Consider the following 72,089-nt stretch of genomic DNA (forward strand, 5'->3'; position numbering starts at 1 on the left):
AGGTAAGAATAGCACGTGGAACAACCTTTGGGGGAAAGAATCATCGAGTTCTACATTCCTTCATATTTTCTTTGTAATTTGATTATGCAAAGTACTTGGGAAATTGTTGCTATGAATATGAGTAGATAAACTTCTATTCTAGGGTTTGATGGAACCCATTGAAGGATGATTTCTCTATTGCGTTTAATATAAATTCGCAATTTACTTTTCTCTACTTGTTCAACTATATTATTATTGTTGTTGGTTGAAGAGCCCTCAATTGACTATGTATATTTAGTGTATACTGCTTGAGAGAGAGTACACATTGAGGTATTTTTTGAATAACACCACACTTAACGTATTTGAGAGATCAGTATGGAGGTTTTAAAGGCGGTATTAGAGATAACGAAACCTTGGTGCGATCATAGTGAGCGGTAAATTAGTGCTAGCTAGCATAGTTTGAGAGAATACGTCTAGTAAATTGTGGTAATTGCTCGAGAGAGAGCTACACACTCAAAGTACTCACGATCGGTAGAGAATACTTGGGTGACTTTATAGGAACCGTAGTGGGGAATATTCCGACAATAGAGGAAATCAAAACCCTAGACCTTTCTATTTTTGTCTACAACATTTGCTTTGTTAGTAGTAAAATTACTGCTTTCTAATTACCTTGCTTTAAGTTAGTAAACAATCAACTCATTGGTCTATATTTTTGAAGGTTGAATATTTGGATTCTTACGAAACTAGTGGTTGTAATTAATAGGTTAATTCCCTATGGGATTCAACTCCAGACTTGTAAACCGAATTATATTTGCAACGACTGCTAGACCTCTTTAGGAAGCATAGTTGGGTGGGATCAAATTTTGGCGCCGTTGCCGGAGAATTAATGGTGTTACTAATTACGCCTAAAAGAATTGTTAGAATTCGTAGTTTATTCAACTTTCTCGACTTGAAACTCATTATTTTGAAACTCTAACGTTTTTAGTCTTGTGTATTACAGGTGCATGCCGAGAAACTCCTCAAGAATTAGTGAATTGTACGAAGCATTACCGGATTCTGAGAAAGTTATTCAAGGCACGAAACCAAGCAAACAAGAAAGACAAACAACAACAAAAATCATCAAAACGAATCGAATTAGACATGGGTGATATAATAGACAACCCAAACAACAGAAACAATGGGAATGACCCAAACAACCAGGGTTGGTACCTCTTGTGCCAGAAGCAGCCTTATATGATTGGGCACAACCCACCGCTGAAAATTTGGCAACCGCAATTGCAGTCCCTCAGATACAAGCAGAATCATTTAAAATCACAAACAACATGCTACATTTGTTGTAGAACTAGGGACTGTTCTCGGGGTCTTATATTGAAGATCCTTAGCAGCATCTTAAATATTTTCTGTCGATTTGTGTCACGCAAAGGCAAACAATTGTGATACCGGAAATAATAAGGATTTTGTTGTTTCCATTCTCAGTGACTGGAGAGACTCAGACTTGGCTCAATTTGCTCCCTATAAACTCCATTACAACTTGGGAGGAATAAGTGAAGCAATTTTTGAACAAGTCCTACCCACCCAATAAGACTACCAAACAAGTTGATGAGATATTGAGCTTCAGGCAGAAACTAGCTAAAACATTGCAAGAAACGTGGGAGAGGTTCAAAGGTATGCTGGTTAAGTGTCCACACCATGGCATTCCAGATCAGATGTTGGGGCAAAGGTTCTACATGGGATTGGCAGACAGCTTGAAGGCCAATGTTGATGCTTCAGCAAGTGGCAGATTTTTGAGCAAATCATTCAGGGAATGCAAGGTCTTACTTGATAAAATGGCTCAAAATTCAAGATGGATGACAAGAGACTCTACAATCACTCCAGCATTTCACTCAGTGGCTTTGCACCCAAACAACTCTATAGCCGAGAATATGGCCACTCTGATGACGCAAATGGGTATCCTCACCAAGAAGATTGACGAATCAGGCCAGAAGCAAGTACACATAGTTGACACGACTAATGGAGGCTTATGTACACCATGTATTAACCAACCATATGTATGCTCATGGAGTGGTAAAAGTGACAACCAGAACTATCAAGAAAATATGAACTATGTCGGCAACTATAGAGGACAAATGCAAGGTCATCAGAATTGGGGGCAGCAGAATCAGCAGTATAGACCAGCACCACAACAGTACAATAATGGCAATAATCTTGGAGCTATGCGACCGCAAGATTAAGTTGTGTCGTACCAAAGGCAACAGGGATAGCAAAATTAGCAACTAGCTTATCAACAGCCTCAACAACAACAACAGATAGTGAGATAAGATGATAAGTTGTCTGAAATTAAAGGAATGCTGCAACAACTGATTGGGTCCAATGAAAAAATGCAAGAGAAAGTCGAAGCACATAACTCTGCGATAAAAGGCATTGAGATTCAATTAGGTCAGTTATCCATGGCTCTGAATAATCATCCCCAAGGAACATTGCCTGGAGACACGCATGTCAATCCAAAAGAGCAGGGCCTGAAGCAGCTTATGGTGGTAAGTCTAAAAAATGGTAGCGATCTTGATATAGAGCAAGAAATTTCTCGCAAAAGCCTACCAACTGAGATACTTGTGCCAGTACCAATTGAGGTAGATGATTCAACAAGGTTAACAGAGGTGATAGTACAACATGCACCAGCAAAATCAAGAGAAGAAAAAGAGGTTGCAAAGGAGACTGAGTTAGTGCAAGAGAAGGCATTAGAAACAGTGCCCGAGTAGGTTCAAACTCAAATCACAGGAAAAAAGTGGCCTCCAACACCTTTCCCATAGATATTGGCCAAATATCATAAGGATGAGCAGTATAAGAAATTCATAGAGATGTTGAAGCAAATCCAGGTGAACATTCCATTGATTGACGCCTTGAAGGAGATGCCTGGTTATGCAAAAAGGATGAAGGACTTGATGTATCGTAAGTTCGACTTTCAAGACTTGTACAGTTACACTAACTCAGACATGTAGTGTTGTTGTGATGAGACATATAGCTGAAAAGTTATCTGAACTATGGAGTTTCACAATCCCATGCACAATAGGCAACTATGCTTTTGCGAAAGCATGATGTGATTTGGGGGTGAGCATAAACTTGATGGCCTTGGCTATCTATAAAAGGTTAGGCATTGGAAGAGCAAGACCCACATCCATGTTACTACAGCTAGCCGACTGAACGGTGAAGAGGCCATCAGGTTACTCGATGATGTACTGGTGCAGGTTGGAAAGTTTGTGTTTCCGGCAGATTTTTTCATTTTGGACTGATGAGTTGACGAGGAGATTCCTATAATTTTGGGAAGGTCATTCTTGGCCACTGGGAGAGCTCTATTTGATTGCAAAACTGGTGAACTAAAGATAAGACTGAACGATGAAGAGATAACGTTAAATGTGTATAAGTCTATGCGGCAACCCAGTGAGTATGCTAACTACTCTCTGATAGACGCTGTGGACGTAATTTTGGAGGAGGAAAATGAGGCTCTGAATGCTAAAGACCCTCTAGCAGCCTGCCTCATGAACCTAAAAGAGGTAGATGGTAAGGACTTGGCGGAGTGGGTTTTGGCTCTTGAAGGCCAAGGGTACTGGAAAAGAGAGCTCGAATTTGAGCCTTTACGCTTAGAAGAAAGAAAGACCCCTCCAGCTAAGCCATCAATTGAAGAGCCACCACAGTTGGAGCTAAAACCGTTACCGTCTCACCTTAGGTATGCTTTCTTGGGACCTAACTCAACTTTACCTGTTATTATCTCATCTAGTTTGTTAGATATGCAGGCAAAACAACTTTTATAGGTGTTAATAGAGTGCAAGACTGTAATTGGTTAGACTATTGCAGATATTAAGAGTATCAGCCCGGCATTTTGTATGCATAAGATTTTACTGGAATATGGGCACAAACTTTCCAGATAACATCAATGAAGTCTGAACCCCAACATGAAGAAGTGTTGAAGAAAGAAGTGATCAAGTGGTTAGATGCGGGAATCATCTTCCCCATCTCTGACAGTAACTGGGTCAGCCCAGTTCAGCATGTGCCAAAGAAGGGTGGAATGACAGTAGTGCAAAATGAGAACAACGAGCTGATCTCAACTAGAATAGTCACGGGATGGCGAATTTGTATGGACTATAGAAAATTGAACAAGGCCACCCAAAAAGACTATTTTTTGCTACCATTCATTGATCAGATGCTAGACAGATTAGCAGGAGGTCCCATTTTTGCTTTATGGATGGATATTTGAGGTATAACCAGATCTCTATTGCCCCTGAAGATAGAGAGAAAGCACAATTCACCCGCCCTTATGGTATCTATTCCTTTCAAAGAATGTCGTTTGGCCTATGCAACGCACCCGCCACATTCCAAAGGTGCATGATGGCCATCTTTACAGATATGGTAGAGGCAATAATAGAGGTTTTCATGGATGACTTCTCAGTGGTTGGGAACTCATTCGATAATTGACTTATGAACTTAAAAAGAGCATTGAAGAAGTGTATGGAGACTAATCTGGTATTAAACTGGGAAAAGTGCCATTTCTGGTACATGAAGGTATAGTCATGGGGCACCTAGTGTCGAGTAAGGGCATTGAAGTGGATCGCACAAAAGTTGATGAAATAGAAAAGTTGCCACCACCCACTTCCGTCAAGGCAATAAAAAGCTTCTTGGGCCACGCTGGTTTCTATAGGAGATTTATAAAAGATTTTTCCAAAATTGCTAACCCATTGTGTAAATTGCTTGAAAAAGATCACCCTTTTGTGTTTTCTGATGACTTCATGGTAGGTTTTGAGGAATTGAAGAAGAGGCTGGTGTCTGCACCTATCATAGTTGCACCTGACCGGGAGCAACCATTTGAGCTAATATGTGATGCAAGCAACTATGCAGTGGGAGCAGTTCTTGAGCAGCAAAAAGATAAAGTCATGCATCTAATATACTACGCAAGTAGTACCTTGAGTGGTGACCAACTAAATTATATAGTGATCGAGAAGGAGATGCTAGAAGTGGTGTTTGCATATGACAAATTCAGGTCATACTTGATAGGCTTGAAGGTAATTGTTTATACTAACCATGTTGCTCTCAGGTACCTAATTGAGAAGAAGGAGTCAAAGTCGCGCCTTATTCGATGGGTGCTACTGCTGCAAGAATTTGACTTGGAAACCCATGACCAAAAGGGAACAGAGAACCAAGTGGCTGATCACTTCTCTAGGCTGGAAGGAGTAGAGAAGAAGGAGGAGGTGGAAGAGATTGTGGAGACTTTCCCGGATGAACAATTGTTGGCCACGAGCCTTGAGGTAGCACCATGGTATGCATATATTGCAAACTACTTGGCGAGCGGTATTGTCCTATATGACCTTTCTTCCGTCCAAAAGAAAAAGTTCTTTCATGACTGTCGCATGTATTATTGGGATGAGCCTTATCTATTCAAGATTTGTGTTGATAACATGATCCGGAGATGCATTCCCGAGATAGACCAATCTTCTGTTTTGCAGGCATGTCATGCTTCCCCGTATAGAGGTCATTTTGGAGGAGTAAGGACATTTGCTAAAGTGTTAGAACTGGGCTTTTATTGGCCGACGTTGTTTAAAGATGCACACTTCTAGGTGAAAAGTTGTGATCAGTTCCAATGGACGGGGAATACCTCCCATCGACATGAGATGCCCATGAACCCAATTCAAGAGGTGGAAGTATTCGATGTATGGGGAATTAATTTTATGGGACCATTTGTCAGCTCATATAATAACAAGTATATACTTGAAGCGGTGGGCTATGTCTTGAAATGGGTAGAAGCCGTGGAACTTCCAACAAATGATGCAAAGGCACTTATTGGTTTCTTGAGAAAAAATATATTCACCCGATTTGGAACTCCAAGGGCAATAATCAGTGACGAAGGCACTCACTTCTGCAACCGAGCTTTCGTAAAGTTATTAGAAAAATATGGTGTTCGCCATAAGGTGACCAGCCTATAGCATCCACAAACAAGGGGGCAAGTGGAAGTGTCGAATAAAGAAACCAAGAGTGTGTTGACAAAGACCGTGAGTGATACAAGAACGAATTGAGTGAAAAAGTTAGACGATGCACTCTGGACCAATCGTACCGCTTTTAAAACCTCAATTGGCATGTCTCCATATAAACTGGTATTTGGGAAAGCGTGTCACTTACCCGTGGAGTCGGAGCATAGAGCTTTGTGGGTATTGAGATAGCTGAAGCTCGACATGAAAATAGCAGGTACAAATAGAGTCACAGAGTTGCACGAGCTCGATGAATTTCGTTACCATGCTTTTGAGAGTACAAGGCTATATAAGGAGAGAATGAAGATGTTGCATGACCAAAAAAAATTCTTGAAAGAAGTTTTAAACCTAGAGACGTGGTAATGTTATACAATTCAAGATTGAAGTTGTTTCCGGGCAAGTTGAAGTCTAGATGGTCGGGACCATTCAGAGTAGTGCATGTGCTGTCAAATGGAGCTGTAGAAATTGAGTTTGAGGATGGGACAGATAGGTTTAGAGTCAATGGGAAAAGGTTGAAACACTACCAAGGAATGAGTGATGAAAAAGGAGAGAAAGATATGATACAATTGAACGAACCTCAGTATATGAGTGAAGCATAATTTAGAAAGTCTGTGTCGTGCCGCAACGTTAAATCAAATGCTTCATGGGAGGCAACCCATTGTACTATTGCATTTGTCATGCCGTGATATTAAATAAGGTGCTCGTTAGGAGGAAACCCAATACATAGTTAGAATTTTCATTTTGTTTTGTACGTTTCTATGTACTAACACGTTTTAGCTACATCTTGGTGTATGAACAGGTAATAGAGCCTTCAACTGAGCATTAGGCCATGCTTCGTCAAATCTTCAGCGCACTACAGAGCTCGCCTAGCGAGGGTTCTAGCGAGGTGTGCGGTAGCCCTTGCATCGCCAGGGAATTTTTGAGCGAGGGAGCTTGCCTAGCGAGATGGGTCTCATGGGAACCCTCGCGTCACATGCTTCTCAGCTAGCGTGTGAGCTCACCTCGCTAGGTATTTGGCTCGCCAAGAGCCTCGCGTCGCCAAGTAGTTTTTTTTTTTATTTATTTATTCTAACTCTTCCACTTAAAACCTAACATAAACAGCACTAAAACACACGACAATAACATCACTGCCCGCCCATATTTCCCCCATCTCACAACACACTCTCTTCTTAACTTGCACAAAAACCCTTCTACTGCCCGCCCCAACTTCACTTTCCCCTCCCACACAAACCTCATTTATGACAAGTATTCCTTCATTCATTCACTCACTTGCAATATCAAGTCAAGAGCAATCCATCTTCCTAAACATCTAAGGTATGGTTTCTAACTATATTCTCTGCCATAATTTCGAATTAGGTACAGGCATGCAATCAGTTAAAAATTTTGGGGTTTTTTTAATAGTAACAATGTGTTTGTGTGTCCCAAACCCATAAACCCCATAGGAATGGTATTTTTGTTGTGTGCAAAAGTGGTAGCACGGAATTCCCAAGCCAGTTTGGGAGGGTGAGGCAATACCTCATCCCTACAAGCGGTTCCATGGCACTAGTGCATGCTAAGTGTTTGTCAAAATGCCTCAAAGGCATTCTTTATCCCCATTGGAACCCCAGTCTCCGGGATTGTAATCCTAGTGCTATGTCGTCGTGCACCACTTGGAATTTTAAGTGTGGGGTGGCTCACTGGTAGCTCTGTACTTCGAAATTGTAGACGGCATCTTTGTGACATTGCTTGAATTTCATGCTAAAAAAACGAGGTGAAGTCTGAGTAGCCTTGAAAAATTGTTGAACATCATGTGATGAACTCTTAAGTGTGGGGTCGCAATACCATGTTTTGAAATGTTGCAACACGTCTAAAACTGACTGATGCTCACTTGTGTAGGTAAAAACATGCCTCCCAAGAAAAATACTGGTAAAGGCAAAGGCAAAGCCATTGCTCCGTCCAAAGCTAAGGCTCCCTCCGCACCTCCACCGAAAAAGATAAAGGAGGGGGGAAACCACATTAAGCCACGTTGAAGGACTGCAAGCAGTTGTAGCTATAGCAGCCACTCGTCCACAACCTTAGGGCCAACGGGAATTTGAAATTAAGAGCATACCCCCACATGTTAAGGGCTGGTACAAGCCTTGTCAGCCAAGACATATACATCCAGAATCTGTTGTTCATGAGCGTCGCCTAGAAGCCAAGTACCAGGCAATCTGGAGAGGTATTCATGATAAGGGTTGAGTTATGTGTTCATAAACTCCAGAGATATCAATGCCAATCTTGTGCGAGATTTTTATGCCGGTTTTGATCCAAAGGATCCTGAGCAGTTGTGCCTATTCGGGAAATGTTGATAGATTTTTCAGCCTCGACAATATACAATTTCTTAGGTGCGTCGGATGTTCCCCAGGAACACTTGGACAATTTCATCACCCGTCTTACATATCGAGAGCTGAGACACACTCTTTATGGTGTCAATTTTTTGATGGCTTAGGTTTGGGACAAGAAGACCAATCGCCATAGAAAATTCCCTAAGAAGAAAATGAAGGTAGAAGTGCAAGTGTGGTTGAAATTGATTAAGGGTTTGGGACAAGAAGACCAATCGCCATAGAAAATTCCCTAAGAAGAAAATGAAGGTAGAAGTGCAAGTATGGTTGAAATTGATTAATACACAGCTCCTACCATGCAACCATGACACTCTTATTAGCCATGAAAGGACTTGCGTGTTATATTTCTTAATGACGGTCCAAAAGGTGAATGTGGGCCACTTGATCCGCTACTAGATGACCCAAGTGAGAACTAGTAAGAAAGTTGATCAAATTCCCTTTGCAAACATATTGACTTAGTACTTGAGACAAGAAGAGGTGGAGAAGGAGAAATCTTTCGATCACATCATTGCTCCGTCCCTACGAGTAATAGACATCACATGTGTCCGGGTTAAGGAGGAAAGTGCCACGACTTCACTAATATAGGCTGAGTGCAATGCACGTGATGACAGCTTTATGGACCATTTATATGGGATGATAGACTTATAGCTTCGGATTGAGGGACGGCCGACCACTACAGCGGAGAAGGCCATCTTGGAGGATCATTTCCCGCTCAATGCTCATGTTCAGCAGCTAGTCAGACTTGGCAATGGCTACCGACTCCCAGAGGATGAGGATGTCAACACATCAGAGCAGTCTGAGGCCAAGCCAGAGCAGTCTGAGGATGATGATGAGGAGGAGGAGGAGGAGGAAGAAGTAGAAGGTGGGGAGTGGACAACTACAGATGGAGACTTCAAGGATGAAGGCGATGACGAGGCTTGATCAGGGAGTTTTCATACCACCCTACTAGTTTTTTTGTTTTGACAGTTTGTGCATATACTGAGGGCATTGCATGAATTAAGGGTGGGGTGGTAACTGGTAACTTGTAGATACTAGTCTTGTTTATTAATCTTGTTTTTTTTAGTTAGTGTCATCTTTACTTTTTTTTAAAAGTAGAAAAATTGGACTCGTCCCGACGATGGATCTCTTAGACAGTTTTCTTGAGGAAATTAAGTCTAAAGAAAAAAAAGATTTTCTTTGGAGGTATTGTAGTAATTGGTTTTTCTTTGTGTCGCAGTTCTTTTCCAAGAGTTTTGGTTGAACCGGTTGTAGTTAGTTTTAATTTTTTAGGAGTAGGAACCATGGTGTTATGAATAGAATTGAAGCAATGTCTCTTGTCTTTGTTGTGCCTTTAGAATAGTGAGTACTCTGGTTGTGACGCTTAGGCTCAGTTTTTTACTCTAATATAAGTACCTTAAATCGTATAATCTTAACTTTGATCAAATGCTTTGACTAGAGTGTTTTGATAAAACCAATCTTAAGTGAGTTATGTGCCATGTGTGTGTGAGGTTTGTGTGTATTCTGTGTATCGCAGTTGATGTCTAGAACTTGCCCCATGTGTTTGCAAAGTGAAATAATAGTTTTGTTTAGTCTGAGAAGTGATATAGGCATTTCTTTGTTGAGCCAGATATATACAGTTTACCTGCCTAATTGTTATGTAAAGTAGTTAAACCCTTTGAGACTGTAATCCTGTTTCTTTGGCAACCACATGACAAGCCTTACCCCTTCTTTGAATTAACCAGCTATTTGAACATTGTCGCCTCTCATAAGCACTTGAATATTATGAATTATGTAAAAGTCAATGTGGGGTGGTGGTCCGGCTTTTGAGTGGAAAAAAATAAAATAAGGAGAAAGGTGCGTTGCTTTGAAATTTTTAATATAAAAGCCACTTGAATTGAAGAAAAAAATATAATAGTTGTATTGTTGTGAAGAATATTCCTTGATGGTGGTGACTTTTAATGTAATTGTACTTAAAGAAGTAGTGGGTAATATACATTGATGTGAATGTGGAGTTTTGGTTTGACATAAGTATGGACTTGAATGTTAAAGTATATGTATTAAAGTGTTTAGGGAGGTGTAGTCACTCTTATATCCAAATGTATCCTATCCGTCCCGCAACCTACATTACAACCAATTAAAGTCCTACTTGATCCTAGACTGAATGAGCTCGATTAATAGAGTAGTACACTACAGGCAAACCTATGGTGCATCTTTTGTAGCATATGAATGTTATTTCTGAGATTGAGTGAATTATTTCTATACTGAGTTCCTAATTGCTCTTAAATGTATTATGGGTGAAACTAATCTCTTTTGTTGTATGAGGGCACTTGATTCATGAAGGAAAGGTAATGTCATTGACCTCTATGATAAAGTAAGTGAGTAAGTTGTGAATAATGCATGATACTTGTGAGTCAAATCTTGAGGTGAGGATGTTACACCTTTGTGCTTAGTCTATTTTAAAGATTCTTGGTGTGATAAGTTAGGAGAATTGTTTAAAAAGGTCGTGTCTACATAAAGGGTAGTTTGATTGCTCAGGGACGAGCAACGTTTAAGAGTGAGGTAGTGATGTGTGACTATAATTATATATTTTTAGTACATTACTTACTCTACATTTAGGTGCTTTAACGTTAAACTATAATATATTTGTGTTTAATTGAGTTATTTTATGTGTAGATATATTGGAGATGAAATTGTGAGAAAAACAAATACTTTGGAAGAAAAAGTGTAAATGAAGCAGTAAGCAGGTGAGGCGAGCTTTGAATATCGCATTAGAGCATGTGACGCGAGGCATTTTGCTCGCCACAAAGCAGGCGCTGCAAGGAATATTGCGAGATGAGGCGCGCTGGAGGGCTGGTGCCGCGAGGCCTAATGCGAGCTGGAGCGCGCGTTGGAGCTAGCGTCGCATGGTCTATAGCAAGGGCGTTCCGGATTTTAAAAGCCTATTTCATCTCCTTGTTGGGTTTGGACTTGGGCTATTTCATTTAGGTCTTTTCCTACACATATAAATAGTCATTAAACACCGCTTTTGAAGGAGTTCGACGACCAAAGGCAAGAATAGCACGTGGAACAACTTTTGGGGAAAAGAATCATTGAGATCTACATTCCTTCATCTTTTCTTTGTAATTTGATTATGCAAAAATACTTGGGAAATTGTTACTATGAACGTAGCATTTCGCTACCGATTTTAAGAAAAGGAAGAAATGCAATAGAAATAGTAAAGAATTTAGATAATGAAAAAGGGATTCATTTTAGTCATGTTCTAATTACAATGATTGGAATCTTAAATAGTGTTTAGCAAAAAGAGCCAACTAAGGAATTGTAACAACCTATGTTACTAGTAGACAAGTGTACACCTTCTAGAAAGAGTAAAAGACTAGGAAAATGACAAAAGGGCTTAACTATATCCTATGCAACTTAAGGGCTAATACGTAAATAAAGAAACTATGGGGTTCTAATAAGCTAGCCAACTAATATTGAATTGAGCACATGTCGGATACGACACTCCACTCCCCTTAAGGAATTTTGATCAAGGATCAAAATCTGGAAACTGACTTCTTAGAAATGAATACTCCTCCCAAGTTGCTTCTTCAGGAGCAAGATTTGCACACTGAACCAAAACCTCAGCGACTGCCTTGTTCCTCTTCTTTACCATTCGGCGATCCTGAATCCTCAAAGGCTCTGTCAAAATCTGCCTATTAGAAGTACAGTAAGGGGATCCTGGGTTACAAAAGCTCTTTCCCCGACTTTCTTCTTCAATTGTGAGACATGGAAGACGGGATGGATTTTTTATCCCACTGGCAGCTTGAGTTCATAGGCTATAGTTCCAATTTTATGAATTACCTCATATGGCCCAAAGAATCAAACAGAGAGCTTTAGATTTTTGCGAACTGCTACGGACAATTGACGGTAAGGCTGCAATTTTAAAAACACCCCATCTCCCACTTGAAAGTTTCGTTCTTTTCTTTTACCATCAGCATACACCTTCATCCGTGCTTGTGATTTTGCGAGGTTGTCGTGCAATATCTTGGACATCAATTGGCTCTCCCTCAAGATTACATATGTTGCTTCCAAATTAGATTGGGCTATCAAATCAAATGTGGGATGTGGTGGATCATAACCGTATAAGGCTTTGAACGGAGTCATGCCTATTGTAGATTGGAAGTTGGAATTGTACCAAAATTCCACTAGTGACAACCATTTATTCCAATATGAAGGTTTATGGCATGTCATATATCGAAGGTAGATTTCCAAACATCGATTTAATCTCTCTGATTGTCCATCGGTTTGGGGGTGGTAAGCAGTGCTAGGCTTAAGCTGGACTTGTAATCCTTTGAATAATTCCTTCCAAAAATTACATACATAAATTGGGTCTCTGTCTGAAATAATTGAACTAGGCCTACCATGTAGCTTGCACACATTATCTAGAAACAGCTTAGCAATTTGGTTTGTATAATAAGGATGAGTCAAGTCAAAGAAGTGTGCAAATTTAGTATACATGTCGATCACTACAAGCACTGAGTCCTTCCCATTGGATTTAGGCAGCCCGCTTATGAAGTCCATTGTAATATGTTCCCAAGCTATTGATGGTATAGGCATAGGCTGTAGAAGTCCAGGATAAGCTACACTTTCTGATTTGTTTCTTTGACAAGTTTCACATTCAGCAATTTGTTTCTTGACATCCTGCAATAGAGTAGGCCAATAAAATAGTGCTTTAATTTGATTCTCTGTTGAGTCCCAAGTATGCCTGAGTGGCCATCCCAAGGTGCGGAATGCATATCATCAATCAATTTCTTTCTAAGAGAATCATGGCTACCAACCCAAACTCTATTATTTTGTCCGAGAATCTCATTTTGCAGTTGCATCCCTTGAATTCCACTAGGATTAGTGCTCAATTGTGTGATAAATTTTTGTGCTACTGGGTCATTTTGGTAGTTGTCTATGACTTCTTCAATCCATTTGGGCTGAACTACTGTAATACTAGAGCATTCCCCTTCCTCAAATTGTCTGGAAGGAGCATCAACAACTACATTCTCGACACCCTTGCAATATTGAATTTCATAGCTAAGCCCCAGCAACTTAGTAACCCCTTTATGTCGTAAGGAAGTAGTGATTCTCTGATCTTTTAAGAACTTCGGGCTGAAATGATCTGTTTTAATGATGAAATGGTTAGGCTATAAATAGTGACGCCACTTCTCCATAGTATGAAGTAGAGCAATTAATTCCTTCTCATAAGTAAAAAGTCCCAAATGTCTAAGACTTAATGCTTGACTGATGAATGCAAGGGGCCTGCCATTTTGCATCAACACTGCCCCAATGCCTTTACCACTAGCATCCACTTCTACTACAAAAGGTGATGAAAAATCAGGTAAGGCTAGCACAGGTGCCCTAGACATTGCTTGTTTTAGCTCCTCAAAGGCTTGAGTGTCTTCGATGGTCCAGTTGAACCCCCCCCTTCTTTAATAGATTAGTCAAAGGTTATCTAATGATAGCAAAGTTTTTGATAAATCTTTGATAATATCCTGTAAGGCCAAGGAACCCCGTAGCTCTTTTACAGTCTTGGTCCTCGACCAGTTCAGCATTGAGTCAACCTTAGCACCATCAATGCTAACTCCTTCACTTGAGATGATATGACCAAAATATTCAACTTTATCTTGGCCAAAACTGCATTTTGATTTCTTGACAAACAACTGATTGGCTTTTAATAAGTCGAATACGAGCTGCAAGTGTTTAAGATGATCTTGCAATGAAGAACTATACACTAGGATATCATTGAAAAACACTAGCACAAATTGCCTTAGAAAGGGCCCAAAGATTTGATGCATGAGGGCTTGAAATGTTGCCGGCGCATTAGTCAGCCCAAAGGGCATGACTCTAAATTCCCAAAACCCATGGTGGGTGCGGAAGGCTGTATTGTACTCATCTCCCTTCTTCATACGAATTTGACGATAACTCAATCTTAAATCTAACTTGGAATAAAATTGAACCCCATGTAATTCATCTAATAAATCTTCCACAACTGGTATAGGATGCTCATTTTTTACTGTACTATCATTTAATTTCCTGTAATCAACACACATTCTCTAACTAGAATCTTTCTTTTTCACTAAGAGAACTGGGGAGGAAAAAGGGGACACACTCTTGGTTACAGTTTGGGCCTTGAGCATTTCGGCCACAATCTCTTCAATTGCATTCTTCTGGTCAAAAGAATAGCGATAAGGCCTTAAGTTAATGGGTTTGGCATCGGGCACAAGCTCAATCGCATGATCACATTCTCTACTGGGAGGTAATTCCTTGGGCTCCTGGAATAACTCATTATAACGTCCCAATAATTTATCTACTGATAGAGGTATCACCTCCTTACCATCACGAGCACAACCCATTAAGAACACTTGGGCCATAAAATTACATTGACCTTTGTTCATCGGCTTGCATATCACCTTTGTCTCTACATTAGACACCTTACCATCATCTGGGCAACTCCATAAAGTAACACATTCCCTATTGTAAAGGAATGTTATACTCAGTGGGCGCGTATATAACTGGAGATACGGTGTCAACCCAATCCATGCCCAACACCATGTCACAACCACCTACTTTTAAATCCCAAAGTTGAATTTGAATTCCCTATCCTACATCTTCCATCCCAGATTACGACACTTTTATTTGCACAACAAGTATTGTCCATTGGCCACTCTAACTCGCATACGCCGGCCTAATTCTTCTTCGAAAATGGAACTAGCCTTTGCCACTTGAGGGTCAATAAAACGATTATTGACCCACTATCAATTAACACAACCACTTGTTGACCTTTAACCCAGCCCCTAATTTTAATAGGTGAAGGGGTTTTACACCTCCCAAGAATTACATTAAGAGTAACCTCAGCTTGGTCAGCGTCATTTTTTCCGGTTCTAGGACTTCCTCATGAGTATCTACAAATTCCTCAGCCTCCATAGTGTTAATGGCCTTGGTTTTACATTGGTGCCCCAGATGATATTTGTCAAGGAATTTGTAACACAAATTCTTTTCTCGTATCATTTCCCATGACATGTTCTTTTGCGTGTGTTTACAACAGTAGGGTTTTTGGTGGAGTGTGGGAAGTGTTGGATTTATAGGGTGGTTGAAGTATTCTGGAAGGAGCTTTGTGGGATAATTGCTTGTCCATTTGTTGGTAGAGTGCATTGAAAGAACTTTCGTATAATTTAGCACAAGTATAAGCCTCTAAGAATGTTTTGGGCTTGGCAAATTGTACTAAAGGCATAATATCAGGCTTAAGCCCACCAATAAGCACAATACAAAATGTGGCTCTTTTAAAATAGGGTTAATTAGGACCATGAGGCACTTAAGTTCATCAAACATTTGCTTATAACTCTCAACATCAGTGGTTTGATCAAAGCGATTGAATTCTTTAACGATTTCAATGGGCATGTTATTGCCAAATCGTTCCCAAATATCACTACAAAACTTCACCCATGAAACATAGCTACCTTGGTCCGCTAAGTATCCATCCAACCAATAATCAGCAAAATCTTTCAAATGGATTGCCATATAATCGATCTTTTCATTGTCCGCCACTTGATACAAATCGAAGTATTTTTCACAACGACGAAGCCAACTTCTTGGATTATATACGTCAAATTCACGAAAAGTCATCTTGGCTTTTGGAAGTTTGGACTGCAGCCCACTCGAACTAGGGCCCACATTAGAGTGTGAAATTCCTCCTAAGGGGGTGGGCTCAGTAAATCTGGTTTGGAAAGAACCAAGAGGTACTGAAAAGGGTTGTGCCATTGGGCTCATTATCAGGGGTAAGTGGTGGGCTAATTTAAGGTATTAGTGGAGTTAGGGTTTAACATAGGATAAGTTTGGGGAAGGTGTGGTTGAGGCGACATTGGGTACGAACTCAGATGAGGAAAGAAAGGCTGAGTAAAAATAGGGTAGGTTCCCATTTTAGAGACAAAATGTTGGGTGGTGGTAGAGGAAAGGTGGGGCATTGATGACTGAGTATTGTTTGGGTTGGATCTCACATGTGGTCGAAAAGCTGCGGCTGAAGGGTTTAGGGGTGTGCTGAAGGAGACTTCATTAAAAGCTTTAGAGTGAGCTGGAGCACTACCAATCTGAAGAGGAGAGAAATGAGGGGTTTGGTGTCATATGATACCTCCAACAGAGGATTGGCCGGTTTCTGATGGTGAGCCACCATAGATTCCGGCGCCATTTGATTTTTCCAATGGTCCAAGTCCAACTTGACTCTGGTTATGCATGGCTAAGAGTATTTCTTCGATTCGCTTGGTGGAGCCTGAAAATTCCACCATTTTGTTTTCAAAATTCTCCTGCTTATCTTCCAATTTATCCATCTATTTCATTGATTCCTCCATGAAAATTTGAAACTGAGCTTCGACTCTCTTCAACCCATCATCTGGGGTTGAATTTTTTCATTTATCCCCCATTTCTTATTGCCAAGAACGGGGCTTTGATACTAAAATTATAGCGTTTCACTACCGATTTTAAGAAAAGGAAGAAATGCAATAAAAACATTAAAGAATTTAGATAAGGAAAAAGGGATTCATTTCAGTCATGTTCTTATTGCGATGATTGGAATCCTAAATAGTGTTCAGCAAAAAGGGCCAACTAAGGAATTGTAACATCCTACGTTACTAGTAGACAAGTGTCCACCTTCTAGAAAGAGTAAAAAAACTAGGAAAATAAAAAAGGGCTTAATTATATCCTATTCAACTTAAGGGCTAATGCGTAAATAAAGAAACTATGGGGTTCTAATAAGCTGGCCAACTAATATTGAATTAAGCACATGTCGGACACGACAATGAATATGAGTAGCTCAACTTCTAATCTAGGGTTTGATGGAACCTATTGAAGGATTATTTCTCCATTTCATTTAATATAAATTCGCCATTTACTTTTCTCTACTTGTTCAACTATATTATTATTGTTGTTGGTTGAAGGTAACTCAATTGACTGTGCCTATTTAATGTATACTGCTCGAGAGAGAGTACGCATTGAAGTATTTATTGAACAACACCACTTCTAACATATTTGAGAGATCAACACAGAGGGTTTAAAGGCGAGATTAGAGATAATAAAACCTTGGTGCGATAATAGTGAGCTGTAAATTAGTGCTAGTTAGCGTAGTTCGAGAGAATACATCTAATAAATTGTGGTAGTTGCTAGAGAAAGAGAGCTACACACTCAAAGTACTCACAATCGGTAGAGAATACTTGGGTGAATTTATAAGAATCGTAGCGGGGAAGATTCCGATAATACGGGAAATCAAAACCCTAGACCGTTCTAATCTTGTCTACAATATTTGCTTTCTTAATAGTAAAATTATATCTTTTTAATTACCTTGATTTTAGTTAGGAAAATATCAACTCATTGGTCTATATTTCTGAAGGTTGAATATTTGGATTCTTACGAAACTAGTGATTGTGATTAATAGGTTAATTCCCTGAGGATTCGACTCTGGACTTGTAAATCGGATTATATCTGCAATGACCGCTAGACCTCTTAGGAGGCAAAATTGGGCGTGATCAGGAGCCAAGCATCAGATTCCGATACGTGACAAAGTAATCAAATGACGAGGCCATGAATACAAGCCTGGAACTATTGGAGCCTGGAACTATTGGATGAACGACGTGAAGCTGCCTTCGTTCGATTGGTCGCCCAGAAACAACGAATCGAGAGGTATTATAATTGAAGGACCAAACTTCGACACTTTAATGTCGGGGACTTGGTGCTAAGGAAGGTAACACTAAACACCCAAAATCCAAATGAAAGAAAATTGGGTCCAAACTGGGAAGGACCATACCAGATTCTCGAAATCACAAGAAAAAGATCCTACAAGCTCGACACGATGAACGACGAACAACTACCGAGAAATTGGAACGTATCGCACTTAAAATGGTACTACTACTAAGGTATGACCCTTCCATTTTCATTTATATTTTGAACTAATTCTTGCAGGTGTTCGGTAAAAAACAACAATAGACTCCTTAATATAAAGTCTTTAGTTCTGAAAGCACGTGTTGCGCTCTTTTTCCCTTAGACCAGTTTTGTCCCAAACAGGTTTGCTGGCGAGGTTTTTAATAAGGCAACCATTGATCATGCTAACTTAAAACAAGTCAACTGTATCTGAGGCTTCTTTATAATCAAACTCGAATACTGGGGGGGGCATTACCCTCGAATGTCAACTTTGTTGCGAGGAAATTACTTCATGGCATCAGGGTCTCGATAGGGAAATTTTTAAGGACCAAATGGTCAAACGAGCCGTGCCCGTGTAGTTTGCTCGAGCCTCGGCACAGAACATGTACGCATGTATAATCAATTATAAAAAGAAGTATTTTTCCTTGCCAATATCTAATGCCTTAGAAAAATTTCTCTACTTTACGATTTCATACTCTCGATATATTATGTAAACAGGTTTAAGGTCAATCATAACCAGAGTTCGGATAATTACCCCTACGCTACGCTTGGGGACTGCCGTCTGAAAAATGAACGAGATTGAATTATGAAAACTTTGAGATCATAAAACCTTTTAGGCGACTGTCGATATTTATAGGCCACGGTCACCCCATTCGAGGATTGATGCTTCGGGCAAGCTCGAAGTAAAACGGAAAAATAAGCCCAAGGGGAAAATCCCAAACTAAAGAGGCTATGGCCGAATTAACATGGTTCAGAGACGTTCGAATTCCGTAACAAAACATGCCTTTGAAATCTTTCATAAATAGGTTAAAAGAGCTACCCCTAGCAAAATCATAAAAGGCTTCGATAATATCGAACCTCGAAAACTCTAATGAGTACAAAATTGTTCAAACTCTCGAACAAGTTCCTTATTTCACGCTAAGGCGTTACAACCTTTGTGAACACGAATGATAAACAAAGGGAAAACTTGAAAGCCGAAAGGGTAGAAAAAGCCTTATATATATATGATTAAACGATCGTTTTACAAAGGCCAGATCGGCCAATTACAAAATTTACAAAGGCCTAAGGGCTACTTTCACTTCGAGTTCAAGAGATCCTTCTCACTCAACTAGAAAACCTAAGGACTACCTAATTCCGAGTTCGAGCATATCCTCACTCGATCATTAAGCTTAAGGTCTACATAAACTTAAGTTCGAGTTATCACTACTACAAAAAAGACCTTTGGCGGCAATTATTTAGCGGCAATAAGGCAATTGCCGATAAAAAATTCTTTAAGCTTAAATATTAGCGGCATATGACCATTAGCCACTAAAAAATAACCCTTTATCGGCAATAAAAATTAATTGCCATTAAAAATTAAAAATAACCTTTAATTTTATGCCCAAACTTTCAGCGCAACAAGTTTTTTTTTTTTAAATTTCCCTCCCCCAAATTATTAATCTTTCCCTCCATATTTTTTAGGACAAAATCGAAGATTCCCTCCAATCAGTAATTCAGCGGAAACCTATTCCTCCTATGATTCCTTCATCGACTTGAATCAGAAAATTAGGAAATATGATTCCTTCATCGACTTGAATCAGAAAACATATTCCTTCGTTGAACTGGAGACGGACGAGACGATTTGTTGTCAAAATCGCACTTATATATAGGTCGTCGGCCAGCCTTTTGCCCAGATAACTGCAATTATTTCCGAGGTATTTTCTCTGTTTACCCAGCCAATGCGATTAACAGTTGAGTTTTGGATTGTGCTGCTCGATTATGCTCTATCGTCATTGTTAGTATTCTCTGTTATATCCGTTTATCACTTCTATTTTCGTGTAGGTTTGAAGATTGTTTCAGAACTCATTCTTCTCCTTCAATTTCTTGTATTTATTGGCAAAGCAATCTGCTTACCAGGTACTAATTTGTGCCTTCAACTGTTGGGATTTGAGATTTGCGAAAGTTCAATTTTTTCTGCATATGCCCGTTGTTTGTGATATCCGACTGCTGTTAAATTGAGGTGGGATGAATGGGTTTATTCCTCCTCTATTCTGTGACTATTTTTCTGATTTGTTTCCTCTGTTTTCTGCTATTCATGTGATTATTCAGAAATTTCTAAGTGTCGTCGTTGCATTGAATCTACCACTAGTCGAGATGTTGTGTGTAATTTTCATTGTCGTCGATGCATTGTGGTGTCAAATCTTTATATTTTCATTGTCGTCGATGCATTTGTTCCTTTGTATATTTTCTGTTATTCTTGTCATTGTTCAAAAAAATTCATTGTCATCGATGCATATCTATTTCAAATCCTCCGTAGTCAATGCATATCACTGTTAAAGTTATTTGAAGAAACTACGAGGCTGCATCAGAAGCTTATTCACAGTATACTCAGATTGTTGGTTTCTAGTTTCGAACAAAAAGTGGGTGGTTATCTTTCCTATTTTTGTTTTTCATCGTCCTTTTCATTGTTCAAAAGGTTCCCCTTCATCGGGGAATAATGTGTAGGAGGGAAGAAGAATACAGAAGGGTGGTTAAGAGGTTCCTTATAGATATACTAAAATATGCATCCCCATTCTTTATCCTGGTGTCAAGCTTCCTGTATCACTTTTATCTTGGAAAGAAAGCTTGATGAGCACTTGTTGCACGAACTATTGTCAACAAGTTGTTAAAGGTGAAATTGATGTAACTTTCTACATTAAATAAACATGGAATAAGTGATCTGAAGGAGCTGTTTACACTTTGTATATCTGTTTTCCCTATCATTCTTGAGTAGAATATGCCATGTATAAGCTTTTCAACTACATTTTCATGATAGAGATGCAAATGCCTACAGGAGATAATAAGTTTTCCAACTATTCTTGGTATTGGCATTGTAAAAAGATGCTCAATCGTGCTGATTATTCCACTAAAAACTAAGAAGAAACTTCTCCTTTTTGTTTATTTTACACCAGTGTATGTGAAATTGTAACATTGCATCTTGACATTAGCTGCTTGACCGGGTCGAGGAAAATTGGATACCATCTCTGCTAGACCAACAAATGCTGACAAAGGGAGATTAGGATCTTTTGCAATTTCAGTAAGGTATCCATCTACTAGCTTTGCCACCATCAGTTTTGAAGCTTCCGATAAAATCCCAGGTTACTGTCAAGATGCATCACCCAGCCTCAGTCCTCTTCATCCTCCTCCTCCCGTTGTTCTTTCCACAATTTTGATTTAGCAACCATGTCCCTCACGTTTGCTCGTATAATTTCGTTGTTATTTCCAGTTGAAATCATGAGCTGTCCAGATTCCCCTTCAAACTCACCAAAAGACTCTACTGATTGAGAGGGGATATCATGTACGGAAGTATTTAATGTTACCAATGGTTGTTTAACCATAGCAGCCTCCATCATCATCTCATTCTGAGCGTTCTTAATAATTTGTTCTACCTTAGGATTGGAAAAATGTAAAACTGGTGCATTGGAGCTATGTGCTTGGATGGTTATAAGTTCAGCTCCCAAATTGTTCTTTGAATGAATTCGTCGAACTCCTATATTTTTATCCAAATCAGCATTGCCCTGCTCTTCTTGTTCATTACTGGACCTTAGAACTAGTTGTTTGGACACCATATTATCACCACCAACTGTTGCCTTTACTTCAGGATCCCCACAGGAGCTATGTGCTTGGATGGTTAAAATTATAGTCTTTGCACCTGGTGAGTTGTCATAGTTTATTGACCCATTACCTTCTTGTAACTGACCATTTGAGATTTGTTCAGCAGCAGCCAAGCCTCCAACTGCATCTACTCGATTAACAGCAGTCTTTGAGCCAGGATTAGCTTCTAGAATTTTTGCAGCACTAGTAGATGGTGTCATCAAACAATCATATAACTATCAGATAATTATAGTGTTATTAAACATATTTAACCATATAAGTTTTTGCCATTTGATGACCTTTGAATCTTCTATTCTAGGTAATTTGGAGCCAAGAAAGGTTCGTGGGCCTACTTTACTAAAAGATATTTGGAAACTTCCTTCGGGGAAGGTAGTTGATGTGCCGTTTAATAATCGTAACCAAGCTATTGGGGAAAAAGGTCGAAAGCTTGCCAGCTTTCTAGGAATCATTGCGAGAACTCCAGAACTAACACCGTTACATGCAGATGATTGGAGAAATTTTGACAAAGAGGAAAAGAAGAAATTGGTGGATTTTGTGAGGGTATGGAGTAGTTATTATTATTTATTTATTTGTTTGTTTTATTATTATTATTATTATTATTATATGAATGGGTTCAATCTTTTATACATGATATTTTTTTCTTTATTTTTTTAGAAGAAGTTCTCTATCCCAAGACGAGGAGAAGCTTATGTCCTAAAGTCACTATGAAAGAAATGGAGAGATTACAAGTGTGAGTTAAAAGGTGAGTATTTGCGAAAATATAAGACTAAAGACCTTTTGCTGAAAAATACACCAAGTCGCATACCGAGGGATCAATGGAGTGGTCTTGTCGCTTATTGGCTTTCAGATAAAGCTAAGGTATTAACAAATCTTTAAAACACCTCAAGTTGATTATTTTCAGTGTTTTAATTTTAGTGATGCTCAATTTTTATGTATAATTTATAAGATATCATTTTAATATTTCAACGACGGAGGCGTTCCCAAGCAAATAGAAATAATAGGGCCAATCAAAGATGCCTCACACAGGAGGATCCAAAAGTATTGCTACCTTGATGGATGAGCAGGTAAACTTGTTCAAATTACTAACTATAATGTTTTAATTTTTTTTCCACGTATATCTTACATCAATTTTATTGTATTAGGCTGTAAATGGGATAGAGCCTACACGAGCACAAGTTTTCATATTAACTCATACAAAATGTAAGGATGGTAGACCACTGGATGATGATTCTGTCAAGGCAATTGTAAGATTTTATTTTATTTTATTTTCTTAATTGGGAAATAGTTAGGAAAAAACATAAAAGTGAATAAATGAATTTCAAATTGGATTTATGTATTTTATGGCCAGGAAATGACAAATGAAAGGACGAACAATAGTGAGAGCTCTACTGACCAACCTCCTCGCGGTGTTGCTTGGGAAGGCGATGTGTATTATCAGGTGTTCAGAAATGACAAAAGTGGATATGTTCGTGGTTTAGGACTTGGTCCAACTCCTTCTGGTCTATGGGGTAGTAAATCTTCCTTAGAAAATATTATCGGAGAAGATTCGTCTAATGAAGCTGTCCAAAGGTTGACACAAGAGATAACCGAGTTAAAGGATAAACATAATGAAGAAATGAATCTAATGAAACAAAATCAGAAGAAGATGCAATCAGAATTACTCGAAATGTGACAATTGATGTGCAAATATGCTTCCAATGAATCTCTGCCTCAAAATATCAATGACACCTCAATTGAATAGGTAACTCAATTTTATAAGTTATGTACATTATTAATGAAGTTTTAATCCTATAAAAGTATTGTTATCTGGTGTGTTAATATTTATTAGGTCCCTGCTGCCAATAGTCGCCATGAATGAGTACCACAAAGATCAAGGATACCTAATGTTGCTGAAAATATTTCAATGTCTCATGGTACTACTCATCTTTATCCTTCGGCAAGCTACTATTTAATTTTTCTATTGTTTGATCAAACTTCTGCAGATTTCACCTGCTCAATATGCCTAGGAGATTAATCTCCATGTTTAGTACATTGAGAAAATTCTGTAGCCCAAAAATCTGCGTTCTTCTACATGTCAATCACTTGTTTGTTACCTGTGTTGTTGTTATTTTGGAATTGGACTGTTTCCAATATAACAATAACCTCTACTGCAATCTGCACCTTGGCTGCCTGTTTGTTTGGATCTATTCAATTTACTCTACTTATAGTGATAGTGATAACTATGTTAATTCAAGAAATCAACTATGTTAATTCTTGGAGCCTACGACAAATAAAATAAATACTAGCTGGAAATCAGGAATCTTAGAATATAAATGCTTTTTTGGATTGCTATGTTACTGTGAAGCTAACAATTCTGATAAAAACATGCCTGGCTTCAGTGCTATCTACAGCAGAACCTTTTTCTTCAGGTGTGCTTTTTACCTTTTCTCTGTTTCGAACTGAGTAATTGCTCTATTGGGAGATTGAGTGTGCTCTGCTACAACTGCTGCATAATTGAACTGCTCCAATAAAAACTGGACTGAAGCCAAGGATCACTGAAGCCAAGATTTGCTCTGTATTTTTGTTTTTGTTTGTGTGTGCTGATTGTTTCTGAACTATTGCCTTTTACGGAAGACTGAAGCCAAGAATCACTGTTTAAAACACAATCAACATGTCTGGTTTCTCACCACATTTGGTGCTGTTCTGTAGCAATTCATCTGATAGAAAACTCCAGATTCTAACATAAGAATTATAGGATTGCAGATATCTAGAGTTGTAGTAATTTCAGAATATTATCGACTTAAAGAACACAACCAAAGTGTTTGAGATGAAAATTCTGATATGTTATGCGCTAACATCATATTGAAGTGTTTGAACTATCTAATCTACGAAGTTAACTGAATTGTGTGGCCGGCTAGTTTATAATTTAAACTGTTAGAGAAAGGACACTCTTTATTAATTTTTACGTCTACAACTATTATTAAGCAGAAAATTGTTAAAAAGTGTCACAAAAATGATGAGTGTGCCATGGTAGCTGGTTGAGTAATGTATGAAAACCTCTGGATGATTTTACAATACTGAAAAAGCCTCATTTTAATTGCTCTCGCCTGAGTTTGTTATTTTATTTTTAGAGAGATTTAAAGAATGTATTTAAGTAGTTTAGTATCCTGCTTGCTTCAAACAGTTTTGACTTTCATAGCCTTGCAACCTATTCTTTTGTATTTGCTTCCCCTGGGCAACTGTCTTGGTAATCTATTATCTCGCAAACTATTATCAGCTTTGTTGTTTGGCAACATTTACTTCCTATTGACATAGTTATTTTATAATTTCAGGTCATACAGTCTGATGTTCGATAATTTAGCGGGTGGAAGATTTCAATATGAGGAAGAGTTTCAGAGATTATTTGAAGATTGTTATTCGTTAAGATTAGTTATATAGTGACATTAGCTATTTACTTCAAACAATATGAGTTATTTTTAAGGTTTTGTGATATTAATATTTTGGATTATTAGTGCTTACTTTTGTTCGTTAAGATTTAATGAGATATACTATAGTTTTATGAATTAATATCAATATATTTTGTTATTTGCATTATTTTTTGGTTGAATGTAGCAGCTATTATTAATGGTGGCTAAACTTACCGTTATAGCTTGTGAATTTTAGTGCCAATTTAACAGTATTAACACATTTATACAGGGATATTGTAACCATTATATTGCTATTAAAGATGATTTTTAACGGCAATATAATTGACTTTGCTATCCATTAAAATGGACGCTAAAGGGGCATACTAATATGTTTTTAGAAGAGATATTGTTGCCAATTTAATTGCCACAAAACAATTACCGCTAAAGGTATGGACTTTTATCGACAAATATTTTGAATTTAGCGGCTATAAAAATGGACGTTAAAGGAGCATTATTAGTCATTTTTAGAATGGATTTAGCAGCCATAATAATTGCCACAAATAATTGCCGTTAAAGCAAATGAGTTTTAGCGGCAATAAATCATACCCTTTACCAGCTTTTGGCAGAAATGCCGCTAAAGGCTTTACCGACCCCGGCATCACTGGCTAAAGATCAATTGCCGGTAAATGCTATAGCGGCAATTGTTATTGCCGCCAATGCTATTTTTAATTGTCGCCAAAGGTCTTTTTTGTAGTAGTGTATCATTGGGGGTCCATCGATTAGAAAAGGTCGAAGGCAAGGCTTATTATCAGCCCTTACCTTCCCAAACCTTGAACCCTCAAACACAACTTCATAATCTTATGCTAAGGCATTTTGACCCTTACATGAAATAACAAAAAAGATAACAGTTTCAGAAGCCATGGAAGAGAAAATGTTTCACATATTCATTGCAATCTTTTTACAAGGGTCATATGCCCCGATTAAGAGTTTTTTACAAGGACTGATCGGCCTCAAAATAAAGGCAGAAAATTATAAAAAGCACAAAGCCTAAGCAGCACAATCCTTATCGATAGAAGTATCTTCGCCCTCAGAATCTTCTCCACTACCAGGTTCACTCAAGTTCTCGGAGTCTTCCTCGAGAAAAGCCAGCCTCCGAGCCTTTGTTTCCTCTGCCCTAGCAATCTCGATCTCAGCAGATATATTGAAGCTTTGATCATGGGCCCCCTCAAGGGACTCCCTTCAAGCCTGCCACTTTGCATGATCCACCATGTTGTTGGCCTGCGCTAGTGTGGCTTCAGTATCGGCCTTATATTGGGTCGCATTAGCCTGAGCCTTAATATTGGCCACAACCACCTCAGATCTGGCCACTTCGAGCTCTTTGGCAAAATTGGACTCGAGCTCCTCGACTTTCTTTGCTTAAATCGAGGCATTCTTTCTTGCAGATCGAAACTGAGACTCGGCCAAATCCATATATGCTTAAACGACCTCCTTTTGTGTAGCCAAAATGTCCATACACCCCTTGAACTCTTCAGCCTCGGCTCGTACTTTATCTATTTGCCTTTGGAGGTCCTTGATCTGTTCGAGCCTCTATCGAAACTGCAGAATTGGATCGTTAGTTATTATCTTTGAATCATCCTCACTATTATAAAGGAATCGGAATACCTACTCGGCCATCTCAGCATATTCATCTCGAGCCGTCACTAAGCCTACCTAAAGCTTCTCACTGAGAAGCTTGTAGGTATCACCTTTCTCGGTAAGGCCCTGAACCTCAGCCATATGCTCCTCTCGGATTCGAATAAAGGCCTCATGATGCAACACCGAAGCCTACAGGAAAGGAAGAAAATGTTAGAAATATCTACGATTCAAAGTTATAAAGATATAATGGAATGACCCTCGAACTTACCCAATTTAGAGCATGCTGGGCCTTGTTGAACAAGCAAGCAACTTCCACTTCATCCATCTTGGCTTGGTCCTCTTTAGTGACCAAACATCGGAGATGGCTAGCCATCCCTACAAGGGCAGAAAAAATTTGAGCATCCTCCGAGACCGAGATGATAAGTGGCCAATTATGCTTGGGATCAACATTGGGGGCCGGGAATTGATTAGTCAATTTAAAACTCGAGAAAGCCTCACTCGAGCTCTTCCTCAGTACATCCAAGTCACCTAGACCGTTGACATCTTCCACTTCAGCAGAATAAATACAGAAAAGGTCTTCTGCTTCATGGACCCCTTCGCTATGGCAAGTCTCCATCTCCTGAGCGTCCTTGATCATAGTATTAGAGAATGAAGGCAACGAGGGAGAATCTCCAATCTCTATTGCCCCAAGTAAATCTTTCGGGGCTCCGCCTTCGTCTCGGGAAGCCTCGAGCATGATTTCTACATCAGCCTCGACCGCCTCCTTGGTAGCCTTCTCACCCCGAGGTGAAATGTCTTCAACGTTTTCTGGCCCGGGGACTTCGTCAAAATAAGGCAAAGCAGTTTCAACCCCCACTGGCCCAGTAGTTATTTAAATTTCAGGGCCAGTTCGCACACGGGTCACTAGCCCGAAGTCTTCTTCTTCTTCGTCCTCTTTAGCCTCATCCCTCATTTGTTTGACTGACTCCATAGTTAGGCGGATGCCTTTCCCCTTGGGTTTACGAGGCCTCCTCGATGGCTTTCTCTTTTCCGGGCCCGGAGAGCTCGAAGAGCTCGGAGCCCTTTTTCTTTTCTTCTCCTTGGTCTGCTTCGGGGCAGGTGGAGGGGAAAACGCCTCTTCTTTAGCAGAGAGGGGTCTCATTGGTACATCCTTCCCTAGGCCTACAAAAGGAAAAAAATGAGTAAGTCCAATGCAAAGACCGAATGGAAATCGTTCTAACAAGAGAAGATTACCATGGTTACGAGCCTCATATTATCCCTTCGATATTTCCATCCAAGCACACTCAGAGTATGACCTTTGCGACACCAGGCCTTGTCCAATTTCTCGAGATCGGATCACCTCCGGCACAACGGCCACAGCTATAACACAAAAGCTTAGATGAGGAAGGGAGATAAGAATCAAAACGGCAAAGTTAGATATTCAAGGCGAAGCAATACTTACGATTCATGTTCCATTTTTCAGGAAACAACATGTCTTTTGCAGGGGTTAGGTCTGAAGTCTTTATTCAAATAAATCTGCTCATCCAACCTCGGTCTCGGGTCTCGTCTATGCTCGAGAATGGGGGTTTGGTGGCTCGGCAGTAAAGATTGATCAAGCCTCCACGATAAAGCCGGGGAATGTAGAGACGCATAAGGTGATCGAGGTTAAAAGGATGCCTCTCGATCTTGCTTACAAAGAATCGGAGAAGGATCACGATCCTCCAGAATGATGGATGGATTTGGCCAAGAATGACTCCGTACCTCTTACAAAAGGCTACGATGATGTGGTCTAAAGGACCTATCGTGAAGGGGTAAGTATAGACACTTAGATACCCTCTCCACATGAGTTGTAATGGATTCCTCATGGGTAGGAAGTGCTACATCTTTGCCTACCCAGTTGCATTCCTTGTTCACCTTCACGAAAAGATCTTCGGTAATTGTACATATATATCTCGACATCGGTTCGCATCAACCCGGTGTCGAGGGTGTATTCTCCACCTTAAAATCAGCAACAGTGGGGCACTTTGTCGGAACGAAGTCCTCTAGGGGAGGATCTGCGGTGGCTATAAAGCCGGTAGGCTTTGATAAAGAAGCGATTTCCTTGTGTGGGATAGGTTTTTAGGTCTTATCCATTTTTCAAATGGGGAAGAACAAAATGAAGGAGGAACACTTAGATATTTTGCGAAGAAACAAGTGAAGAAACCCAGGAAACTGAAAACACAAAGATTTGGATAAGGCAAAAAACTGTGAAGATTAGGATGAAGGAAATTGAAAGTAAAGTTTGAAAGAATGAAGAAGGTGACTATTTATTGGTTTCGCAACAATGGTTTATTACTGGTAGTGGCCGACCGTCGGCTGACGCGCATTAAATGCCTAGGAAACTAAACTGACGGGACATTTTGGTCACCTCTGCCGCGTCATAATAAACCGAGGGAAAGTTCGAAGACTCAATTCATTTCTTGTCATTGCACTCCAAAATGAGGGGACTATCTGTATACGGTCAGAATCAAGTTTCCCTAATTTTTGTATGGCTAATCGGAACCGGGGTGGCAGACCAAGGCTCGGCCTCGCATTGCACCGAACCATGGCACGGAGATGGATTGCTAAGCTCATGAGTTGATGATCGATCTCGATCGAGACCAGCCATAATCGAGACCAAAGCGAGATCGAGGGAAGCCTGCTAAATCGAATAATAGAAATCTGAGATATCCGTGATCAGGTAAGGATCGTGGTGGGAATCTCGGAACGTATCAAGTCAAGGCCGTACATCTAGCCAATCATGGGATTTCCTTCTGTATTTAGAATTGTACCATAAGTAGAATTCCTTTACTATATAAAAGGGGTTCTAATCATTTTGTAATGGTGATATTCATGCATAACAAAGCAATACATTACATTTTCTCTCCTAAGCTTTGTTGTTCAGTTCATACTCTTTGTTAGCATAATCAGTTGGTTCGAGGGAGATCTAGCTCGAAGGTCATTGTCGTGCCTCCTTTTTCTCGCGAAATCGGGTTTATGACATTTGGTATGGGACAACTCATTCCTTTTGGGAACTGGGTTTGCATTTGAAGAGTTGTCACCTAGTGATTCAAGGTGCATTAGGACACCTATATGGTTCAATTCTAAGTTATTTGAACAACCAGAGATAGGGTAAGGGCTTGAAATCATCCTAAGGGAAAGGTGTTAGGCACCCCTTAGGATCCACTAGTGTGGTTCCCAGCCAGATAGTTGATTGTGAATTTTTACAATTTAGTAAATAGACAAGTATGGGCTCAAATATTAGGGGATTAAATTTAATCACATAAGAGAAAGAACAATTAAAAGAAAGGTTTTTGAAAGGAAGTTTGCAAATAAAGGGAAAGGGGGTCCTATGTTTATATTTAATATGGATCACATCAATGCAATACCCGGTATGACACTCCTCAAAAGAGGGAATACACATGGTATTAGTGCAGCGGTCATCATATCCATATCTACCCTTCCCGCCCCATTAAGGTATTAAAGCGCGAATTGGTCTCGATCACTATTGCATGCTATTACCCGTCTCATTCCTATCAGTCTCGGAGGAGTTTAGGACTACTATTCCTAAAGGGGAGGGATATTAGGCTAATTTTGGTTTCAGAAGGTAAAAATCAAAGGCGACATACAAAACATATAATACTGCATGTTGGGGGAAACATGCAAATAAATAAAGGCTCATGCATACCTCCTCAAACAAAACACATAAATAACATGACTTGTACATACTTTTAAGGTCTGATTAAAATACTAAAGACGAGGGGAGTTAATTATTGAAGCAAATTAGTTTATTACATAACTCAGATAAGAAGTCCGAATCAGGCCTGCCTGCTGGTTGTAGCAGTTAACAAAGGCGGATTCAATTTTTATTGTTATCATTACCTAAGGCTTGCCTAAGCATTTGGGTGAAATGATATCTATTACTGATTCAAAAAGTGGAAAAATAGTAACAGTTTTAAAACAAACGATTGAGATCCTATAGACATGCTTTTTAAACCTCGTTAGATAAAGAAGGAAGTTGTTTGAAACTGGTTCAGAATAGACTGAATTTTAAATGATTGCATATCCTATAGGCAGGATGTCTAGTATTGCTCATTTTATTTCTATAGACATGATTTCTAAAAGGGGTACTAATTCTTAACCTTATGAACACGATATCTGATTTTAACCATTTAGATCCTAGGAACATGGTATCTAAATGTGACCATAATATGCAGAATTTAAACAAGTCCTATAGGCATACTCTCTAGATGCAGAAATTTAATGAAAGCAGGTCTTATGGACATGGTATCTAACGTGCAGAATTACAAATGCATAATTTAAACAAACGGATCCTATAGGCATGATTTCTAAAATACAGAACTCAAAACATGTAAAATTTAAATAGCAGATCCGATAGACATGATTTCTACCTTTAAACATGCATAATTACCCAACCCTTTTCACTAACCAACCCCAATGTTTATTACAAATTATTATAGACTGGATAATGAATTACGTCAGAAAAGTTACAACCAAAGGAAGCCTGATTCTTGACTTCCTCTCTGAGTTATGGAATAAACCACCTCAAATGCCATTGATTCAAAGCCTTTCTCAGACCTGGGTATGTCAGAGTTCCCTAAGGGTCTCAAAGGACCCCGGGCAGTGCTTACACCCAGGTTCATGGAACTAGATTGGGATGAGTGCAGTATGAAAGTGCCAGCTCTTATGTGTCCAAGTTCAGAGGGAGCTCATGGGTCCCAAGGCAAGGCTCACACAAGAGGGGCAGAACCTAAGTCTAAGAAGATAGTGAAAGTGCAGGAACAGAGTCTTAAAACTGAGGGGATAAAGAAGAGGGGTAAAGGGTGATAGGGAGACAGTAATTAGTAACACACAGAGTTAATAACTTCATACAAAAGGGGTCAGGGGTTGGGAAATCCATTGCAAGGAGCCCATGTACTTAGGCATGGAACCGCTTTGGGCATGCACAACAATAGAAGGTGCTGACATGCCTATAAACCAATCAGAACACTACATCTAGAGGAGACATGGAGGTTATGATCCTAGGGGGATCAGGTTTGGGTCATGCACGGCAATGTCCAATGCTGTCATGCCTCAAACAAACCATAGATACTAAACACCTTGAGGATAGAGATTTAGGATTCACAAGTCATAATAAGTAATGGACAGAAGCATTAACTCAAAACAGGAAGGGGCAGATTACAACATGTTTAATAATGGAACTTGGTTAAATACAAGCAAGAGACAAATAAGGATGGAAGAGACAGTAAAGAAACATGTTCTTGTTGGTGTAGAAGCTTAATTAGAACACACCAGTAAGATGCAAATGCGGAGAAAAATAAGCAAAATTCCCACAGCCTAGCCTTGGCTTTCAGCCGGCTAGATAAGATAGCAATACAAGTAGCAACAGAGAAAAGAGAGAGATTTTAGTGGAGTGTTTGTTTGAACTCAAGTGTTTTATGCCTTGTGTTCGTGTGTTTGAAAGAAGAGAGGTGGGTATTTATAGTTTTGAAAGCATGTAAGAAATAAGGCAATAAATGCACATATGGAAGTAATCAGCAATCAGAATCAATCAACCAAGTGATTCCCCTCTAATTGAGGAATCACTTTTTTAACGGGCCTAACAGGTTTAAAGAAGGAAAGAAAATCAGTTTGTAGGCTGACTGGTTATTACCATAAAAGAAAGTAGTAAAACATTAAGTACACAATAGAGTCCAAGTACAGAGATACACTTGTTTTGGGGAAAAGATTCAGCAAGGCAATAAGTAAGGAAAGGGATCAATCACTTTAACAGGCGAGTAAAATTAGAGTTAACAAAAAGAGAAGTTTTGAAATCAGTCCCAAAATTGAGAATCAATCAAAGAAGGTATCAGTTTGTAGGTTGACTGGTTATTACCATAAAAGGAAGTAGTAAAACATTGAGTACACAATAAAGTCCAAGTACAGAGATACACTTGTTTTGGGGAAAAGATTCAGCAAGGCAATAAGTAAGGAAAGGGATCAATCACTTTAACAGGCGAGTAAAATTAGAGTTAACAAAAAGAGAAGTTTTGATATCAGTCCCAAAATTGAGAATCAATCAAAGAAGGGGCCTCTGCATATAAATAGAGTGCACAAACGATGGACATACGAGGCCAAACTATTGGCAAAAGAAACAGTATGCAATAGTAGCACAAAGTTAGTAGACAACAAACACTCAAAGCATGATAGTCACGTAGGTCAAGTTTCATTGAATCAGTAGTATAGAGAAAAGAAAAAAAAGGATAGAGTATCAGAAGCATGCAATGGGTCAAGTGCGAAAACCCTTCTGAAAAGCATAGTCGAGTTTCAAAGATAGTAAGAACCCAGAATCAAAGGAATCACATAAAGAAAAGAGATAAAGAACTTCAAATCAAGTCAGGTATTCCAACGAGAAATTTCAAACCCAAAGACATAGGTTTTTCCTTAATAACATTCAAGCTTAGAATATGATAAACAAATAAATCGCACAAGCAGTTTCAGAAACTCAAATAGACCCCAAAAGAAATTAGGGTTTTTATCACCCATCGAGTCTAGAGACGATAAAGAAGTAAATCAAACAAACACTTAACAAATAGTCTCAAAACTCCAAAAGAAATTAGGGTTTTTATCATGCTAAACTCAGAAAAGATTTTGAAAAGAAGAACTTGAAGAAAAACCCTAATCGGAAAAAGATGAAGAGTCTTTTTTCTAAAAGCAAAATTAAAGAAGTTTCGAGAAGGCATTTAAAAACTCATAGAGAGCATAGATCTAAAGTGAACCTGAAAGAAGTCAAGAAGCTCTTAGAGATTAGGGTTTCAGAAGAACCCCAAGTGACGAGAAAGGCCTTGAAAGCCATCGATCTAAACAGGAAAGTCAAGGGTCTGACTCGAATGGCCATGGCTGGCCGGAGAAAGGTCAGAGACGACTGGAGAACAGTCGTCGAGCAAAAATTGGACCAAGCCCCTTCAAAATCTGGTCATGAGACCACAGAAACGAATACGTAGAAGCCATAGGAGGCTGATACAGGTCTTAGATGATCCTGGAGAGCCATGGATTAGGGTAGATTAAGGTGGCGGCGGCTAGGGTTTGATGTTGTTGTAGAGATGATTTGAGAGAGGATGGGGATTTAGAGGCGGCGTATTGTGAGAAATGGATTAGGATGAAGGAGTCGTTTGGGTTAAAAAAAGGAAGAGAGTAATGGGAGTCGTTGATCTACACGATCAACGGCTGGGATTAGGTGGGAGTCCGGGTGGGTCATTTAAACGGGTAAAGGGTCGGATTTGAAGGGAATTGGGTCGGGGTAAAATTGGGTTCCTATTGGTGTTCAAATTAGGCTATAGTTGAAAGGTAATTGGGCTAGTTTTTAAATAGCCAATTTTCCCCATTTATTTTATAAAAATAGCAAATTAAATTCTGAAAATAAATTAAAACTACTAAATGATTTATAACATATAATTATCAAATTAAAAATATTGGACTTAATTTTTATAGATATAAACGCAATTAAATCTAAAAGAGGTTAATATTGCAATTATATGCAATTTAGCTTTAAAAATACTAAATAAATTTGTAAAAATGTACAAAAATTGTTTTAGCTATATTTTTGCATAAATATAAGAATCCAATAAATGAATTACTAAAATGATAATTTTGGAAATATTATTGGGTTTTTTATGAATAACAATAGGGGAATAAATTGGTTTAAAAATCTTTAAAAATTAAAATAATAATAATAAAATAATTCGACATACTTATATATTTTGAAAGTATTTTGCACATTAAAAAACATACAGGGAAAAATTGGATATCAACAGCCATAGCCGCTCATTCTATTGGTTTGCTTTATTTCATAATTAATTTATAACATTAATTCTTATATTTTTCAGTTTGTGCCAAGTGAAATCGCATATCCTTAAAACCTCTTATAAGTTTAATTGTTGTCCAATTTTAAGGGTAAACATGGTAAGGAGTTGTTGTCCCAACCAAAAATCTTGAGTTAATGCTCTTGTGACTTGTGACAATAGCAATAATGTAGGGAAAATGATAATGTAAAAGTGCTATCAAAATATTAGCCGAAAGAATATAGATACATATACATACATATATATATATATATATATATATATATATATATAAATTATACTAATTTTATAGATTTTTTCAGATATCGACTGTAAATAGTTTTTGGCGCGGGCTAAAAGCACAAAAAACCCAATAATGTATCAAATGTCTATTATTCGTTTATTTTTTCTATCTATTCCATTTTATATACTCTACCATTTTCTCCCTTTTAATATGTTCTAGAGCAATTATACAGTTTTATTAAGGCCAGGAAAGAAGGAGAAAGCTCAAACTTGTCTTTGTCGAATTGATGTAGTCTCCAAGGTGTGTATTTAATTTTTCAGTTTAAATTTGCATTATCTGATTTTCAATTTCTATAAATAAAAAATAAAATAAAATTTCGTGTGTATACACCATATCTTAAAAATAATTTTAAAAAAACATTAAGTTGAGATAAATACTGAAATTTTAAAATTCCCACAACTCTTTCTATGCTGGAAGAATAGGATCGAGAGAGTGTCATGTTAAAATTGGACAAAATGATGGCTTGAAAAAGAAAATAAAAAGAGATTAGACAATACAATGATCACTTATCTTGATCACTTTGAAGAGTCACAAATATTAAGAAAACTCATTTGAAAATAATTAACAGATTATGATATTTTGACTACTGCAACAGTTCAATGATAACTAGTAGTCAGTAATTGGTTAATATATTGCTTTCCAATAATATTATTTTCATACAGAAAAAGAAGTCAAAGGTCAATCTTAACGAAGAATCACGCAATCATTAGAGACTAAAGTGAAGGTTTATGTTAGGTGAACATACCCAAACGTAGTTCAGCTACAATATTGTTTATTAATTATCCTGTAATCCTTTTCTAGTCAATAATATTATTTAATCATTTCCTGGTCAAATTTGAGTTAAATACATAAAACCAAGAAAAGAAAAGACACTCTTGTATTAGATAGAGTATTATTGTACAGTCAACTGTTATCTCATTAACAGAACATATGACTTGTGTTTTACCAGTTTAAACATTAAATAACAATACTTCTTTAATTGAAAACCGTTACACTTGGAATTTCCATTATAATACTTTTGATTTATAGTACGACAATCACCACCACAGATTGCAAAGATATGAATATGATCACTCTACTTTTAATAAGAGGTTTTATATTCACTAAAAATAAAAATAAAATAAAAACTTATAATGAAAAAGATTCAGTTTAATATGTCTTACACGGTTAAAATGAAACTAGTCTAAGCGCAAAGCAAATATTGTTAGAAAGAAAAATACAAAAAGGGGAATCTTAGTAAAGTTGTCTCGATATTATCTATAAATTAAGGGTTTGAATCGTGAAAATCAGCGATAATGTTTGCATTAGAATAGTATGTCTATATTACGCTTAAGAGTATGACTTTTCGCCTGATACTATATAAATACGGAATACTTTGGGTATTAGTTTTAGACTGCCTTATTCTGAAATTAATAATAACTGGCCAAATAAAAAAAAAGGAAAAAGAAAGAAAGAAGAAACTGAATGTTGGGAGATGACCAAAACCCACCAAATCCGTTATGGAAAGTATACTGTCTTAATGTGCTAAAGTAATCTGTTACACCTAAAAATAATCTAATCTTAATTGGTAAAATATTTAATAATCCACGTGTCCATATTTCATTGGTCACGCTGACGTAGACCAGCCTCCCTTCCCCACTTGCACTACAAAAACTCCGCCATTTTCAAAGCATTAAAAGCTCCTCAAGAAAAAACGTTAAACCCTTCAACAAATCCTCAGAAAAAAAAGAAAAAACTTCCGGTGATCGGACGGTAACGGAGATGGGTCAAAAAGGGGTTATATCACCGGCGAAGAAACTGTTTTCATGGGTTCGAAGACAATCGAAGAAAGTGAAAATCTTTTTGGGTTTAACCACAACGCTTACGTTATTGGTTACTCTCAAGTTGGTCGTCCATGATCACAACTACTTCTTTGTTATGGCTGAAGCTATTCATTTGATTGGGCTTTTGGTTTTGATTTACAAATTGACCACCCTCAAAACTTGCTCTGGTAATTTCAGTCGTAAAATCTTTAGTTTTTTGGTAATAAAAATTAATTCTTTTATTTTATTTGCATGTTGCTCCTTTTTCTCGATATATAAGCTATAAAATTGGAAACTTTCGTGTTACTCTGTTACTCATGTGGAAATTTTATTGATTTTTGCGTCGTTTCCCTTTGATTGAGTTGTTTCGTTATCTGACGAAGTAAAATTTGGACTCCGTGGGGAAATTTTCTTTTTTGATTATCTGCTTTTAGAAATAATTTTTTATCCACTTTTAAATAGATAGATATGCTTTTTCTCGGCATCTTTATAAGTTTAGATGAGTTAATTTTGATGGTAATCACGGTTTGTCTATGGCAGCTAAAAGAGTTCTCCTTTTTGTGCCCCTTTTTCTCCTTTTACACTTAACTTTACTGACATCTTTAATTTGGATAAATCAGGTTTTTCGTATATCTCTTTTAGCACCCCCACCCCCAACCCCCCCCCCCCCTCAAAAAAAAAGGAAAAATGGATTTTAGGTATTTATTGAATTGTTCTATTTGAGTCATGAGACTGTGTCCAATTATCTGGCCCTTTCAAGGCCAGTCATTTTCTGATTGAATAATAAGGTAAAAAACCAAAATTCAAAATGACTGTCGTGCTAGTCTTGAACTTGGTCGTGCCTTTTGGGTTGGTCAGGCTCATGCGATTGCGCACATCAATGAGAAATTCTCTTGCATCTTTACCTTGTCAAAAATAAAATAAAGAAATAAATGATATCAGTTGAATGTGACTACTTGAGTTATTGTCACAGATTATTCGATTGCTAATGTAAGAGGGTGTGTCAAATTTGTTTCATGAGGGAACTCTTGATAGTCAGGAACATATTTATCTATGTCAAACTGAACGACATGTTGAGGTGCTATGTCCAACCCCTTAAAAATAAGCTAGATAGCTCATTCTGTTCTTTAGATAGTTACATGGTGACATAAAAAAGATGATTCATTTTGTTCAAGGCAACATAAAGCACTTTCTGTTGTAATCTATTACATTCCCGACTATCCCTCGACAAGATGAATGTCCAATGCTTGATATGCTTTTACCTCCCACAGATTAATAGGTGGTAAGCTATTATACTTGTGTTTATGTTCCTGTTGTATGAAATGTGCTACTTCAGAACCGTGTTATTACTTGCAGAATGCAAGAAGTCCAACATGAGCTCTTAGATTATTTACAATTTATATACATATTTCGTAAATATTAGATATCATCAATTCTTTTCTACTGTACGAAAAAAGATTCCTTTTCACCATTTGTCTTATGTTCTTTCTTTTCCTGCTTTATTAGGTCTTTCATTGAAGACTCAAGTGCTTACAGCTATATTTTTGGCCGTAAGATTATACTGTAGCTTTATCATGGAAGCGGATATCCACACAGTGCTAGATCTAATCACTCTTGTGGCAACATTGTGGGTTATATATATGATGAAGTTCAAGCTGAAGTCATCCTACATGGCAGATCTGGATAACATGCCCTTATATTATCCGGTAAATACAATTCCGCTCCACGACTCTTTGCTGTATGTTTTTTGTTGAATCAAACGCTGGTTTCTGCTAATTCCTTGAGTAGTTCCTAAGCTTATAGTAGTACATATACTTTATGTAAAGCTTTATTTCCATGTCCAAATGTATGATCCTATTTACTCTGTCAATTATAAAATGTTATTCTATTTTTATGGTTTTTCTCCCACACATGATCACTTGCCCCCATTTGCGATGATCCAGACTTATATAAGTTCTATTAGATGCATGTACATTGTTACCAAATGAAGCAAATATATTAGAAGGAAGAAGGTTAAATATTTGTTGTTCAAGTACTAAAAAAGAAAGATTACAAATATGCACTCAAATTCCTGGACAACCAACCAGGGATGCGATGAGATGGCGCTTTGTTAATGATTTATTTGCAAACGGAATTGTTTCATGATATTGCTTTTGAACTATGCCACTCCTTTGCACAGATAGTTCCTGCCGCTGTTATAGCCTTCTTTGTCCATCCTACTACAACTCATATTCTCATCAACCGGATGCTTTGGGCTTTTTGTGTGTACCTGGAATCTGTCTCGGTGCTTCCTCAGCTTCGCTTGATGCAGAATGTTCAGGTTCATATCTCTTCATTTCCAAAATATTGAGACAGAAAAAAAAAGCACGTCGTCTTCTTACACTTGTCTTTCCTGAATAAAAAGCCAATAATATGTTATGTTGTTGCATTTCAGATAATTGAACCATTTTCAGCCCATTATGTTTTCGCACTGGGTGTTGCAAGATTCTTGGGTTGTGCTCATTGGATTATTCAGGTTAGTTTTATAGTGTTATCTTCTGCTCTATATCTTCTTGAATTTATAATGCAACTGGTCCTACATTCCCTTCGCTGATTTTCCTCTTTGTTGGACTTTACGAACAATGAGAGGCAGATCAAGGGCGGATCTTATGGTTCAACACTTCAACTGAATCTTTGTCTCGGATTATGTATACCTGTGTGAAATTCTTTTAAGATTTATACATATAATATAATAAGATCACACTCATTTATAACCTACTAACTCTAAATTCTGAATTCGCCCCTGCATGTAATTAATATGGTCCAAATGGCAACATACACATTAGTCCATTGTCAACGCGAGTCTAAGCTCTAATCTCCAAACTTAAGAATTGCAACTATTCCTATACAGGTTTATGACACTGCTGGAGCATATATTTACTTGGCTGGACGCGGTTACTTCTGGATACCAATGGTCTTTTTGGCAGAAATTGTTCAAACGTTTATCTTGGCCGATTTCTGTTACTATTATGTAAAGAGGTGAGCCATGTAGTCCGAGTAATTCATCTACAATCGTAAATCCAATTTCATATACATTTTAACAAATCTATCGGAAACAACTTTTTTTTACCTCAAACAAGGCAGGGGTAAGATCTGCGTACACTTCACCCTCCCTAGACCCCACCAGTATGTTGTTGAGTTTTAACAAATCTAATATGTTTCTCTTTCTTGATTTCCAGTGTTATGAGCGGCCAATTGATCGTTCGCCTACCAACGCCGGTGTAAAATGCTAGTGGCTTTATCAACAGAGACTCTAGCATTTGTTAGTTCTCAAGTTATTATGTGAAATTAACTTGGAGTTTTTAGTCTATCCTATCTTCTTTTTTTTTTTTTTTGAGAAAGAAGCAAAAGTTTTTTGTTTTGGAGATTTACATTTTCTGAATTTGATATCTCAATCACATAAGTTTGGATTTAATCGTGTACTGCATTAGGATATCAGAACTTATATAGATCTTTGCCTTTCTTTTTCCCCCCCTTTTCGCTAGTACAGGAGATTGTTATATCATAAACGTAGTGGAAATTGAAGAAGAAATATTTCAGAACTTAGCTCTCTGATACTTGTTTTATGTAATGCACTTCTTTTATACAATCTAAAAGAAAAAATGTTTTTATCTTTTTCAAAACTAGTTAGGATTCACCTGAAACAAAGCTCTCGTTTGGCCATATATTTTGGCTTCATTTTTTTAAAAAAAAATTGAAAATACTGTTTGCTTATAAAATATGTTCATATTTTGGAAAATAAATAAATTTTAAGTTCCCAAAAATTGATTTAGGGTAAAACTTTCATTCACAAAACTTCAACTTTTCTTCATATAAAATGCATTTTAAAAAACACAAAATCAACTTTCAAATTTTTTTTCCACACAACTTCATAAACTCTTTTTTCAAATTTTAATCAAATTTATATTTAAACGCTAGCAAAGATCATTCTTTTATCCGAAGAGAAAAAGCGAAAAAATATGTGAAATTCTTACCGTAACTGATTGAAAAATCTATATGATTTACATAGTAAAAGTCTTTCTTTAATTATTCAAATACTTAATCAAACACCTTGATTTAGTATGTATTGATCTTTTTTAAAAAAAATTTAAACTGTGTATCTTGTCAAACAAAGGACCATGTGTTATTAATTTGATGTAGTAATCAAGTTTTGTGCTTTGAGATTAGTTGGTCATTCACGCCGTGTCGTCCAGAAATTCCTAAAGACCTAGTAACTAATAGCTGACATGTACTTTCGAACATGCCCCACCACGCGTCAAGTTCACCAGTCTTTTCCAAAAGGGCCCACCAGAACATAAACAACGTGTGTCCTTATTCGCCACGTGTAAAGTTAACCACACATTCCTAGGAGACACCAAAATCTTTTCACCCACTTGGTCGAACTATTCATTAATGGGAGTCCCTTCTGCTCAGTTCTGACACGTGTCGCGAAACTAGTACGTCAGTGCACGTGCCACAGCTCAAAACCACGTGGCAGGTAAAGAGCATGCAGGTCTTGGGGTGGTGGATTAACGCTTTTGCTTTATTAAACGTTTTGGACTAATTAATCTTACGTGTCATGAAACTCTCATTTCATCGTCTCTTTTCATGCCACGTGGCTTTCTCCCCGGCATTTTCTCTGTGACTACATTTGCTGCTTAAATAGTTCTGTTTTTCTATCCTCTTTAATATAAGTAACATCTTTGTTCCAAAAGATAAAAGCTTTTACAAGAAATCAATTAGCTGAGCGCTTTATGAAGTTTTAATTATATATGTCTACTGTGTTAATGGCGAAGGATTATAAAATGTTGGAGCTTTTGAAGGAAGATGATAATGGCATTGAACTGAGTTTAGGGTTATCCATTGGAGGAAGTTATAGCACAAAGAAATCAGATGATAAGATTTTAATAGAGTCCCAAAGGTCACAAAAGAGGGAAATACATAGAGAAATGATGGGAAATGACGAACAAATTTCAGCGCAAAAAGTTCGTAGAAAAGGAGAAATTTGTACTTCTAGCTATGGATGTGGTACATCTAAAGCTGCAAAAAGGTTGAATCTTGGTTTGAATCAAGATCCATATGTAAATAATCAGAATCCTGAGGTTCCATTTCGGGCTCAGAATAGGGGTTTTAGGCATTATAATGAGAATAGGGATGGGAATTTGAGTTATAAACAATGTAGAAGCAGTGATTCGGAGGAAGACTTTTCAGGCAAAAGTAGTCTTAAGAATTGCAAAGTTTTGTCCAATGGTTCACCGGAAAGATGTTCCTCAACAATTTCAGAATGCCAAAGTTCATCTCCTAAAGGTAATATACTTTTGTTCTTTTGTTTTGAAGTTATATATTTTTTTTGTTATTTTTTAATTTGAAGTTCCTAAAAGTACTTTTTGTAAGCTACCCTCTTCCTGTTCTGAAAATTATTATTCAATTGAATCTCCCTAAATCCTAATGTTGCGTTATGTTTTAATTTGCCTTTATTGGCCATATCGTGTGAGTTTCTTGCTGATTGAAACAATGTGAATAACAATAAATAAAAGGATGTAGTCGGATGAGTGAGATCCTTTTACTTTGCTTTTCACCCGAGTTCGTGAGATTGAGCGAGCTTGGAAACAACCTATGAGAAACAATATCTCCACCTTAAAAGTAGGGTTAAGGTCTGCGTTGCATAAGGTTTGAGTATACACTACTCTCTCCCGATCCCACCGAGTATGTTGTAGTTGAGCAAGTTTGGAGATAGATAGCTTCTCGATATGCGCATTTCATCCGGTCTTATAGTGTGTTTGCCAAGCGCAAATTTGAATTAGCCGGGCCATTAGTAGGCCTAATGCTGCTCGGTGGGCCGGGCCTGAACCGGACCGGACCGGGCCCGCGGTCCTAACGGGCCTGGTGGGCCTGGTGGGCCGGTCCTGGGTGGGCCGGTCTTGGTGGGCCTCTGAGCCCGTCACGGGCTGGTCTCCATGGTTGAGCCCACGAGCCCGGGACCGTTTGGCCCGGGACCGGCAGGCGGGCCTGGGCCGGTCCTGGCGGGCCTGGCGGGCCCAACGGCTATTTTAAAAAAAAAAAAAAAAAAAAAAAAAAAATCAAACGGCCATATTTAAAATCTAGCCGTTTGGGCTGAAAATATGACCGTTTTTTAAGTTAAAAAAATGGCCATTTGGCCCCCAAACTTTATTTTAACCCCAAACTTTATATAATTACACTTTTCCCCATTTCTCAACTATAAATACCCCCTCATTCTTTCATTTTTATTCACCAATTCATCAATATCTCTCAATATCTCTCAATCTCTCTCAATCTCTCTACTACAATTACTTAATTTATTGTTGAAATTTCGTGAAAAATTGTGAAGTTGTTGAATTGAAGTTTTCAAGTGTTCAACGATTTTCAATTTTCAAGAAGTTGTTCGGCAATCCGGTAAACTCGTTTCAACTCTTACGTTTTTATAATATATTTTTGTGTGGTTTAGTTTGCATAATTATAATTAATATGGCATTTACTTTGAAAAAAATGTTTGGTAAAGGAAAAGATAAAACCGGTGAAAGTAGTGGCCAACCAACTACCCTTCCCCGGCTCCCCGACCTAGAAAAGATAAGCAAGTTGAAAGTAGTCGCCAACCTAGACGTCCTCCTCCTTCCGTAATTCTTGATAGTGATCACCCTTGTTTTCAATTTACCGATAGTGAATTTTATCATAATGTTGCACCAGGTGATAGATTAGATGATGAAATTATGAATGCTCTTTATCCTAATGAAACCATCTTAGAAAATAATGAGGAAAATGAGGATGATGATGAAACTCAAGCACCGGATTTAGATGATACACCTACTAGTCCTCTTAATAACCCAAGTGATGCACCGGTCGACCCACCTGTAGAAACTCCTACTTTTAATAGAGAACCTGCTAAACGCTTAGAAACATCATTAGTTTGGAATTTTTTACTCAAGTAAGAGAAAAAAATAAGGCTAAGTGTAAAACTTGTGGGAAATTAATGTCGCATAAATATGTAGGAGACCGTAGCGGCACAGGTAGTTTGACTAGGCACATAAAAACACACCCTAGAGATAAGGCTAGATTTTTTCAAATGAAAGCGCATCTAGAGGGGACAAGTGTAGATTCTGCGATTAACCCTAGTACAGGTTCAAATCTAGTTCAACCAGGAATTAACACTGTCACTGGAGGTATTTTATATTACGATCCAAATAGAGATCGTGAAGAATTAGCAAAGATGATTACTGTTATGTGCTTACCTTATACTTTTGCTTCTAATCCTAATTGGGTTCATTATATTAGAAGAGTGTTTAATCCTACTTATAAAGGTTGGCCTCGCGCAACAGTTAAGAGTGATATTTATAAATTCAAACATGAATATGAACAATATTTGCGTTATTTATTTACTCATATACCTAATCGGATTTCTATTACTACTGATATTGGTAGAAGTGGTAATGATTGTGATTACCTAACTGTTACAAGTCATTGGATAGATGAAGAATGGATAATGCAAAAACGCATAATTGCATATAGAATAATTAATTCGCGTCACACAGGTAAATTTATAGCTAACACTGTTGCAGATATTTGTAGATATTTTTGCTTTAGCGATAAAATAATGGCAATTTCAATGGATAATGCTTCTAGTAACACCAGTGCTATAGGCATGCTTACAACAACACTAAATCCTGCATTTACTAATATTTTCCATGTTAGATGTATTTGTCATATTTATCATTTAATTGTCGGTGATGGTATGCGAATATTAAACATAGAAATTGAAAAGGTTAGAATGGCTCTTAATTGGCTTTTTTATTCAAACCGTAGAAGTAGACTTAGAGAGTATTTTAAAAAATGTGATGAATATGGCCTTAGAGAAAGAAAGGTTCCTAAACCTTGCCCGACTAGATGGAATTGTATGTACGAAAGTTTAGTAGTAGCATATGAATATAGAAACCCAATTAATGCAACGTTTAATTCTCGGGTAGGTGGTGAAGATGATGATGAAATGCTTACCACTCAAGATTGGACTAATGTTAAAATTCTTTTAGATTTTTTAGAACATTTTCAAATTGCAACAAATGCATTTTCTGGGCAATATTATCCTACTATTTCAAACTGTTTAGTTTATATTGCAGCACTATCTGATTTGTTTGTTGAATTTAGTGAGGGTGGGGATATTTATGAACTTGCTATAAATGAAATGAAACAAAAGTTTAAAAAATATTTTTTTCCTATCCCTCCTATTTATGGTCTTGCTGCAATGCTAAATCCTACAATGAAATTGGGAGGTCCTCATTTTTGGTATTCAAATATTTATAAGGCTTTAGATCTTTCAAATGAGGAAATTGCGACACTTGCAGATGCAAAAGCTTCAATTAAGATTAACGCTCAAACAGTTTATAATGCTTATCAACTTGCCTTAGAGCATGCTAGGCCAACTATTCCAACCCCTACTTCGTCTAGCTCACAATCCTCTAAAAGAGTTGCGGGCTTAAAAGCTCTTAAATCTTGGACGGAGTTCAGGGGTCTCAAGGTGAAAATTATGATGAAACTTCACATCTAAATGAGCTTCAAGTTTATTTGTCTCAGGGACTTGAAAAGGAGAATCCAGACGGCTCTTTTGATCTTTTGGAATGGTGGAAGGCAAGGGAAAAACATTTTCCTGTTCTTGCAAGGATGGCTCGGGATATTTTATCAATTCAAGCTTCAACTGTTGCATCAGAGAGCGCTTTCAGTCAAGCAAGACTGCAAATAGGTGATCATAGAGCGTCTATGAGGGATAGCTTGGAAAAATCAGTATTGTTTAGAGATTGGATCCGCTCGGAAAGAAGAAACTTTGGAATTGCAGAAGCACAACCGGCGATAGATGAAGCTTATGAAGAAATGATAGCGGAACTTACGGAGGATTCGGCTTCGCCCGGAAGTGGTGATGAACAAGCTTCTTTTCCACCACCACCAACGCAACCTCCTCCGAACCTTGAAGGATTTATGAGATTTGTTAGAGATAATACATAGAATAATATGTAACTTGTATTTTGGCACATCTTCCTTAGTTTTTTCCTTCTAATGGTGGTATTAGTACCTTGTTGTGCTCATTCCATTGGGGGAAGGATGACTAAGAAAGATATGTCATTTTTTGGTAATAAAATTTATTGCTTCTACCCATGAGCTTCTTTTCGCAATATTTCTTTGTCTATACTTAGAATTATTTATATGCTACAATATATACATAATATACAATATATATACTACAAGAAAATATATTTATAAGATACAATATATACATAAGATACAATATATATACTACAAGAAAATATATAAGAGAATATATATACATAAGATACAATATAATATACTACAAGAAAATATATTATGCTACAATATATACATAATATACAATATATATACTACAAGAAAATATATAAGAGAATATATATACATAAGATACAATATAATATACTACAAGAAAATATATTATGCTACAATATATACATAATATACAATATATATACTACAAGAAAATATATTTATAAGCTACAATATATACATAAGATACAATATATATACTACAAGAAAATATATAAGAGAATATATATACATAAGATACAATATAATATACTACAAGCAAATATATAAGAGAATATATATACATAAGATACAATATAATATACTACAAGCAAATATATTATGCTACAATATATACATAATATACAATATATATACTACAAGAAAATATATTTATAAGCTACAATATATACATAATATACAATATATATACTACAAGAAAATATATAAGAGAATATATATACATAAGATACAATATATATACTACAAGAAAATATATTATGCTACAATATATACATAATATACAATATATATACTACAAGAAAATATATAAGAGAATATATATACATAAGATACAATATAATATACTACAAGAAAATATATTATGCTACAATATATACATAATATACAATATATATACTACAAGAAAATATATTTATAAGCTACAATATATACATAAGATACAATATATATACTAAAAGAAAATATATAAGAGAATATATATACATAAGATACAATATAATATCAAGAAGTGATATTTATGCATGACAATTTAGTGTTTTACTATTGTTTTGTTATTTTCTTTTTCGTCAAGCACTTTAATAATTAGATATACATATATACTACATATTAATATAGCCATGATACTACAAGAAATTGTCTTTAAAAAAAAAAAAAAAAACCCGCTAGGCCCGCGAAGCCCACGAGCCCGGCCCGTTAAGCACAGGACCATGTGGGCTTAGGCCCGTCACGGGCCGGTTCCACCCATTAGGCCCACGAAGACCGGGACCGCCAGGCCCGGGACCGCCAGAGCCCGGGACCACGAAGCCCGGGACCGCGAGGCCCGGCCCGTTAGGCCCACTAAGGCCCGGGCCCGGGACAAAATACAGCCCTAAGTAGGCCCCAAATTTTGGATTTCTATGGTTAAGAAAGAAAAAAAAACAAAGTGTCTAGCAAAAAAGGGAAAAATTTGAAGAATGTAAATAAACGTTGACGCTAATCACCACCTCCTATAACAGATGAAGTTTAGATAACATTTAGAGGGTGTTTTGATTGGCTTATTTTAAGTGGTTATTGGTTTTAAGCACTTTTCTAGTTTTTGTGGTGTTTCGCAATGACAAAAGGTATTTTTAGGCATGAAAAATACAAAAATAAGTCAAAAGCTAAAAGTGGAGTCAATGAGATGGTCACTCAACTATCACAAATTTTTTTATAAAGTTATTTTTCTCTCGTTTGTAACAACAAAGTCACCGAACTATGTTTATTGCACTCAGAAGGTAACTCAACTAGATTTTCAAATTTTGGACGACCAAATACTTATTTTATCCTCTAAATTATAAACATTTATCTTTTTTTATTTTCTTTTAAACTTTTTAATATTATGATTTTTCTTTTTTAATTTATATTATGGACTTACCTATAGAATAAATAAATATTATTTATAAATTATAAAAATAAAAAGTATTTAAGAATATATAATGCTGGAATAATAAAATAATAAGCATAGTAAAAAAATTAAGTAGAATAATTTGTTCGTAATAATAATTTTAGTATTAACAAGAAAAACTCAAAAATTTATTTACACAATTCAAAATGAAAGAAAACAAAGGTTGTAAAATATATATTCCATACACGTAACATAAAATTAATTATTTAAATAAATGTATTTTTATAATATACATTATATAGTCTTGAAAATTATGCTCAATTATATTATGAGTTTGGCTTTTAGCTTATAAACTACTTTTTAAAAAGCCAATCCAAGCACCCTCTTAGCCATATTTACTGTTTCAACACTTTTATCTTTTTATTGACTACATTTGATCCTAACAAGTTGGTGGCTTTGCAGGTCAAAGCAATAGTGATAATGCACAAGGAATACAGCTTAGTACTTCAGGGAGAAAGCATACAGAGTTTGAACAGCTTACAACTAATGTCATTCCTATCAAAGAGAAACAAGACCAAACTGTAGAGAGAAAAATGCAATTGGGTGCTAAAATGGGTTCATCTTCGCATAAGCAATCAAGCACTTATTCTGATTCAATCCATAATCCCAATCCCACAAACCAAGCAAATGCAGGTCAATTTTCTTCTCCTTTAAAGCAGATTCCAAATTCTGAAATCAAGAATTGTGGCATTTCATTGCTTTCTCGAATGCCGTGTGTGTCAACCACTGGTAATGGTCCAAATGGGAAGACTTTAAGGGGGTTGTTATCCAGGTATAATAATAGAATGGAGATTAGCATTATCTGTGTTTGCCATGGAAAATCATTTACTCCTGAATTTGTTGAGCATGCTGGTGGAGTTGATGTATCACATCCTTTGAGGCATATCACTGTAATTCCTCCTTGTTCTTGATAGAAGCTAAATTATCCTGAACCTCTGAGCCTTTCCTTTTCTTTTTGATTAAGTCTAGACGGATTTAAATGAAGCGACAGATTTAAATATCCATACTTGCTTGGCTTGAGCTGTAGTTATGTTTTTTGGCTCGCTTGAGTTGTGCGGAAAAAGCTTCTTTACCTTCACAAGGCAGAGATGAGGTCTGTATATACACTATTTTCCTCAGAGTCGATTTGTAGGATTATACTGGCTATGTTAATGTTGATGAATTGCGAGGAAGTCTCAACTAAATGGGGCTGTGGAAGTGTAAATTTTTTGCTTGGTCTGCGGAATGGAAACAATATTGTGACTTAGTGAAATTTCACAAGTAGAGTCGGGAAGGAGGGTAAGATGTATGCAGCAGCAAGATAGATGTTTTCATTGGTACCACTTGTTATATGGTGTAAATGTGTTCATCACGTGACTGACTTTGATACTATACGCACTCTTCTATACCTGCTGACCTCATGAAGGGATTATAATAAGAGTATAAATTATTACGGTACACAATTTCCCTAGAGTTTACGTGATATTTTCCGCACTTGAGTTTAACATCTAACGTAAATATGTGTAAAGGAGACATTGTTTTGTACTCAGTGGTTCGGTGTAAAATATTCTGCACGAGCAAGTTTTTACGAGTTACTATTTTGTTTAACGAGAAATGTAAAATAAAAGTATAAAACATGTAAGATAGTTTGTTATTGGCAAGTTGGAAGTGGGATTTTTCCCACATCGGAGGAAGAAAGAAGTTTCGTGTCTATTATGTGAAACACTTTCGAGACCGACCTTACTCGTACCGTGCATGTTAGCTTCGGAACTGATCATTATGAAATAGCACTCAACAGGCACGAGATTGACTCAACAGGCACGAAACCGACTCAACAGGCACGAGATCCTAAAGTTAATTATTTTTAACAGAAAAATCAAATTTATTTGAATTTTAAATTCAAAATTCGAATAAATAGTCGTGTCTGTTTGTGAAACAAGACATCTTTTCTGAAAGGGTCTGTTGGTTGCCTATAAATACACAAGAATTCCAACGAAATGAGATAGAAAATCACAAGTGTTATTGCAGGCTTTGTTGTATCCTGAAGAGAATCGTTTTGTATTTTCCCTAAATTAGTATACAGGCGATAACTCTTTAAGGACAGTCGATTTTCACGGCTCAAAGCCAATTTTGTTTATTATTTTCTAACAAAACAAAGGGAAAAGGGTCAAATATACTCCTCTATCTTTGGATATTGTTTATATTTAATTTTTTATTTATTTTTACTGTTATACTATTCGGTCAAATTTACCCTTATCATCGACAGACTTTAAAAATTATCTCTTGATCTGTTAAGTAATCTAAAATCTCTCAATTTTCTTTTATAGACTGCTAGATCTAGAATCTAATGTCATTATAGAATCTATACATGTTGAATTTATTGAAAATAGATTTATAAATGACAATGTTGATGAAATGACTGAAATAAATGGAAAACGTATTGATACTAATAAATTGTCGCTTTCTGAAATTATTAAAACTAAGGAAATAAGTGATGATATGCAGATAGAACCAAGGAAAAGCCAAAGAATAAGAAAAGAAAAACATCTTGGTTCTGATTTTATTTCTTCACAATCTATAGTATTTCTTGTTGAAGAAGATAGGACAAACGTTTGTAATCAAATTCCAATTGTATTAAATGTTGAAGAAGACCCAAAGACGTTTCAAGAAGCAATGTCTTCTAGAGACGCTGCTTTTTGGAAAGAGGCCATTAATGATGAAATGGACTCAATTATATCCAACAACACTTGGGTTTTGGTTGATCTTCCTCTTGGATCAAAACCTATAGGTTGTAAGTGGGTCTTTAGGAGAAAGTACAATATAGATGGTTTTGTCCAAACCTTCAAAGCAAGATTAGTTGCAAAAGGTTTCACTCAAAAGGAAGGCATAGACTATTTTGATACATATGCTCCTGTTGCAAAAATAACATCCATTAGAGTCCTTTTATCATTGGCCTCTATCTATGATCTTTACGTACATGGATGTTAAAACAGTCTTTTTAAATGGGAACCTTAGTGAAGAAATATATATGCAACAACCTGAAGGTTTTGTTCTTCCGAGAAATGAGAAGAAAGTTTGTAAATTGATAAAGTCTCTTTATGGCCTTAAACAAGCGCCTAAACAGTGGCATGAAAGATTTGATAGTGTAATACTATCAACCGGATTCGTACATAATAATGCAGACAAGTGCATTTACTCTAAATTTACAAAAGAATATAGAGTAATAATTTGTTTATATGTCGATGACATGCTGAGTTTTTGTACGAATCTACAAGGAATTACCGAGACCAAGAAGTATCTAACCCCAGCTTTTAAAACGAAGGATTTAAATTAAGTTGATACTATTTTGGGAATCAAGGTCAAAAGAGATAACAAGCAAGTGACTTTGTCACAAGCACATTATATAGATAAAATCCTTACTAAATTCAGTCATTTAGGAATAAAGGGGTATAATACTCCTTATGATTCTAGTGTTAAGCTAACTGCAAATACTGGAAGAGCAGTAGCACAGTTGGAGTATGCAAGTGCGATAGGTAGTATGATGTATGCAATGCATTGCACTAGACCCGACATTGCATTTGCTGTTTGTAAACTTTCAAGGTTTACCAGTAATCCAGGTAATGATCATTGGAAAGCAATAAGTAGAGTACTTGGATATTTAAAATATACAAAGCACTTAGGCATTTGCTATAATGGTTTTCCTAATGTATTAGAGGGATATTCTGATGCAAGTTGGATTACAAGTGTTAATGATAATAAATCCACATCATGATGGATATTTACTCTAGGCGGTGGAGCCATTTGTTGGGCATCCAAGAAACAAACATGTATTTCCCATTCTACTATGGAATCTGGATTTATTGCATTAGCAGCTGCTGGAAAAGGAGCAGAATGGCTGAGGAATATGTTACTTGATATAAAGTTGTGGCCACAACCTATGCCAGCCATTTCCATATTCTGTGATAGTGAGACTACAATGTGTGTTGCTCACAATAAATATACAATGGGAAATCGAGACATATAAGCTTGAGACATGCTTATATAAGAGAATTAATTACAAATGGAGCTATAGCTATAATATATGTGAGATCAAATAAGAATTTGGCTGATCCACTTACGAAGCCATTAGGTAGAGATGTAGTACAACAAACTTGTGGAGGGATGGGGCTGAGACCCTTAAATTAAATACAAGGAATAGGAACCCCACTTTGAGTTAGTATACACTCTAACAATATAAGTTCAATGGGTAATAACAAGTTACTTGTATTGTTTAAGCACTGATCTCCTCTTTAGGAGCCCTAATTCTATTGTACTACTTACTGTTATATGAGGAGTTAAGGAGTTGTTAAATGCTTGTTATAACAGGGGCATAAAGATAAACTCCAAAGTGCATACTGTTACATGAAGAGGTTGATTAATCTTAATGGAATTATTAATGTCTGGAGTAACAGGGACATAGTAACTAATTCCACCTATATGAATATTGAAGTGGTGCCGCTTCTAGCAAGATTTAAAGGGTTGATCTTGTAAATATTCATGAATTCAGGATGAGCACATGGCCGTAAACGTGCTAAAGCGAATACTGGATTTTCTAAGCTACTAGATAACACTGTGTGTGTGGTACTTTCGGTTTTGGCACAAGGAGTTGTGGTTCAAATCTTAAGATACCATTAACTTCGTCAAAACTTTAATATACTTACACTAAAGGAAAGTTCAAATCTGTAAAAGATACTTTCAATTATTCACAAGTGTTATGAAGCGAAATAACAAACTAGTGGGGGATTGTAAGATAGTTTGTTATTGGCAAGTTGGAAGTGGGATTCTTCCCACATCGGAAGAAAGAAGTTCCGTGCCTGTTATGTGAAACACATTCGAGACCGACCTTAATCGTACCGTGCATGTTAGCCTCGGAACTGATCATTATGAAATAGCACTCAACAGGCACGAGATTGACTCAACAGGCACGAGATTGACTCAACAGGCACGAGATCCTAAAGTTAATTATTTTTAACAGAAAAATCAAATTTATTTGAATTTTAAATTCAAAATTCGAATAAATAGTCGTGTCTGTTTGTGAAACAAGACATCTTTTCTGAAAGGGTCTGTTGGTTGCCTATAAATACACAAGAATTCCAACGAAATGAGATAGAAAATCACAAGTGTTATTGCAGGCTTTGTTGTATCCTGAAGAGAATCGTTTTGTATTTTCCCTAAATTAGTATACAGGCGATAACTCTTTAAGGACAGTCGATTTTCACGGCTCAAAGCCAATTTTGTTTATTATTTTCTAACAAAACAAAGGGAAAAGGGTCAAATATACTCCTCTATCTTTGGATATTGTTTATATTTAATTTTTTATTTATTTTTACTGTTATACTATTCGGTCAAATTTACCCTTATCATCGACAGACTTTAAAAATTATCTCTTGATCTGTTAAGTAATCTAAAATCTCTCAATTTTCTTTTATTTGAATCACTTATTATTGCTAAAGATACTAAAATATACAAATTATTCATGGATATTTTTAGTTATCAATGCACCAACTTCTCTTCTTCTAATAATGAGTTTGGAATTGATTTAAATTTTTATTTGTTTTCAATTATCCATATACCGCGGAATTCAATGAGTTTATTTATTATCAATTATATGCAGCTGACCATTATATATGTACATGTATATTCGAATATATTTATTATTTTTTGATTAGTATACAGTTCGATCGACTAACTTAAGAGTGCACAATGAGCTAGCATTTGCTTAAAGCAAAATTGAACTCGACAATATAAAGTCTCCAAGGAACTTCAACTCTTATTACTAAATACTTGCAAAATCCCAAATACTTTTGGTGCAACGAATTCATTAAAATTGAGGTGTTGTAAATACTTTTTTAAATTTAAACAAGCTACTTTATTTTGTTTACTAACTGTTGTATTATATTAATATTTCTTTCTATTTTTTTTTTCAATTAATAAAGTAGGCAAATGCCAATTATTTCAAAAATAGTGGATTAAGAAGAAGAATAATTAAAATGATTTGGAGATTTTGGGTCACCTGTCGGACTGCGAGGTAATTTTTAAAAGTTTGTTGATGGTAGGAATAAATTTGGTCGGATATATTACGATAAGGGTAAATTTAACCGGATAAATAACGGAGATTAAATGTAATCGAAAATAAATAGGTATATTTGACCATTTTCCCTAAAACAAATATGACTTGAGTTACTACCTAATCGTTGCAAGTGAAGGACAGATTAAAGTTTATTCATTTTCTATTTTTTCATTCTCAATCTTGGTAATGGCATGCTTTTTCCAACACTTGAATTTTTGAAATTGACCTGTGAACCAATTTGCTCACCATTAGGTAGGACTATTTCCAATAGGTATTACCATACAAGCAAGGGGAAAAAAAGGCAGAATAGCCTAACAGACACCTATTCTTATACGTGTTTGTTATCTCAATCCTTGTATTCAACAAAGTTTCATCCAGATAACTGAATTCAATCAAAATATGTATTTTAAACCCTTTCAGTATTACGTGTTGGTCACTCGCCTGACGTGGAGAAAATATCAAGTCCACATCAGATGAATTGATACCACATTTATTTATTTAAATATTAATTTTTAAAAATATTTTAAATTCATCTTTGTCCTCCTATGCTGTCGGCGATCCTTATCACCGGGAAACAACTGGAAAATCGGCCTCACCGTTTTGCTCTCTTTCCTCTTTTTTGAGCACGATCTTAAACCCCAATTCATATATATATAAAACTCTTCAATTTTGATAAAAAAATTGCTATCTTACTTCATCTCCTTACTCTCACTATTTTAGGTAAAATTCATATCACCATATTAATCTTAAAATTTAAAGAGACATAAAAAAAGGGCAACAACCAACAATTAGAAAATAAAGAACTACATCCCTAGAAGTATTTTAATGCCAACTACCACAAAGCAAAACCAGATCGCTGGAAAATAATCACAAGCGGACTCCACCACCTACTTATCCACTCACTAGACTCCTTTGGAAAACCCATGACCACCATGGACTGATGAACACGGTCGTAGAAAAAATCACTGGAAAATTACTTCGCATTTTCATAGCTTCAATATCTTTAAAAACTTTAACCCCATTAACAGATCTATTTATTCAATTTCCCTAAAAAAAATCTTCTCCTTTTTGTACTGTACTTTTAATTTAGTTGCTGACTATCCACAAAGGGCAGAGGAGTGGGGGGTTTCGGGGGAGGGGGGAGGGAGGGGACAAATAAGGCTGAAGAGGTAGGGATGCTTGGGTTGGGAACTAATTTTTACTCTTTTTCTTTTTATGGTTATTTTTTTATTATTTTTAATATTTTAAATTAAAATTAGTATATCCACTCTCTTTTTTAGAGCGTGTAACCACTTATTTTTCTGACTCAGCAAAATGAATGACACATAAGCTCAGTCAATGGACAGATAGGTTTAAAATACATGTTTCGACTGAGTTCAAGTGTGTGGATGAAAATTCATTAAATACAGGAACCGAGATGATAAACAAGAACATGTACAGGTGTTTGTCAGACTATTCTGCCAAAAAAAGAAGAAGAAAAGATCGAGTGATCAATAGCAAAATAATTTAGGGGTCGTTTGGTTTTGTGTATAAGAATAATGTGGAATAAGGAGTATTAGTAATGCATAGATTAGTAATGTATAGGTTAGTAATGCAAGCATTAGTTATGCATATATTATTTCTTATCTATTGTTTGGTGTGGTGTATTAAAACTAAAATGCATTACATAATTTTTAAGAAAAATAGTTGTTTACAAAATGTCCTCCATATTCTCTAGCTTTAAGGGACTTTAAGGATAATTTTATCTTTAACCATACTAATGCATGCATTAATGGCTTAGGTATTACTAATGCCATCATTTTCTATGCATTACTTATACATAAGATAATACCAAGTATGATGTAATCCATAGAGCTAATGCTTGTATTATTTTTTCTAATACCTCATACCAAATGATCCCTTAGTGCAGACTACGACCAAAGTGTATGGGTCAAAATCTGACCAAGTAAGAATTTGTGTGAAGAGAGACGGCAGCGTCATTTGGGCCGAAGTCGTATTCGTGTCACGCTATAGCGACGAGTACCCCGGCTAAGGCCAAGGTCGTGTATTCAGAATGCTTGAACGGCGAACCGGATGTTATGACATTTCAGAGGGTCAATCAGTAATATAATCCAATGGCTTAGGTACTATGGCTAATGATCGTTGGTAAATGAGGATATCTAGTATATAATCTAAGTGAGAAGAAAATGATGGGGGCTGAAAAAACAAACTCACACAAAGAGACATTTTCAGAGAGGAATGATCTCCATCTCTCTCTTCTCGCTAAAGAGAAAGAAGTATGGAAGTTCAGATCTTCAGTATACAATGTTAGTCCCATCACATCAAATGTATGGAGGTCAATCTTGTTAAAGATCGGTGACCATCTTTATCTATGTATTTTTCATTATTGTCAATATTATGAGAATCATCATCCTCTTTTCATATCACGGGATTCAATGTTATGGTTAAATTTTATGCTTAGCCATGCTTATTTGTTCTTATCTTCTACCTCAGATCTAGGATAACTTATCTTTGGCTAGGATTTATCTCAACTCTTCTTATTTAATTAGTTTACGAAAAGACTTAACGTTTTTTAGTCAATTTGGCGTCGTCTATGGGGACTTTCTAGCCAAAATTTTAGTTTCCTTTAGATCTAAAGTCAGCCAAAGTTTCACTTTCCAGTTGTCATAGCCTCACCCTCCCAATATAAATACCAACTTGAGAAAGTTATAGGTAAGCTTTTGAAATAATCAAACCAACCAGGGGAAAATATTTGCATGAAATCGAAATTATGTCTGATATATATACAAAATCCACGTCTTGATGTAACGATGGGTTTGGTACATCGTATGAGTTGTCAAAATGGGATTACGGCCACTACGCACTGATCACACAACCCTATTTGCTATATTAACATTAGATACTGATCTATACTACCACCTCTTAGGAAGGGACGATAGCCTATCGTGTGATTCTTTAAAATAACCGGCTTGTCTTGCCTTATTTTTGTACCCATATATACAGAGTGTAATCTATGTACGAAGTATAACCTATATTTCCCTTATTTTTGTGCACATTGGACGGGATCAAACCGGGACTCGAGCTCGAGATTCCAACGGGCAAAGTAAGTTGCCAGCTCATAAGAAGCCTAGATGCGACTAACGGCGAAGCCAAACACGAGGCTACCAAATCTGAAGTCGACTTAGGGGTGGGCGTTCGGTCAGTTTGGTTCGGTTTGAAGAAATTCGGTTCGATTATTCGATTTTCGGTTTTATAAAAGTAGTAACCGAATTGAAATAAGTTCGGTTCAGTTTTTCTAATTTTGGTTCGGTTATTTCGGTTCGATTTTCGGTTTGAACATTATCATATTAGGCTCCTTCTATGTAATAATAGGACCGGTGAATTTGTTGTTTTTTCCCAAAACTTCAAAATTGTTGGAAATATTGTGTTTATAAAAAAATTAAAAAAAGACTAAACTTTGCACACTATTATGGATCATAAAATTCAAACATAGTGCAAATTACAACTCTGTGTAAATCCTCCTGGTATCTATCATATATGTTATGGAAGTTTTAATAGAGTGAAAGTCTTTAAGATTGGAAAGTTGATGGACTTACTTAATTGGGTTGAGCCTTTGATAGATTGGACCTAATAGTATTAATTTATTACCTATGGGCTTAGCCTATATATAACTTAAAGAACCTATATGCTAATAATTCGATTTTTCGGTTAACCGAATTAAATAACTTAATAACCGAAAGTCGAACCGAAAAATTGAAATTTTAAAATTTTAAACCAAATAACTGAATAATCGAAACCAAAATTAAAAAAAAAAAAATCGGTTCGGTCGATTTATTCGGTTCCAACCGAAATATGCCCACCCCTAGAAGTCGTTATTTGAGTACAAGATAAAACGAGTCATCCTACAGCGTCCCTCTCCCCTCGCCAACCTATCAGGTCAAGGTAACAGACGATTTCGTTTGAGTTTAACCTGTTATTTTTCTTTTTTGGATTGGGATAGGAACACGAACATTCTCCCAGGTGCGCGAACAACAAACATACGCCACCAAAACAACACATCAGGAAAACGTTCCACACCATATCATCCTGCAGGCGACGGTTGAGCAAACCTCCCCCCACTCCCGCACTACCATATTACGAATGAAAAATGGCTCGGAACAAGCCGACTTTTTTAAGAAACAATCTTCATAACATGGGACTAGGCGGTGAGCTCATAGACCGTACAGTCTCTCCGACACATACATAAGCTACATAACAACGCATGCCACTCTCCAATGAAAGCAAGATTAGATAAACTGGGACTCACCTCGACGCATGCATAGACGATGAAACAACGAGTATCTTTCTCCAATAAAATCAAGGTTGCATGCAATATTCTTAGCACTCTACCGAGCCCGCACATCACCAAGTGAAGGTAAAATTAAACCTCATTCGAATTCATAATGGGTCATAATTCAACCGCGTTCGAATTTACACCCTTACGACCCCCGGTCATCACCAAGTAAAGATGAAATTCAACTTCATTCAGATTCATAACGGGTGACAATTCGACCTCGTTCGAATTTACACCCTTACGGCCCTCGGCCATCACCAAATGAAGATAAAATTCAACCTTATTTGAATTCATAACGGGTCACAATTCGACCTCTTTCGAATTTACACCCTTACGACCCCCGACCATCCCCAAGTGAAGGTAAAATTCAACTTTGTTCGAATTGATAACGGGTCACAATTCGACCTCGTTCGAATTTACACCCTTACGGCCCCCGGCCATCGCCAAGCGAAGGCAAAATTCGAACTTACTCGAATTTTCAAGTCAAAACTCTCCGCCTAAGGTGGCGAGTCAAAATTTGACCTTGCTCGAATTTCCAAGTCAAAACTGACTCCGCCCAAATTGGCGAGTCAAAATTCGACCTTGCTCAAATCTACAAGTTGAAAATAACTTCGCCCAAACTGGTAGGACAAAACTCGACCTCGCTCAAATTCATATCCTTACGGCCCTCGGCCATCGCCGAGCGAAAGTAAAATTCGACCTCATTCTAATTAACAAGACGAAGTTTGACCTCACTCGAACGAATAACGGGTTACAATTCGACCTCGTTTGAGTTTACACCCACATGGCCCCCGGCCATCGCCAAAGAACAAAATTCAACTTTCATTCAAGTTATTAAAGTTCGACCTCGCTCAAACTAACAAAGTACAATTCGACCCCGTTCGAACTAACAAGATAAGATCCGACCTCGCTAATCAACGAACCAAATTCGACCTCATTCGAATTCCCAATTAAAAATGAGGGACTCATCATGGGGAAATCTGAAGACCTTTTTCAAAAAAAAAAGATAAGAGAAAGAATGTCGAAAGCTATGCAACCAAAGGTAAAACAATTGTCTTATTAAGAATATGTACATACGCAACATTGTCTTACAAAAGGCCAAAAGCGCACCCCCACCCCCACCCCCCCAAAAAGAGAAGTAAAAAATAAGCAGCAACAAAAGAACAAAAAAGAAAGCTAAGTACAAAAAGCTACAAAAACATCATTCGGCCTCATCTCCACCACCGTCCTCTCCAGCATTGTCATTATCAAAAGGAAGCTCATCTTCAATCTCAGCACCCTTGCGGGCCTCCTGTGTCATAGGGTCATAACCGCAGGCAAGACGAGCCTCGCGTGCCTTCACCCGAGCATCTTCAAAAGTGGCCTCAAGAACGTTCCCCGCCTCCCACAAACCCTTATATATATCTTGTTGGGTCTCAGCATGGACCCATATCTCGTACAAATGGCTGGGGATAGCAGCAAAGGCAAATTCTTGAGGGGGGCCTGAGCCAACAACTGCGCCTTCTCACTCGAGAGACACAACTTGGTCTCCCAGGTTCGAGGCATCCTACTCGAGCTCACTGATCCGCTCCTCGAGCCTCACCTATTTCAGTGTGGTCGTCGCCCTCTCGACTTCCCACTCGGACATAAGGACACAGATAGTGTCTTCCAGTGCTGCTGCCCTCGCCAAAACTGCCACCCGATCTCCCTTAGCTATCGCGCCCCCTTTTTCCTTCGCGGAATCGGGTTTATGACATTTTGGTTGGGACAAATCTTTCCTTTTGGGAAAGAGGGTTTGCAATTTTGAAGAGTCGACACCTAACGATTCAAGGTGCGTTAGGGCACTTATAGGGTTCATTTGTAACTATGTTTGGTAACCAGAGATAGGGTAAGAACTTGAAATTATCCTAAGGGAAAGGTGTTAGGCACCCCTCAGGATCCACTAGTGTGATTCCCGGCCAAACAATTTTTGTGAATTTTGTAAAAATAGCAAACAAACAAGTATGGCTTAAATAGTAGGAGATTTAAGTTTAGACACACAAGTGTTTAAAAGGGACAAATAAAAGGCAAGATTTTGAAAAGAATTGCAATCTAAACATACATGGGAATGTAAAGGAGGGTGTCCTAGGTTTGCTTATAATATGGATCACATCAATGCAATACCCGGTATGACACTCCTCAGAGATGGGATACACGTGGTATTAACGCATCGGTTATCATATCCATATCTACCCTTTCCCGCCCCATAAAGGTAATTAAAGCGAGGGTTGGTCTCGACCCATATTGCATGTTGTTACCCGTCCTTTCCTATCAGTCCCGGAGGAATTTAGGAATCTTATCCTATAAGAGGGGGGTTCTAGGGAGAGCCTCAGGTTTAAAGGCAAAATACTAAGCGACAAACAAGAACATATAGGACTGCATTTAGGGGGAAAACACAAAAACAGATAGAAGGCTCAGATATACCTCTACAAGTAATGCACATAGACAACACGACTCATACACAGATAAGGTCTGAGTTCAGATCCTAAGCATGGTATCTAAGTGATAACAATAGAATCAGATTTATTACATGACTCAGAAAAGAAGTCTGAATCAGGCTTGCCTACTGAATTTAACATGCTGACGGTTAAACAAAGGCAGTTCTAATTTTAAGTTATTACCTAAGGCTTGCCTAGGAGTAAAGTAATATGCAGCAGTTATTCAGAGTTATTAAAAGAGTTTGGAGATTGTTTTTCTTCTAAAACATGATGTTCTAAATATTGCAAAGACATGCAGGGATTATTACCAGTTTGTTTAAAGCAGTATGAGACTATTGATACTCCTTTAGTAGTTAACTAAGCGTAGCTGAATGAGGATGACGAGAACCTAATTATGGTATCTAATGATTTATATGCAGGATTCCTAAAGCAGTATTTCTAAATGCACAACATGATTGCAGAATTTCCCAAGAGCAGGATTTTTACATGCACAGCATGGTTGCAGAATTTCCTAAGAGCAGGATTTCTAAATGAAATTTCAGAACATGTTTACGTGGGCAGAATCACATAATAGCAGCTTATTTTATTGTTATTATCTACCCTATAGACAGCATTTCTAAGTGTGGATGAGATGCTGAAAATAGTACATATAAATCCTTAATAGCATGATAGCTAATGCATGGCATGGTTGGCGTGTTGTACCTAAACATGGTTGTTATTGCGCATAGAGAAAGTAAATCTAGGAACATGATTTCTACCCTGGATTATACTACAACATGCATATTACCCACCCCTTTTCACTATCCAACCCTAATACTTATTTACAAATTATTACAGACCAATACTGAAATGAATTACATAAGTAGGAAAGAAAGATAAAAGTTACACTACAGAGAGCCTGAAAACAGGCCCAAACTTTCAGCACCTGATTAGGACTTCCTCCCTGAGTTATGTAATAAATCACCTCAAGTGCCAAGATTGTTTCATAGTCTTTCTAATACTTGGGTGTGTCAGAGTTCCTTAAGGACCTCAAGGGATCCCGGGCAGTGCTCACACCCAGATTTCATAGCCAAGACAGAGTAAGTGCAGTGCAGAAAGGCTAGCTTTTATGTGTCTAAGTTCAGAGAGAGCTCAAGGGTCCCAACGCAAGGCTCACACAAAAGGGGTAGAACCTAGTGGTCTAAGAGTATATGTGAGAGTGATTGACATAGATTTAAAAGAATTGAGTTGAAAACAGTTTGAAACAGCATGTTTGAAATAAGTTTGCAAAAACAACAGAAGAGTTGCTTAGGGAAAACAGTTTTGAAAGGAGAAGGGGATAGGAGCAACAACAACTTGGAACAATCCAGCACACACAGAACAAGTTCAAAGAATAGTACAGATTCAAAAGTCACAAACAGGGAAGTAAGGGGTTGGGGCTAATTATGAAACACATAAACATGGATAAGAGGAGAAGCACATAGACTGGCAAGTACAAAGAACAAGTAGGAACTGATTGGCCTCCAGACCACAAACTACTACTTCGAAGTGTTAACAAAAGGATCATGCTTGAAATTAGAATATTAATAGGCAATAAGACATAAAGACATGGTATGGGAGTAGTCATGCTGAGGGTAGGAGTCTATTACACACAATTAGTCATGCCACTTAGTGTTAATCAAGTACATTAGGAGTCTATGATACTAACATGGCATACTGGTTGAGAAAAATAAACAAGGACCCAAGTAAACATGCTGATTACACTTGAACAAGAGAGGGCAAAACTTAAACATGCTGAATAAAGCAGTAAACAAGAATGGCAATTAAACACATAAACCATGAAATTAGTGCAGAAGGAGACATGGATTAACAAACAGGGAGCACATAGAGTTGAGTTTCAGAATTGAACTAGGAACATACCAGTTAAGGAAACAAAAGTGCAGAAAGTAAAGCAAGTAGAGTTCCACAGTCTAGCCTTGACTTTCAGCCGGCTAAACAAGCAGCTAGCACAAGTAGTAGAGAAAGAAGAGAGAGTTTGAGTGTGTGTATGTGTGAGTGTGTGTGTGTGTATTCTGAACTAGTTGTTCATGTGTTAAGACTGTAGAAGAGAGTCATTTATATAGCAGTTTGAAAACTGGTTCAAAATAAGGCAAAAATCAATTCTTCAGTAATTATAGAACTCAGTATCAATTAAGAACGAAAATCAGCCAAGTATCCCTTAATTAAGGGAGTAATTTACTAGCGGTAGAAAGAAGGTAACAGATAAGAAAAGAATCCAAGTAACATAGGTACAGAATATGTAAATTAGGGCTAGATACATAAGGGTCTAATTAAGGAAATAACAGTAGAAATCAATTAAAATATAGTCAATCACATAACAAGGTAAGAAATAATTTTAAGGGATAGGAAAAATAGCCGGAAATCTGTATAAGAGCATTAATACTGTAAATCAAGGATTTCAAGAATCGAAAAAATAGTACTAATATTAAGGGAAATAGTATAGACTTTCATGAATAAACCAATAAACGGAGTACAAACAGGAAGAACCAAATCGGAACCCTTAATAAGACATCTCTAGGATGAAAGTCATAGAAATACTCTAACTAATCATAGCATATCCATGAGAATCGCACATACAGACAAATCGACTGAACGAACAGTAAAGACGAACTCAGAATCACAAACTAGAGCCAAACAAATTAGGGTTTTCAACGTAAAGAGTCAAATAAAAATAAACCATTTAAACATAGTAAACATCATATGATAATACTGAAAATCAGAGGAGAAGTCGTTTAAAAAAGTTTAAGAAACCCTAGTCTTGAAGACGAAGGATTATTTAGAGAAAATCGGAAAAAACCTTCGAGGAAAATAACAAAAGCTCATAATATACACAGATCTAAGATAAATCTAAAAGAAATCGGAGGATCTCAAGAGTTAGGGTTTCTGAGAACCCAGAGAAGATGAGAAAACCTTAGAACGTTACCGGTTTTAGCCGGAAAAGTCATGGATCTTACTCGAACAACCATGGATGGCCGAAAAATGGCATGAAAGACCATGGATAGGAGTTGAACCGCTTCAAGTTCACCTGAGGACCTTAGGGTAGTGTCAAACCGTCGTTGGGTGAAGCAGGGGCTAGGAGATGATGAGAGGCCATGGTTTCCGGCGAGGGAGGTGGCCGGAGAAGGTGGACAAAGTCCATCGAAGAGAATGGGAGAAGAGAAGGTTCTAGAGAGAACCAGAGATAGAGAGAAGGAAATGAGTGTCAGTTGAGTGAATGAGAGAATGAGGGTTTTGTGGGGGTAGTCTTAGGTTAATTATGATAAGAGTGAATCTGTACAGCCAGGATTAACTCAGGTCTGGGCCGGGTATGGTTTGGGTTTGGGCTTGGGTCCGGTGGGTTTTTTAATTGGGTTGGGGGTCTGTTGGATTTAGGCTAGAATTGAAAGCCAATTTGGCTATAAGTTAAATAGTCAGCTTTTTCCTATTTAATTTATAAAAAATAGTAGATAATTTATAAAATTTAAAAATGCTAAAATGATTTATAATACATAATTAGTAATTTAAAAATACAGGATCCAATATGCATCTAAACATAATTAAATCTTAAAAGGGCTAATATTACATTTATGTACAATTTAGCTTTTTAAAATACTAAATGTAATTAAAAATATATATATAAATTACCTTAGCCATATTTTGACATAAATATAGAAATCCAATAGATGAATTATCAAAATAATAATTTTGAAAATAATTATTAGGAATTTTATGGATAAAAGGGGAGAAAATAAATCAATTTAAAACCTTAAAATTATGGAAAAAAAATTAATAAAAACCTTGGACATGCTTGTATATGCATATATATGCTATTTTGAAGGTATTTTGCATATTAAAAAATATATAGGGAAAAATTGGGTATCAACAACTGCCCCTCTTTACCTGGGAAGAATGAAAGAGTTTCCGGGTAAAGAAATGACGACCAATTTTGATCGAGCGAAATGGTTTGAGAAGGTTAGGCCGCACCCTGGCTTCTGAGTTGCCTACATATCCCTGATTTTACAGGAATTAGGTCATATGTAGTTCAGGATCCAATGGTGGAGTATACCGATGAAGCGATTTCAAGAACAGACGCAACATCTAGGGCTGGGGTGAGTGGCCGGTTTACGGTAATAGTTAGGTTTGATATGTATGAGGGAACTGGATCAGGATCGCTCCTGCTGGGATAGTCGTTGCTCGCCAGCTTACCTGCAAATAGAAGTAATACAAGTGTATACTGTGCATAAATTTAAACATGATGCAAATTCCCGTTGGACCATGAATGTTGTCTTCGGATGATGAGGATGACGTCCTTAGACCATGATGTCCTGGGCCATGAAGCGTACGATAAAAGATTCACAGGCCATGAAATTATGTTCTCGGGCTATGAGGATGATGCCTCCGAACCATGACGCCTTTGAATAATGGTATGCAAAGATTGAAAGGGATCTTCAGGCCATGACATGGTGTTATCAGGCTATGAAGATGGTGCCTCCGAACTATGATGTCTTTGGATGAGTTGGCGATATTTCAGCCCATGAAGGATGCAGTAATATCATGCGGTCAAGACAGAACTTAGTCTTGTGAATTGAAAGGCAGAGCTTAGCCCGTAAGAGAAGCGAGATAAATAGTGTTTGGGATAGCGCTTAGTTTCGAAGAAAATTGGAGGCAGATCTTAGCCTCGGAAGACAGAACGGTAGCCTTATACAGATCGGAAGGCAGAATGGTAGCCTTATGCAAGAATGCGGATGGAGACAGCATTTAGTCTCGGAAGGCAGAATGGTAGCCTTATGCAAATTGGAAGGCAGAATAGTAGCCTTATGCAATGCAAATGCAGATGGAGGTAGAGCTAAACCTCGAAAGGCAGAATGGTAGCCTTATGCAAATTGGAAGGCAGAATGGTAGCCTTATGCAAATTGGAAGGAAAAATAGTAGCCTTATGCGAATTGGAAGGCAGAATAGTAGCCTTATGCAATGCAAATGCAGATGGAGACAGCGTTTAGTTTCAGAAGGCAGAATGGTAGCCTTATGCAAGAAATAAAATAACGAATGACAGTAGAGTTTTCTTAGCCGATAACAGATTGCGGCATTGTGGTTACTGGGAGCATTGTGACATACGGAACATCACTGATGTGTGCTGATAGCAAATGTTGGCAAGTGCAACGGTTCTGAGAGTCGTATTTTGAACAATGTTTGTCTCATAGACGTACAATGTGTTTAACGATTTCGCGATCCTAGTGCCTGCATCCAAAGAAAAATCATGAGTTTTGTAAGGGAGGGAAGCTAGTTCGTATCCCCCCTAACTTTTGCTTGACTTGTTCGGCTTTGATCTGGTGATATCGTCTGTACTATTGGGGTAGCGTTGCTAAACAATCAGTTTCTATAATAAGCATGCGTGATTTCGCAAAAGTATGACATAAATTAAAAATAACTTTAGATGAACCGACGATTGTGACGTAGCTCGGGGCATTGCATCCTCTCTTGCTACGGAATTTTGAGGATACTCCTCAAAATTCTACCCCAGTTTGATGGGTTGACGTTTTTGACTGTTGCTCGTGCGGCGATTGGCTGAAATTACTTCGAAATTTTGAGTCCTCCTCAAAATTCTGCTCCAGTTTCCAATTGCGGGGGGAAATGAAATTTTTATTGAATTGTAACCGAACCCATAGGGCTGCCTACGTATCCCCTCTTAAACGGGAATCAGGTCAGGCATTGTTCAATTTACATCATATAAGGAAAACATAAAAATTATACATAGTAACGCTTGACCGCATCTGAATTGATCGACTTTGGCCAGACTTCTCCGTCTATTTCTGAAAGTATGAGGGCTCCTCCTATCAAAATCCGGTGAACCATATATGGGCCCTGCCAGTTCTTTGGTTTCATCTTGATGCGGAAAAAGTTTCTTTAACACTAGCTACCCCGGTGTGAACTGTCTTGGCTTAACTCTTTTGTTGAAGGCTCTGGCCATTCTGTTATGATAGAGTTGACCATGACAAACTACATTCATTCTCTTTCCGTCTATAAGGGCTAGTTGCTCGTAACGACTTTTTACCCACTCTGCGTCGTCGAGCTCAACTTCTTGTATGATCCTTAGGGAAGGAATTTCTACCTCAGCGGGAATGACAGCCTTTGTACCATAAACTAGCATATAGGGGGTTGCCCCAGTTGATGTGTGGACTGTGGTGCGATACCCCAGTAGAGCAAATGATAACTTCTTGTGCCACTGCTTATGCTTCTCTATCATTTTCCTCAATATCTTCTTGATATTCTTGTTAGTGGCTTCTACAACTCCATTCATCCGAGGCATGTAGGCTGTGGAATTCTTGTGTTTGATTTTGAATGTTTCGCACATAGCTTTCATCAAGTCGATGTTGAGGTTGGAGCCATTATCAGTAACGATTGACTCTGGAATTCCGAATCGACAAATAATGCAGTCACAAACAAAGTCTGTCATGACTTTCTTAGTCACTGCTTTGTAAGATGCTGCTTTGACCCATTTGGTAAAATAGTCGATGGCTACTAGGATAAACCTATGTCTGTTGGAAGCAGTGGGCTCGATTGGTCCAATAACGTCCATTGCCCAGGCGGCGAACGGCCACAGTGAGCTTGTTGTGTTAAGCTCGCTTGGAGGTACCTTTATCATGTTTGCATGTATCTGACAGCGGTGGCATTTCCGGACATACTGGATGTAGTCTGTTTCCATAGTTATCCAAAAGTAACCAGTCAGGAGTATCTTCTTTGCCAAGATAAACCGTTCATATGTGGACCGCAGGTCCCAACATGAATTTCCTCTAGTAGCCTGGATGCTTCCTTTGTGTCGACGCACCTTAATAATCCTAAATCGGGAGTCCTCCTATACAGGATTCCTCTGCTGTGAAAGAAGTTTTTAAACAATCTTTGAAGTATGTGTTTTTTTAGTAGGATTTGCAAGCTCTGGGCACTTTCTTTTTGCCAAATATTACTTGATATCATGAAACCAAGGCCTTTCGTCTGCTTTTTATTCAACATGGGCACAGTAAGTTGGCTGATTATGGATTTTTTATGGAATGGGATTAATGAAATTCTTGTCGGGATGCAATCATAGATGCTAGGGTAGCCAATGCATCGGCGAACTCATTCTGGATTCTGGGAACATGCTGGAATTCTATCTTCGTGAACCTCTTTCTCAATTCCTGTACATGATGCAGATACGGGAGTATCTTAGAGTTTTTGGTTGTCCATTCTCCTCGTACCTGATGTATAAGTAGGTCTGAATCTCCAATCACTAGCAGCTCTTGAACGTTCATGTCAATGGCCATTTTGAGTCCTAAGATGCAGGCTTCATACTCATCCATATTGTTGGTGCAGGGGAACCTGAGTTTGGCAGACACCGGATAATGCTGACCGGTTTCTGATATTAGGACTGCTCCTATGCCAACTCCTTTGAAGTTTGCTGCTCCATCGAAGAACATTCTCCAACCGTCATAGGATTCCGCAATGTCTTCTCCTAAGAATGATACCTCTTCATCAGGAAAATACATTTTTAGGGGTTCATATCCTCCATCCACGGGGTTTTCAGCAAGGTGGTCTACTAGTGCCTGTCCCTTGACCACTTTCTGAGTTACGTAAACAATGTCAAACTCACTCAACAGGATTTGCCACTTGGCTAGCTTGCCGGTGGGCATGGGCTTCTGAAAGATGTACTTCAAGGGATCCATTCTCGATATGCGATATGTAGTATAGGTGCAGAAGTAATGTCTCAGATTCTGGGCTACCCAAGTCAAAGCACAACAAGTGCGTTCCAATAGAGAATACCGGGCCTCGTACGGGGTGAACTTCTTACTGAGAAAATAAATGTCTTGTTCTTTCCTCCTTGTTTTATCATGTTGCCCCAGAACACAGCCGAAATCTCCATCTAACACTGCAAGGTAGAGTAATAAGGGTCTACCTGACTCGGGCGGGGCTAAGACTGGTGGTGGTGACAGGTACTCCTTGATTTTGTCGAAGTCCTTTTGGCAGTCATCGGTCCATTTGGTGGCGGCGTCCTTCTTCAACATCTTAAAGATTGGATCACAAATAATTGTAGACTGTGCTATGAATCGGCTAATGTAGTTAAGTCTTCCCAAGAAACTCATCACATCCTTCTTGTTCTTTGGCGGTGGTAGTTCTTGAATGTTTTTGACTTTCGATGGATCCAGTTATATTCCTTGGCAGCTCACAATAAACCCAAGAAATTTCCCAGCAGGAACCCCAAATACGCACTTTGCGGGGTTTAGTTTCAGGTTGTATCTCCGTAGTCTATTGAAGAACTTCTTCATATCTTCTATGTGGTCAGTGGACTTTTTGGATTTGATAATAACATCATCCACATATACCTCTATCTCCTTGTGTATCATATCATGAAAGATGGTAGTCATGGATCTCATGTTGGTGGCCCCTGCATTCTTTAGGCCGAATGACATCATCTTATAACAGTACACTCCCCATAGTGTAATGAAAGTCGTTTTCTCAGCATCTTCCTCATCCATCCAGATATGATGATAACCAGCGAAGCAATCTACGAATGATTCTAGCTCATGCTTGGAGCAATTGTAAGTCAGGATGTGTATATTTGGCAAAGGAAAGTTGTCTTTCGGACTGGCCCGGTTGAGATCTTGTTAGTCGACACAGACTCTGACTTTCCCTTCCTTCTTTGGCACCGACACAATGTTGGCTAACCACGTTGGGTATTCTACTACTTTAAGAACTTTAGCTTTGATCTGCTTGGTGACTTTTTCCTTGATTTTTAAACTCATATCAGTCTTGAACTTTCTAAGCTTTTGCTTTACCGGCGGACACATTGGATCGGTTGGCAGTTTGTGAGCCACAATAGACATACCCGGACCAGTCATGTCATCATACGACCAGGCAAATATGTCTTCACACTGTCACACCTCCTTTTTACCGCCCCGCGAGGGGTGAAGGGAGTTTTTTCCGATTAAAGGACAATCGAAACGGGATTTATTTATTTATTTCAGAGTCGCCACTTGGGAGATTTAGGGTGTCCCAAGTCACCAATTTTAATCCCGAATCGAGGAAAAGAATGACTATGTATTACAGTCTGCGCACCAGAAATCCGGATAAGGAATTCTGTTAACCCGGGAGAAGGTGTTAGGAATTCCCGAGTTCCGTGGTTCTAGCACGGTCGCTCAACTGTCATATTTGGATTAAATATCTGATTTTTATACAATCATGAGCTCATGTGCAATTTTTATCTTTTTACCGCTTTTATTATTGTTATTATTATTTTTACCAGAATGTGAACATTGTTTAAAACATGTTTTTGGATTACATCACATGAAATGCTCCCGCAATCCGGAACACATTTTTATTCAATGTTTTGGGATTTGGATTTGGGTTGCATGAAATACGCACCCGAGTTTAAGAAGATAATATTATTAAATACGCGCTTAAAGCGACTAGCGTATCATTATTTTGGGTAGGGCCGAGAAATTTGCTAAACGGCTCCTCCCGAATTCTAAGCAATTAAATGTACATTTATTGAGGGCCCCGCAATCTATACATTTTATTAAGCGAGGCTCATCTCATTTATTTAAATGGACAAATCTTAAAGCGACTACATTTTTCTATAAAAATTAGTCTCTAAAATAAAGAAAGAAAATCCTAATTAATTACTAGCTTTTATTTTATTTATTTAAGAAAACATGACATACTAATTGCTAGATTAATACAAATATTGATGAAAATTAATTTTATTTAAAAAAAATAAAAAAATTCGAAATTATAAATAAAATAAAAATTTGACAACTAATATTCAAAAGAATCAAATACAGCTAGATTAAAACTCGGCATTGTTATAAAAAATACTATTAAGATTAATTATTCACAACCATTTGAAACTAGATTTTTACCATAATTACTAAATCTTTTTAGAAAGTCTTTTAGACTCAAACGAAGTTTCTAATCTTGCCTGAACTCAAATGCCTTAATGCCTAATTTTCGAAAATTAATTCAAATTCATGCCTTAACTAAATTTAGCTACTTATTCATGATTAACCTACTGTTGATAATTTTGAAACTTCATAACTAGTGAATTAACCCGTTTTGCCAAACCGATTCATTAAAGACTAACTTATGTTTTTTTTCTTATTTCAATTATTATTCAGTAATACATGAAATAGTTTAAATACAATCGATAAAAGGAAATAAAAATGATATTAAAACTTCAAAATTTCATTCTTCATATGTATTCATGATTTCCACATTATTAGCTTTGCAATAGCTAGTATTACAGTCGTGTACCTGGTATTGGAAACCAAAGAAGATGAGAATCAGCAGCAGTAATAACAATACAGCACAACAACAACAGTCCAGCAGCAGTAACAACCCAGGAACAGAGTTTGCAAACCAGTGGAGCAATAATCCCAAAAAAACAAAAGCTTCAAGCTTTGATGAAACAACAACAATTAATGCTGATTTCAAACAATGAAAGAAAACAGAAGATTTTTTTTAGTTTTTTTTATTTGAAAGTTTTAATATTTTTCGGAATTTTTCTTTCTCTCTTCAATATTCAGCTCTCTTTTTTTCTCTTATTCTCTGTTATTCTCCTTATCTCCCTCCTATAAATCAGTTTCAAGACTTCTATATATATCTCATCCCATAAATCTTTTAATCAATTAAAATCAACTCATTTTCTCTACCAAACCCATTATCTTCCCACTCATCCTCATTACATTAAATAAATATATCACACCACCCCATTATATTTTGTCCCCCACGCCTAACATAAACAAATACAAGATTCCCCCACACTAAAATTTGTCTTGTCCCCCCTTTATATTAAATAACTATATCACAACCCACCACATTTCATTTTGTCCCCCATGCTTCACATAAAAAATTACAAAATGTACAATTCCTAAACTACCCCTCCGACCTTATTGCAATTACTATTTTACCCCCAAATGTACTGTGATTTACCAAATTACCCCATCAGCTATAACAAATCAATTAATCAAACTTAACCAAAATATAGTCAATATGACCAATTTCTAACAATGTTCAAACAACAAATCACATGAACATGATTTCTTCAACATTTCAGCAACAAATCACATGAACACAAATTGAACAACAAAGAACAACTAAAATTTTGATTGAACAATATTTTAGCAACAAACAAACCTATTTTCAGATTCAACAACAACAACAACAAACAAGTATATTCAGATTTCTAAATTCAATAATATTGAACTTAAAATCAACTCTAACAACATTACAACCAATAATTCCTATATTAAACTTAAACAAGATTATGAGACAAATTCAAGAAATA

At 37.2% G+C, this 72,089-nt stretch overlaps 2 protein-coding genes and 1 non-coding gene across 3 annotated transcripts; 2 read left to right on the top strand and 1 right to left on the bottom strand.

Annotated features, from left to right (window-relative positions):
• Positions 1-1,568: 1,568 nt before the first annotated feature.
• On the bottom strand, positions 1,569-1,675 carry LOC142163663 (small nucleolar RNA R71). The gene has a single exon (XR_012694608.1). It is a non-coding gene; the product is annotated as a small nucleolar RNA R71 (small nucleolar RNA).
• Positions 1,676-36,726: 35,051 nt separating this feature from the next.
• On the top strand, positions 36,727-40,364 carry LOC107776851 (uncharacterized). The gene is made up of 6 exons (XM_016596789.2): positions 36,727-37,045; positions 38,364-38,563; positions 39,037-39,177; positions 39,292-39,372; positions 39,748-39,875; positions 40,076-40,364. Exons 1-6 carry the CDS (start codon positions 36,817-36,819, stop codon positions 40,119-40,121), a joined length of 825 nt encoding a protein of 274 aa, XP_016452275.1. The 5' UTR covers positions 36,727-36,816; the 3' UTR covers positions 40,122-40,364.
• Positions 40,365-41,552: 1,188 nt separating this feature from the next.
• LOC107776852 (uncharacterized) lies at positions 41,553-49,602 on the top strand. Its single transcript, XM_016596790.2, has 2 exons — positions 41,553-42,182; positions 48,283-49,602. Exons 1-2 carry the CDS (start codon positions 41,648-41,650, stop codon positions 48,789-48,791), a joined length of 1,044 nt encoding a protein of 347 aa, XP_016452276.1. The 5' UTR covers positions 41,553-41,647; the 3' UTR covers positions 48,792-49,602.
• The last annotated feature ends 22,487 nt before the right edge of the window (positions 49,603-72,089 follow it).

This window comes from Nicotiana tabacum, chromosome 8 (genome assembly GCF_000715075.1).
Source record: "Nicotiana tabacum cultivar K326 chromosome 8, ASM71507v2, whole genome shotgun sequence".
Lineage (NCBI taxonomy): Eukaryota > Viridiplantae > Streptophyta > Magnoliopsida > Solanales > Solanaceae > Nicotiana > Nicotiana tabacum.

What these genes read in the sequence shown, in the direction of transcription:
- LOC107776851 (XM_016596789.2), top strand. Translation starts at nt 36,817, where the DNA reads ATGGGTCAAAAAGGGGTTATATCACCGGCGAAGAAACTGTTTTCATGG. An exon ending in CACCCTCAAAACTTGCTCTG is followed by an intron (nt 37,046 to 38,363) that starts GTAATTTCAGTC and finishes CTGCTTTATTAG; the next exon opens with GTCTTTCATTGAAGACTCAA. An exon ending in ACATGCCCTTATATTATCCG is followed by an intron (nt 38,564 to 39,036) that starts GTAAATACAATT and finishes TCCTTTGCACAG; the next exon opens with ATAGTTCCTGCCGCTGTTAT.
- LOC107776852 (XM_016596790.2), top strand. Translation starts at nt 41,648, where the DNA reads ATGTCTACTGTGTTAATGGCGAAGGATTATAAAATGTTGGAGCTTTTG. An exon ending in CCAAAGTTCATCTCCTAAAG is followed by an intron (nt 42,183 to 48,282) that starts GTAATATACTTT and finishes GTGGCTTTGCAG; the next exon opens with GTCAAAGCAATAGTGATAAT.